General features: G+C 41.9%; 3 protein-coding genes across 5 annotated transcripts; 1 reads left to right on the plus strand and 2 right to left on the minus strand.

Moving 5' to 3' along the window:
* Positions 1–29,555: 29,555 nt before the first annotated feature.
* Positions 29,556–55,808, plus strand: LOC137049726 (stonustoxin subunit alpha-like). 3 transcript variants are annotated; one of them, XR_010899689.1, is made up of 7 exons: positions 29,556–29,637; positions 45,879–45,971; positions 46,680–48,389; positions 49,533–49,606; positions 50,154–53,707; positions 54,976–55,011; positions 55,224–55,313. XR_010899689.1 is itself a non-coding variant. In XM_067428346.1 (5 exons), the coding sequence occupies exons 2-5, from the start codon at positions 45,881–45,883 to the stop codon at positions 55,745–55,747; spliced, it is 2,361 nt and encodes a 786-aa protein (XP_067284447.1). In that variant the 5' UTR covers positions 29,556–29,637; positions 45,879–45,880; the 3' UTR covers positions 55,748–55,808. The 3 variants fall into 3 exon arrangements, 1 of the variants encoding a protein (XP_067284447.1); XR_010899690.1 differs by lacking the exon at positions 49,533–49,606; XM_067428346.1 differs by lacking the exons at positions 49,533–49,606; positions 50,154–53,707 and having other exon boundaries at positions 55,224–55,808.
* On the minus strand, positions 34,666–35,022 carry LOC137049932 (acidic proline-rich protein PRP25). Its single transcript, XM_067428677.1, has one exon. It carries the CDS (start codon positions 35,020–35,022, stop codon positions 34,666–34,668), a length of 357 nt encoding a protein of 118 aa, XP_067284778.1.
* Positions 55,809–70,282: 14,474 nt separating the features above from the next.
* Positions 70,283–71,798, minus strand: LOC137049807 (uncharacterized). The gene is made up of 2 exons (XM_067428499.1): positions 70,528–71,798; positions 70,283–70,423 (listed from the first exon to the last, which is right to left on the minus strand). Exons 1-2 carry the CDS (start codon positions 71,676–71,678, stop codon positions 70,390–70,392), a joined length of 1,185 nt encoding a protein of 394 aa, XP_067284600.1. The 5' UTR covers positions 71,679–71,798; the 3' UTR covers positions 70,283–70,389.
* Positions 71,799–72,089: the final 291 nt, after the last annotated feature.

Consider the following 72,089-nt stretch of genomic DNA (forward strand, 5'->3'; position numbering starts at 1 on the left):
AATCCTGCCTGTTGTTAGTAACCCCAGGACAGGAAGGGGTGGGAGGATTTGAGTCTCCCAATTGTGATTTCCTCCCATTTATATAGTGTGATTTTTCCCATTGATAGAAGTACATTTTTGTCTTTATATTTCTTTATATTTCTTTATAGAATGAGGTAGATGACATTAGTCATACTTTTCTTTTTGGAGATGTGTTTGTCATGTGGTGTTGATATCTTGTCCTGTTGATAAGCTCACTGCTGCACTAACCTTGGAGGAGAGATGTGCCCTAGAGTCTTGTGTGTGTGTTACATGATCTGTGCAGGTCTATGGAATGGATTGGACCACTTTTCTCACACCCTAGACCTCTTGGCGTCTTTCTAGGACTCCCCTGAAGTCAACACTACCCCAATCTTGGGATTGTCTGATGTATACATCCTGATTAACAACAACAACAACATCTCCTATCTATTCTCGTGTGACACATTGTTTAGACTTTATGCCAATCAGTAATATTCCACGTGTTTGTAATGATGTAAATCATGCCCTTGAAATTGGTATAACTGGTGTGGTAATTTTGTTTAGAGTAGAGTCTGGCCTGACACCGCCCTGAGAAACTCTGAAGCTGACTCTACTGATGAAACTGCAAACTATTCTTCAGTAAAATTCTCTCTGATGATTGGACATCCTGACTCCTGGTCTTCATTTCGCATATCTGGTCTATGGGTCAAAACTGTAACCCCTAACAGTACATTTTTTTAAAAAACAAATTAACTCCACAGTGGATTCCAAGTGATCAAAGGCTTAGGACATTCCAGTTCAGTTCATAGCAAAGGTTCCACCAGTAGTGGGCACTCATGCAACGCAAGCAATGACGCACATGAGTGAACGAGACGGACGGAAGTTAGCGAGTGAAGGGCATAATAAAAACTAACTGGAACGCAGCACTGGCCTTTGAATTGCACGAAGGGCGAACTGAGGGACAGGATTGCCAGGTGTGCACAACAAAACCCCTCCAATTGATAATCAAAAGTAGTGGAATCATGGCTAAAATGTGCCAAAACGCAGGTGTCGGGTGGTAGAAATATTGTTAAAGTAAAGACAACATAAACACATGGACTATAGACTACAAACAACCAAAAGCAACAGTTTAAAAGCAGCCTGATTCCAGACTTGGCAACACTGAATCGATCGTCGTTAAATGGCCTATAGCTCACTCTCACCCTGTGGTCTGTGTGGGTCCTAATGCCCCAGTATAGTGATGGTGTTAGTGAGGCCAGCAGGGGGCGCTCACCCTGTGGTCTGTGTGGGTCTTCCAATCATCTTCACCAATGTTCATACGAACATTGACTGTAGGATCATCTGGTTGAAATGAGAAGTAGAGTTGAGTGTCATCAGCATAGCAGTGATAGGAGAAGCCGTGTTTCTGAATGACAGAACCTAATGATGACATGTAGATGGAGACGAGAAGTGGTCCAAGGACTGAGCCCTGTGGAACCCCAGTAGCTAGATGATGTGACTTAGACACTTCACCTCTCCATGACACCCTGTAGGACCTACCAGAGAGGTAAGACCTGAACCACTGGAGAGCAGATCCTGAGATCCCCGTCCTCTTAAGTGTTGACAGGAGGATCTGGTGGTTAACTGTGTCAAAAGCAGCAGACAGATCCAGCAGAATGAGCACTGAGGATTTGGAAGCTGCTTTTGCCAGTCTCAGTGCCTCAGTTACCGAGAGCAAGGCAGTCTCAGTCGAATGGCCGCTTTTGAAGCCGGATTGGTTGTTGTCTAGGAGGTTGTCCCGTTCAAGAAACATAGAGAGTTGATTGAACACAACTCGCTCAAGGGTCTTTGCAATGAAAGGCAGAAGGGATACCAGTCGGTAGTTTTCTAAAAGTGCTGGATTCAGAGAGGGTTTCTTAAGCAGTGGGGTTACCCGAGCCTGCTTAAATGCTGCGGGAAAGGTTCCCATATGAAGAAAAGTGTTGACAATGTGAGTGAGTGCAGGAGTGATTGAAGAAGAAATAGCCTGAAGGAGGTGAGTGGGTATAGGATCAAGTGGACAGGTAGTAGGGTGATTGGAAAGGATGAGTTTAGAAATATCTGCCTCGGAGAGTGGAGAGAAGGATGGAAGCGTGTTCGTGTTAGTTGTTGAGATGTGCGTGTCAGTTTGTGATGAGGAGAACTGTTTGCTAATGAGAAGTGTTTTGTTTGTGAAAAATGATGCAAAGTCATGAGCTGTAAGAGTTGATGAAGGAGGGGGAGGAGGTGGACAAAGGAGAGAGGAAAATGTTTTAAAGAGTTGGCGAGAGTCAGAGCAATTGTTGATTTTGTTGTGGTAGTATGTTGTTTTAGCAGTGGAGACATTTGTAGAGAAAGAAGAGAGAAGAGACTGATAAAAGGCAAGGTCAGTATTGTTTTTAGATTTCTGCCATTTCCTCTCTGCCGCCCTGAGTCCAGAGCGATGTTCACGGAGAACATCAGACAGCCAGGGGGCAGATGGGGTGGGGCAGGCTGGTCTGGATGAAAGGGGGCAAAAACTGTCTAAGGAGGATGTTAGAGTGGAGCAAAGAGTGTCGGTAGCACTGTTAGTGTCCAGTGCTGAGAACTGAGCAGGTGGAGGGAGTGAAGATGAAACCATAGTGTAGTGATAGTATAGTGATGGTGTTAGTGAGGCCAGCAGGGGGCGCTCACCCTGTGGTCTGTGTGGGTCCTAACGCCCCAGTACAGTGATGGTGTTAGTGAGGGCAGCAGGGGGCGCTCACCCTGTGGTCTGTGTGGGTCCTAATGCCCCAGTATAGTGATGGTGTTAGTGAGGCCAGCAGGGGGCGCTCACCCTGTGGTCTGTGTGGGTCCTAATGCCCCAGTATAGTGATGGTGTTAGTGAGGCCAGCAGGGGGCGCTCACCCTGTGGTCTATGTGGGTCCTAATGCCCCAGTATAGTGATGGTGTTAGTGAGGCCAGCAGGGGGCGCTCACCCTGTGGTCTATGTGGGTCCTAATGCCCCAGTATAGTGATGGTGTTAGTGAGGCCAGTCTGGTTGAGGTTGATAACGGTTTACCTGACATCAGAAGTCTCAGCTCATCGGGAAAGGACTCTGCTTGAGCTTGATGGAGGATTACTTTTTGAACGTCTCTTTGGAGGTTAGCACTAGAGGTGTAACTCGTCCCGTGAAGCTCCTGCCCATAGGCGTTCAGGCACTCTGACAGTGTATCGTACTGCTGTGGCTTAAATGGAGGTGAAGTTGTGGTCTTCAAACCAGTGAAGGCTGTCTGTCTCAATTCAATGCTTGTCTCTTCAAGGCAAGGCAAGTTTATTTGTATAGCAAATTTCATCTGAGACAGACACACTGGGTTCCCCCTTGTTTTGTAAACATTTGATAAAGTTACTGTTATCATAGCGGGGACCCAAAACACATCACTGAGAGCTGGAATCAGTTGTTTTTGGTTCACCAACAGTTCACCAACAACAGATGGAGGAGGGTGTGAGCCCTGGCGTTGTGACCGAAGAAATCTAGCAGGAGGGGGAGGGCGAGCTGGGCCCACAGGCTTTGGTGATTGTGGGGCTCCACGATTTTTGGTTGATATTTGGGGGCTCACAGCGATCGAGTGTGATAGTCTGATTCCAGCATGAACCAATCCCTCCATTTTCTCAGAGAAGCTCAGATGCGGGGATGCTGGAGAAAGGAATAACATGTCTGGTGAGAGGGGTTGTTGCTCTGGTGTTATCGGAAGCTGTATGTTGTCCTGGCTTCCCTGTCCATTTTCCAGAAAGTCATCCTTGGGTGCTGAATCTTGGAGCAGTTCTAATCCTTCACAGTCAGTCTGTGGTGAGCTCTGTGGGCAGGGCTCAGCTGGAAGTGTGTCCGTGAGCAATTGTTGTTGTGGCGGCGTGGTCTTATCATTGTCCTTGTGGGATGTGTCAGCCGCATGTCCATTCAGGAGCTGAAATGAAGTCCTGTGGTCGTCCATACTCTGTATCAGGTTGAGTGGGTTAAAACACACAGCTGAAGGATGATGAAGGGGAAAAAAAATATTGTCATTTAACACTCTTGCACCAAGTTTGTTTGGGTGGTGGCCATTTGATGTAAACAGTTGTCTCTGACTCCAGAAGAGATGAAAGTTGTCGATGAAATACCCTCCCTTCATCATGCAGTTTTTTTGCAGCCATGTATTAAGTCCAAGCAACCGTGAGAATCTATTTGTTCCTCTTGCTGGCAGTGGTCCACTGATGAACGGCTGAACTTTCAGTTTGCTAAGTGTTTCAAAACAGTATGTGAATACCCCCACAAGGAAAGATAAGGTGTTAGATTTGTGCTATGGGAACATTAACAATGCTTACTCAGCTCATGTGCAGCCTCCATTAGGCTCTGCAGACCACAATATTGTTTTTCTGGTACCACAATGTAAACAACTGCTGAAGAGGGAAAAGCCAACCATCTACAGCATCACCCAGTGGTCAGAAGATGGAACTGCGCAGTTGCAGTGGTCATTAGCGTGTACAGATTGGAGTATTTTTGATGGTGACTTGGATAAAAAAACGATGATAATAACTGACTATATTAAGTTTTGTATGTCAACCACTATTCCAGTCAAAATTGTAAGAAAATACCCTAATTCCAGACCATGGATGACCCGCCAAATAAAACTTAAACTCAAGAAGAAACAACAAGCATTTAATTGCAAAGACTGGATTTTATTAAAAGACATTAACCGCTCTGTGAAAAATGAGATTAAAAAGGCAAAACTTGCATATAAGGAGAAATTGGAACAGGATTTCAGGATTTCCTTACCAGTTTGCCTACAAGGCCAATAGAGGAACAGAGGATGCTGTCGCATCTCTTCTTCATACTCTTCTCCAACATTTGGACTCCCCTGGCCACTATGCCAGGATTCCTTTTATAGATTTCTGTTCTGCTTTTAACACAATCCAACGTCACACAATGATAACCAAACTGCATCATCTTCATGTGCCACCTCTTTTAATTCACTGGATCTATAGTTTCCTCAGTGACAGACCGCAGGCGGTAAGGGTAGGTAGTACGACATCCGCCACCATTACTGTTAACACAGGAGCCCCTCAAGGTTGTGTACTTAGTCCCTTTCTTTATACATTATACACAAACGATTGCCGGAGCCTTTCCCCCATTATAAAATACTTTAAATATTCGGATGACACAGCCATACTCGCTCTTCTCACGGGCAAGGACTCAGATTCCGCATACCACCAATCTGTTGCCCATTTCAGCCGATGGTGCATGGATAGTCATCTCCTCCTTAATATTACAAAAACCAAGGAGTTGATTATTGACACACGTCGGAATCTCGCCACCTCTCACTGCCCTATCTCCATTAATGGCCAGCCAGTGGAAATTGTCAACAGTTTCAGGTATCTAGGCATTATCATGGACAAGAAATTGAGTTTTGACCAACACGTCACAGACATTCAGAAACGCTGCCAACAAAGACTATATGTCATACGTAAACTAAGATCTCTTTCAGTTAAACCACGTCTTTTGCTTCTCCTTTACGGAAGTATCATTGAACCTATTATTTTGTACTGTGCCACTTGCTATTTCAACATGCTCTCTCTAACTAATAGAAATAAGCTACTTAAAATCACCAACATCTGTTCAAAAATAATAATAACTCCCAATTTGACAGGTCTGATTAACACTGCTATCATTCACAGAGCAAAAATTATTATACGAAATCCTAGTCACCCCCTCAATTCATGTTTCAGCCTTCTTCCCTCAGCCCGGAGACACAGACAGCTACCCCATAAAAAATCACGCCTAGGGAAAAGTTTTGTACTTTTAGCAATAAGAGCACTGAATCTACATAGTGATTAAGTCTCATATCTTATAGGTTTGTTGCTGATGCCTTCTGTGTGTGCTTATATTTATGTGACCAATAATTTGTGTATTATGAGAAATATGTGTATGTTATGTGTGCTGAATGTTGCACCTGGTACAGTCTGTGGAAGCATATTTCCTCTCCTGAGGACAATAAAGTATAAATCTGGAATCTGAATCTGAAAAAGTTAATTGAAATCCCTTTTAATGAGTTCTGACTGCTCTCTCTGAATATCATTCTTCCCCCACATGAATGATTAGTTGATTTGCAGTCTTATGTTTCATCAGAATGTTCTGAATTTCCCTGTTTACATCAGAAATGGTTGCTTGTGGAAGGCAGCATGTGGTTGTCTCTGTTCTGCTAATGTTTCTGACTGTAGAGTCACCCACTATCAGAGTCCTTGGCTCGGCTGTGCTCTGAGCTGAGGGCCGCTGTCTGCTCGACCTTGAGCGCCTGTTAGCATTAGTGTTAGCTGTGGGCTGATGCAAGAGGACGTTCGTGATGAAGCTCTGCTGTGTGATTCGTCCGGTTCGGTAGTTCCGCAAATAACTTTGTTTCAAGAACTGCAATCCGTTGTGAAAGTCTGTGGCAGTTTGTGCAGCAAGTAGATTCTTGAACTAAAAGAGGCATTTTCTTATCCTTTCGATGTTTTCCCTTCCGGAATGTAAGCTGATGGAAGGGAGAGGCGGTCGGATGAAGTTTTCGCTTTTTTGTAGTAATCCAGTCTCCAGAGTTTCAAGTTTTATCATTAAAGTTAAGCTTTGTTGTTTGAGCGCTGTGTTGATTTGCTGAAGTTGAAGTTATGAGATAAAATATAGAAGCGATAGAGTAAAGCGCGGAGCAGTAAGCAAGAGCATCCGAACAGTAGCGAAGCAGGAAGTAAAAGTCTATGCATTTCCCAAAGATCATTTGATTTCAGAAAGACTTTATTCAAATTAACAAAGCCGAGTTTCCCCTGCAGGAGACAACTCCAGTTCTTTGGTTTACCTAGCATATATACCCAGCTGCTTTCCCAAAATGGTAACAACCTTCAGCTAGTTTTCCAGTTGGTTTCCTGGCTCATATGTCACAGCATTCCCAGTTCTTTTTCTGTCCATCATGCATCTTCTACATGTCATTTTCAAGCACGTTGTCAAGGTCCCCACGAACTTAATACAGGGCAAACACAACCTCAGCAAACAGCCAATATCTAATAGTGTCTTATATACAGCTTATTTTACATTAAATTCAATAATACAAATCTTCTACACCATCAGATGTGCAACTGGAGGGGGGAAAACCATGCTGTATATTGTACCTTTACAGGATGAGTTCGATCTTTCTCCTCTACCCTCTGATGCACAGGAATTTTCGCTAATGCCAAAAGCAGAATGCAAGAAATGTTTTAAAATGATGCCACTTCAAATTTTTGCCCTGCATGTGAGGGAATGCGATACTCTGGAATATGAGACACTCTCAGATTCGGAACCAGAGGTAAAATCTGGTTGTTGTTTTTTTTTAAAGGTTTTTAAGGTTACTTGTTTTTTTAGGTTGTTTTTTGTGTATAAGCAGGTAACTAATTCACCTCCAGCCTTCGAGGAAAAGGTAATTTACTTCTGGCATGGGATGACATCCTTCTGACTGCTGTTAGTATTTTACATAATTACTTGCCTTTTAGTCGACAGATGCAAAGTGTTCTGTGTGCATGAAAACGTTTCCTCTGATGGAATTGGAGCTCCAGGCAAGTTTTTGTGGCCACTTGGAAAGGTAATGCGATACACATAGCAGTGTAGAAACTGCAGTCTAATTTGATGGTGCGTGATGTATATTTTGATATTTCTTGTTGGATCAAAATCATGTTTATATGGAAAATTAGACTTTAATGGAAATTAGCTACATATAAATGCACTGAATTAAATATTTTTAAGTCACATAAAGAGTATTATATTTTCAGTTGCTTTTCTTCCTAGTTCTGAGTCCTTTCAAACAAGGAGCCCTGATATAATGAAGCCACAAAATGAAGAGATGTCACGGTACTTTCATTTAAAAAATAACATCAATATTGTTAAGTAATAATTTACTTGTAAAATGTATAACTAATGTACCATGCTGTCTAAACCATTCAGTGCTAAGTATTTAAAAGATTTAACAATTTACAGTGAGAAGGATGGCTAGCTGCTCAAGTTGACAGCTCCAAGGAATTCAGCGTCTGTGTGTCCAGAATGAACCTTGTGGAACGAGGTCTGTTACTTTGGAGGCGACAAAAGATCAGCTCCCCGGTCAACACTTTAAAGATTACTTTCTTAGGAGAGGCAGGAGTTGACACAGGTGCTCTACGAAAAGAAATCCTGACAGGTAGAATTTTTATATATTTTAACTTGGTAACTTATCTTAAACACTACACCAAAAAAATTGATTTCTTGGTAATTTGTTATGGTTAGATATATTTATTTATATATATATATAGAACTGATTGGTGGCATAGAGACCAGACTCTTCGAAGGAGAGGGGGGCAAAATGCCAAAGTATTCATTGAATGATCTTGACTGGCCTGTTTCGGTAAGTGTTTCTCCTCAAAGAAATCGGTCACCCAAAAATGTATGTTGTCATTTATTCCCACTCATGTCAATACCAAACTTAAGTGTGCCTTTTTCTGTGGAAAATCTCTGCTGTTGTTGTTTGTACAAAAATCAATGAGATTTAAACCTTTCTAGATCTAAATTGGAAACATTTGTTTTAGGCTGAACAATCCTTTCAAAAGCAAATGTAATTTAAACATGTACATTTCAAATACACACTATAACTGGTAAATTGTAAAATTTTCACCACTGATTAAAATGGTATCAGAAAACAAATGGTCGTAGTTTCTTTCTATGTATTTTACTTTGCCATGTATTGTTTTTTTAATTTTTTAAAGTGTAACACTTTTAGATTTTCCTCTACTTATAGATTGAGGAGGCCTCAGACTTGTCATCTTACAGGGAACAGATTGTCAACTGTGGCTACACGGGGCCTATAAATGAGGACAACAAGGAGAATATAACAAGGTTTTACTCTGCAATATTTTTTAAATGTATTTATTTTATGCATCTTCCACAGAAAATACAATGGTTAAACATTAACACTGAAATGTTTGTTTTATTTCTTTATATAGCGATTGTAATGCATGCTGCTGCTCGGAGAACACTCATGCTTCAGGCGCTCCGTGAAGGTTTACAGCTTTACGGTTTAATGGACACTATGGAGAAGAACAGGGAAGTGTGCCGCAGCCTCTTTGTTGTGCAAGCTGGCAATGATAAGGTGAAGTGATAGGATTTCAAAAACGTACTAGTTTTTTTTTTTTTTGCATAGCTGTTTTAAAAGATACAGCAGTAATCCTTAAATTCTTATTTTTTGGTATATTGCATGATACTGTTTATATAATGTTTGTCATTTTTTGTGTGTTTCAGGTGGACTCTCATTACATCGTATCCCATCTTGTTCCACAAATGAGTGCGAGTGGCACTCTAAAACACACCAAAGAGGTCCAAATACTGAATCACTTCCAGGATTTTCTGATGGAGCTCGAAGGTAAGTTTGAATTAATTTCAGACGTTAACGCAGATGTTTATTATATTTCTACACTGGTAAAACATTATTAGGCAAAATATGGCTGATAACTGATTGATCAGATCATTACTCCAGTGTCACATGACCCTTTAGAAATTATTCTAATATGCAGATTTGATGCTTAAGAAACATTTCAGATTATTATTGTTGGAAAAATGTAACATTACCATAGCTTAACATTATTGTGTAAGTAGTTATGCTTTTTCAAAATTATTCGAAGAATAGAAAGTTCATTTATTACATAGAAATCTTTTGTAACATTATACATGTTGTTTTACGTCAATTTAATACATCCTTAATGAATACAATTATTGATGTCTTTAAGCTTACCAAAAATGTTTCAATGGTATCAGTTTCCACACAAATGCAGCCAAAACTGATTTCAACATTGATACGTTTGAGCATCATATAAGAATGATTTGTGAAGGATCATGTGACACTGAAGACTGAAGTAATGATGCTAAACATTCCACTTTGATCATAGAATAAATTACAAGTGGTACAATTTACAAATGTTGTGAGGTTATAAATGGTTATTAAAAACATTGTATATTTTACTGCCCTAGATGGAGATGCCCAGGATGAGGCAGCACTCTCTGTCCCACAGGTGATGCAGTGGCTGACTGGTCAAGCGCATAGAGAGAGAGAGGCCTTTAAAATTACGGTTCAGTTTGACCACACTTGTATGCAACGACTGCCAAGCCACACACTTTGCTATCCGATCATCAGTGCATGCACCCAAACCATTACATTTCCCACTGCACATCTGTCGAATTGTAGTGAATTTAAAGAAATAATGAAAACAGCAGTGCAAAATGGAGGTTGCTTTTTTTAGGGTGTAGATTTTGAAATTAACTCAAATGTTCACATAGAATTTCTCAATAGTTTTAATATCATTAAAATTCAAAGAGAATTTTCAACGTGTTGATAACTTTACATGTGCCTGAATGGTTAAATGTTTTACAGCATTGTATAAAATTAATGGCAATTAACTGATTTATTTTTTAATTCAAATTCTGACAGAAATGAAAGCTCTAGCATAAGTTCTGCTGGGAAGACTCAATTACTACGTCACTTAATGCCTTCACTCTTATCCAATGATATTCTCATGCTCACAGTATAAAGGCTCTGTACTTACACATGTTTGAGTTCGCAGATACTGAAGTGACGATTACCCCCATCCTCCCCACCACCACCAGGATGGCCCTGTCCATACCCTGCCGGGGGGTCGGCTGCGCCCCTGCCCTCGTCTTCAGGCAGGAATTGCAGATCCGAGACCCTCGGATTATGCTCTTCGGACGGGGCCTACGCCAAAATGACTCTGTACACTATCAGCTTGCTGAGCTGTTAATAAATGCACTATTGTTAATATATTTTTCCCCGAGTCTTTCTGGTAGAACTGCATGTATACTTGTGAGTGTTTTACTTAATGAACATAACATTTATTTGTCCAAATGTATTTTAGGCCCCATTTATACCGGGCATTGAAATGAGTAACGATTGCAGTAGTGTTGCACGATATACCGGTACTAGAAAAGTATTGCGATACCCTGCTATTACAAACGGTACGATATGGACTTTTATTAGTACCGGTACTTTAAGGAGGACAGCGCTAATATGAGCTGCATTTCTTAATGTGCGTGGATGTGTGACAGCAGGTGTCAGGACGTGTGTGCAGAGCTCTACTTCCACCGGTCGCTAAACATTGGAAGTAGAAGAGTTAAATATTTATGCGCAGCGCATTACAGAGAAAGCAACAGAAATATGCGCGCATGAGAAGAAAAAGCGCAGCGCGGGACGTGCTCGCGCCACCGGACTCTGATCTGAAGATCACTCTGATCGCCATTCAGTTCTTTTGCGGATTATTATTTGGGTTTGAATGGTCAAACATATGTAGAAATGAACGGTCTGGCGAGTATTGAGGTAAACACAGTCGGATATGTCTTTAGTGAGCGTAGCTGAGGTAATTAGATCTGTGCAGGTCTTAAACCAGACCTAATATTCTGTGATTAATGTTAAACAAACAATGAAAAATAGAAAACCACCACATGCTTGGCTAAATAACTAAATATATATTTATTACAATTACGTGTTTAGTTAAATTATAGAGTGAAGACTGAGTAAGCAGTTTTATATTTGATTATTTAATTTCTTTCTTGACTTGCTACTGTTAAATAGACCTAATGAAGCTGTAAAATAAAGCACTGTTTTTGTCATAGTTTGTAATTTGCCTTTTTTGCTTATTTTTAAAAACATAAACAATTAAAAATCGATATTATAATTATAAGATTACATTAAAAAAAAAAATTAAATTACTCGTAACATAACATAAGATTTTGGTCATTCCAACCTGTTGAGAAGTGAAGGGTTAGTGAATGATAACAGGATTGATAAAGATGATCTCTGTGAGGATCTTCACACTGGCCGTTATTATAGCAATAAGAGGAGGGAATGGTCAAAAACCAGGGCAGGAACATGCTGGCCAAGTAAAAAAAATAAAACAATGAATAATAAGTTCTGTTGTCATATTATTTGTTTGTTTTTGTTTTTTTTACCATGGTATCGATTTAGTATCGGTATCGAGGTATTTTAGTCTGGTATCGTATCGAAGCCAAAAGTTTGGTATCGTGACAACACTAGATTGCAGGGGTTCTCAACTCTGGTCCTAGAGATTCACTTTCCTGCAGAGTTTAGCTCTAACCTAAATCAATTACACAAGGTTGTGGCTAAACTCTGCAAGAAAGTAGATCTAGAGAGCCAGAGTTGAGAGCCCTCTTGCTGGAGTCACATGCATTACTTAAATGACATGATTTCCAGGGCTTGAGATTCACTTTCCAGTGGTAGTTATGTGTAGCTGTCAATGGAGGGACAGAAATCTCATATTTCATAAAAAAGATAATTTGTGTTCTGAAGATGGATGAAAATTACGGGTTTGAAACGACATGAGCATTTACATTTTAAGTTGAAATACCTTTTAAGGTTGAGCAAATCAAAACAGAATTAGTATTTTTGGATGTGTGATCTTTCTAACTTTGCATAGATGCTTTAAGCTGGGCATACACTGTGCGATTTCTATGGGATTTCAGCAAGGTTACCTTCTCACACTGTACGAGTAGATCGCATGCGATGTAAAGCCAAAGCTCACGATTGATGTGCTCTCACTGTGCGGTCCGACCGTCGAGCGCGTCTTGACTGCTCACACTGTACGGGTGAAAAATGCGCAATAAAACCCCCGTGGCGACGATAGACCAGGGTGTATTATAGAGAGGTAAATGCATCAGCTATTGATATCAAGAGGATTTCAAATTTATGTGTAAAATTGTTATTAGAGTAGGCCTACTTTTATTATTAAATTGATATTACATTAATTTGCCCCCTCCCCCCAACAATAATGCATAATCGACACACTGCATAATAAAATAATAGATAGATTACTCCTCACAATTTAAAAACTTTTAGCCCGATTAAACAAGGAATTATAGGTCTATAATTATATGATTATAATGTCAGAACACTGCAATAATAATGTCCGTCTCAATGAAAAGGCAGATTTATCTAAAAACTACTTGTTTAACACAAAATGGGCCTACTTCTCTTCTATTTTTTTTCTCTCAATATGGACCAAAATAGAAATATTAAGAAAATAAATAAGAAAGAAAATAAGGCAATAGGATACGTTATCAGTACGTTGAATTACATTTATCTCTCATTGTCTGAGAATATGCGCCGAAAGCTTGTCAGATTTTGCTTTCCCTTTCTGTAGTGAATAATTGACTGGGTTTGAGACTGCGTTTAAACTGCACATCGCGTGATATCCACTGACTCGCGTTCATGAAGAAAAACAACACACTGCAACATGACATTGTGTCAAGATGGAGAAGGTTAAATATTAATTAATATTAAAAAATAAAAATAAAATGTGAAAGTAAAACAAGTAGGCTAAATTAATGATCAAACTAGCTAAATGAATAAGATGCACTGGATATATACAACACAAACTGGAGGCACAACAGTTTACTTAATTTCTGCTATTTGATAGCTGCCTACATAATTAAAGATCTCCCTCTTTTCGTTTTCTTCCTTAATGCTTTAAAACATTAAATGGTTGAACTTCTGCTTTGGCGCAGTGAGGGGAAACAGGTCATCAGTTCGTGGCTTTGCTTCAGCTGTGCGATAACCTCACGAGGGGCGAGCAGAATTACTGACACGCCAGAAGTTCATCCGACCATCCGACCATCCGATCGGGAGAGGTTTGTCGCCCCTCGTTTCCCCCTGTACACTGCACGAACACCTCACGACAAACGACGCACGATAAACCTGAAAATCGGCCCGACCCAAAAAAGAGTCGCACGAGTCAGAATTCGGCTCGAAATCGGACGAAAATCGCACAGTGTATGCCCGGCTTAAGGCATACCTCTATATCTGGCTCATCCACTGGTGTCTGTAACATTCCGATGTACCAAAGCTGTTCTGGTGAAAGATTTCCCTCTGTTCTGATCGGATGGTTGTTCCAGCTCCCCGTGAAGCCCTTCAGGTCCGATTTCAACCGTGGGAGAATTGCATAGTGCACACAAAAGAGGTGCAGCTCATCGGATAGATCAAGTACTCTCTCTTCTTCCATTGTATGAAGGACTTCATAATATTTACAAGAGATGGCTGACCAAACATCACACCACACACGCTCAATTCTAAAAAAGACACATAAGTATTCACAAACCATAGCTTACAAAATAGAAAAGAAAATGCAAATAATTCTCATTTTGCTGCATTACAAAGTTCAGGTTTCGAAGATACATCATGGTGTGACCTAAACTGAATTGAAAGAACACCAATTTAAAAGCTGCACATGCAGCAATGAGAATTCTCTGCATGCGCTTCCATTTATATACAATCAGTTGTGGGAGACTAAAAATGTAAGTCATTATAACAAACGGTGTAGTGACCACCCCTTTAATCAGGGGAGATTTGAAAAATTAAAGTACTATACGATTATCCAGACCACACGATGGCTTACCCGTAACCCCGCCTCTAAACAAACGGGACTAAAAGACACGTGTGGTCCAGATAACCGTATAGGTCCAAATTAATTTGCTCATTGTTGGTGAGTTTCAACTTTAGACTCGAGTGGTTTCTGCTGAGATTAGAGATGTTTGTTTGTGGCATCATGTGTAAGGCAAGGGACTGTGCCCCACAAGAAATAAAGAGCATGTGATGCAACTTTTAATGATTTGGTTTGTACCTTTGATTGTGCACACTCTTTCCAGAAATGAAACTGCCTCGGCCCGTTCCTCGTACTGAAAACATGCAACGAGCGATGTCCACATTTTCAACTCCCTGGTCACCACGTACTCTGGAAACCATTTAGACAACATGCATGCATGTTGTTACTGATTTACAAACTTTTTTACAAGATCCTGTAATTGTATGTTTATTGTCAAGCACACAGATGATTTTAGCCCTGATTATCACTTTGAGTTTTGTGGAGACTGCTGACAAAGCCTGAAATCTAAAGCAAATCAGTGCCCGCCCATGTGAGCGATAATCACTAAGTGCGAATTATTAAAGAGGCGATCTGACAAAAGATTTGAAGGGGTCACTGATTAATAACACTGATAGATCATCATGACTAACATGTCATGTAGTAAAGATAATTTTTACCTCGACGGCCACCCATGTTTGTGGACACCCTCCAAAAAAAAAGAGAAAGCAGTCGATGCTTTGTTGTTTGCAGTAGCATCAAGATACAGGATCTAAAATAAAATAGTAATATTTTATAATAGAACATTTACTTTTGATACCAATTTGTAAAAATCTGGCAACTATTATAGCCTTTTGAGTTTAAAAACAGACCATATAGAAAGTTTGACAGACAGTACCTTCCTTGAGAACCCATCAATCCCACCAAATATCACAATGTTGAATCTAAAGACAAATACAGATACAACTATGCTGTTTATTGTACGCAATTTGTTTTGTGTACATATGGACATCACTATGTGAAGATAGCAATATTTTTGGTATGTGTGTGCATGCAAGTGAAATTTAGAGTGCAAATACTCACGTGATTAGTTTATGGTTGGTATCCACATGAACTAGGGACAATGGAGCAGGAACAGAATAGCTTCTACGAGCTACAAAACCAAGCTGGAACATTCTGGCCAAAATTCCAGCTCCATCCACCCGTTGCATACTGGCCTTCACCCTGTGCCATTGTGTGCGGTGCCCTCTAACCAAAAGTTCCCCTTTCACTAGCCTGTAACCAGCATGGGGCATTCTTATTTTTATTGATCTCACCACACCATCAAGTTCATTATCTGATATGCTGGAATAGCCGTCTCTGACAGAGAGGGACTGCTCCTTCAGTCTTCTGTTCATTGTTCTTCTTGAAACACCACAGAGCTGTGCAAGAGTTTCTAGAGGAAGCGCAGTAGAGAGAAGTTCTCTAAGGTCATCCCTGATTTCCAAACGTGGGCGTCCCACATTTCCCCAGGTGTAAGATACAAATTCTGATGCAGCATTTCCTGAAGTCTCTTCCAAATTCAGAGATACATTATTGATTAACTCCTGTAGTTAATCAATAATATTAATGCATGTCCTGCATTAAAAACAAAGTCAAAAAATGTGCCCGCGATTTATTCTTTTTTATTTTCAAAGATATTTTTTTCAGTTTCAATGTATATTTTCATCAGTTTCTTGAAAATGTACTTTCATTATTATTGGCACAGAAGTAATTCCATACACAGATACATTGAACCAACGGCAATAATATCATTAACTTTATGTTCACTGTTTGTGAGCTTAGGTAACACAATCGATCAGTTTGAGGCAGTAACTTATAAACAAATATCCCAAGACACTTATATTGATTAAAAAAGGTAAACAAAGGTTTATTGAACTATTCTAAACACACAAACTAATCTAACGAAAACACACATTCATACAGTTACTGGGAAAGGGATGTTTGTTAACGGAAAGGAGTGAAGTCCCAAGTGTAGTTCGACATGATTTCTTAGCCACAACCTGAGAATCAATATACTAGCAGTTCAATTTTTACTAGTACAGCCAGAATGAAGAGTCATGTACTTGGTTCCTCTTCGGATGGCGTTGCTCGGCTGGTAGTCAGTTGATGTGTTCAGAGGGTTTTGCAGGGTAAATGCCGGATCCTGGATGGCGTTAGCTGGTTACTACGTGACGGGAGTCTCTGAGGCGTGGCTGCGTGGACTCGGGGAAGTTTTCTTCGAGGTTCAAACAGAGTTTCGAAGCATGGTAAAGAGCTCTGGGTCGCTCTGAGGACACTGCGTGCAGACAGGAAGGTGGAAAAGCCAGCACGATCAAAGCAGAAATCACAGCAAAACCATGGCAGTCAGCATAAGCATGGAGCAAAAGCAAAAAACAAAGACATCTGGTTTGTTCAGTGTTTTAAGCGGGTTTCAAAGTCCATCCTTGAGGGCGTCTCCGGCATATCAGATATAGTTGTATCCCGCCCACTTCTCCTGTTGTAATGTCCGATTAAACACTTTTAAGAAACCAACTTTCCTATTGTGATCACAGTACATTTTACACAAATTTACCTTGGATCAAAATGATGAGAATCATTTAATTATCACATAGACATCAAACAGCTTGCTATTACCACGATGGGAGTATTAGATAGTAAAGATTCATATTTGATACATGTCTAGCATACAGAGAAACTTCACAAATTACATGAAAATACACTTTATAACTGTTAACTGAAGCATGGCGTGAAGCATTGGCACGTCATCCTCAAAAACCCGTCCCCGGCGCAATAACTCCGATCTTTCATGTATTCACACTCTTGTGTAATCGACGCGCCATCCTAAATAAACCCGTCTCTTGCGTGATACCCTGAAATGTTGAATATTCCGATCTAATATGATTTCTGACCTGTAAGGTTGCCAGAATAATAATCATACAATAATCATAATCACAATAATCGGTGTGTTAATAGGCCAGAGGAGAACTGGCACCCCGACTGAGTCTGGTTTCTCTAAGGTTTATTTTTCTCCATCATGCCCTGATGGAGTTTTGGTTCCTTTGGTCGCCTTTGGCTTGGCTTGCTCAGTTGGGGACACTAAAATTATGATCAAAGTTATTCAACTAAATATACAAATAAAATGTAAAAATTATTAATTAGGTCTTATTAAATTCTATAAACTATAATACTGATCTGCCAACATTGTCTCTCTATGATAAATTAAAATAAGCTGATAACATCACTGTTTACTCCAGAACGACTGTACAGCCAAATCTAATTCTGCTGCAGTATTGTCCTGTTTAACACTGAAGCTGCTCTGACACAATCGTGATTGTAAAAGCGCTATTGTTGTGAATTCTCTCCCTTTAAGTTTAAAGTTGGCTATGTGTGTGACGTATTAAGTTATGACTTGTGGAGGTAACGTAGTGCAGCAGTCCAGTACGTACGGTCTTAGCGTATCTGCCTATTCACTTATCTCAGCGCAGCAGTCAGATCGCGTGCTCTCACTCAGCTGCAGCGTTTATGTGCAAGAGAAAGTTTGTGATGAATGTAAGGTTATTTCATGTATTTTGCTAATAACCCAGATGATTACTCTGTATAGCAACAGCACACACTGTAAAAAATATTTTATGGCAAAGTAAATAAAACAGGAAAAATGATGCATATTTTGCTAAGAATAATCTTGTAAAAGTGAAAATTATAGAGTATTAAGTAAAATCTAAACATGGACTCAATTTTTACTTGTAAATATTAGACATCCAACAGACAAGTACATTTCACTTGTGACTTTCTAGCATATTTACACAAATTAATAAAGTTCATGAAGCTATTTAAAAAAAAATCAAGTAAAATTTACGTCGTCTTGAAACAAGGAATCTGCGCATGCGTAGAAAGATCCCCGGCCGGTTGAGGGCTTCAATCTGCACTGCACACAAGTCTCGTCCATGGGCTCGACAGGTAAGCAATAAACAGCATTATATAGTCGCTTTTTAAATTTAGATTTATTCAGTAAATGTAATTCATGCAATGGTTGTGTTGTCGTCACCTTATTCTGTATACTTCAACAGTTTGAGTGTTTTTAATGATGAGCTAACTTCCTAGAACGTTAGCAATATAACGTTAGCTTTTGTTAAGTTGAACAAATTAGTACAATGTGGAGACAACTGAGTAAACCGAGAGAACAAATCCTTAATTCGTGGTCAGGGCATATTTCTCATGTTAGCATTGTTGTGAGGAAATGGCGACGAGAACCTCATATTACATTAATGCAAGAAGTTTTAATGTGTCTTATCTGATTTGGTACGCTAGATAGTTATGATGACGTTTCGTTGAGTTATTTTGATCATTTTTTTTAAACACACGTTTTGCGTTATGTCATTCTGGGCGACAGACTAAACAGCAAACAAATGTAAAACTCACAGATGCTCCCCATGGGCTTGTTTTTATGTAAGAGACATTTATTTTTATTATTTTTCATCATCAAGTTAGTGAAAGTAATGATGTGAATGCAAATATTAATATGTGCTGTTTACTGATTATTGTTTTTTTGTGTCTTTTTTTTCTTAATTTCAGAATATTTAGCATGTGCATCCAGTCCTTTGTGCGTTTGATGTAAACCGGTTGCAACAGAAGACAGAAGAGAGAGATGGTTGCAGTTGATTTGGTGGCTTGGTTAAAGGTATAGTTCACCCAAAAAAGATAATGTGATGTTTATCTGATTACATAGGGCATCAAAGATATAGGTGACTTGGTTTCTTCAGTTGAACACAAAATAATATTTTTAGCTCCAACCGTTGCAGTCTGTCAATCATATAATGTATGTAAATGGAAACAATTTATTGTTTAAAATTTATAACAATTTTATTTATTTTAGAAACTACCTCAACTACACTAATGTGTATTGTCACATCTTGTATAATAAATGACACAATTCAATCTGATGACTCCGACTCCCTAACCAGAGTTCTGTAGCGGTCAATAACATTCACCGGCATTCAGTGGGAATCCCCAACATATGGTCCTTCGAGTCGGATCAATTGACTTCTACAGTGATGTCATCAGAAGAGCGATCAACCTCGTTCCCTCATGCTGAGACTTCAGAGAGACCCTCGCGGCCTTGTCGCACACCCAAGCATCTGGAGGAATATCTTCTTGATTATGGCCATCACCGACCTGCCCTTCCCTCCACACCTACAGCAGAGGTGCCAGCGGAGCAGAGAGGAGCAGCAGCCGCAGTGGGCATAAATAGTCAGTCACGACCAGTCTCCAGACAGGGTGAGCAGCCAGACACAAGTTCTTTGGACATGTTGAACATGAGTTCATTGAGGAAAATCTTGAAATCTATTTCTGAAAAGGAAAGGGATGAAGCTGCCGATATGACTGCGCTTCAAAGTAAGCTTAAACAATATGAAAACCGACAGCGTCGGCGCAAAGAGCTGATGGAACATATCACATCGTTCCTGAGGGAAGAACAAGATGAAGAGGATGATCAATTCGAAAAGCCTCCCACAACACCACAAAGATCTCATTTAGTAACTTCTTCACATCCACCTCCCTCAAGTCCCTCTACCTTGTTGGGATTGCAGTCACCTGAGGTTGAGTTACTTACCCAGAGACATATGAGTCCTACACATATAAATTCAAGTACACCTGCAGCAGAGGCTGATCACTTCAGCCCTGCGGTTGTGCCAATAGAGCCTGTCCCTTCACTCCCTTTGTACTAACCACTTTCATCTGGGACATTACCTGGTGCCGTAGCCCATGCTACAAGAGCAGAGACTGTGCCACTACGGCTTAATAAACAGATTTACCGCTATGAAGATGCTGGAAACATTTTTAAGCCTCAGGTGCAGCTGCAGTTCGTTGCTCCCACGCCAATCTACCAGTATCCCAGTGTGCCTTACCTCTACACAACAGTGACACCTCCTCCATGACAACCTGCCGTCTCTCTGTCTACAAGTTTTTCAATTCCTCACTATACTTCAATGCCTCCAGTAGCATCAGTACCTCACTGCCCATTACATGCTGCTCCCCAGCCAAATATTCCTGATTTTGTGAATGACAACAAGAGGGAATTTGCTAGCCTGAAGTTGGCACTGGACAACCTTCTGGAACCTCATGCAGAGGTAGATGAAAAATACAAGTACCACATCTTGCTGGAACATCTCAAATTGCCTGAGGCACAGATGATTGGACAGTCTTGTCGTCACCATTCATACTCATATTCAGCGGCTATGCAAGCTCTTCAGTTGCAATATGGTCAACCACACCAGCTAGCTCAGAGCGAAATAGCAGCAATCCTCACAGCACCAGAGGTCAAATCAAATGACGCTAGCAGTTTCCAGAGTTTCGCTCTCCGCGTCCATCTACTAGTAAGCATGCTTTTGTCTTTGGAGGGGCCCAGAGGGATGGAGTTGAACTGCTGCTCGCATTTAGATCTCTTGCTCAGTAAGCTGCCTAAATACTTAAGAGATGGCTTCATAGAGTTTCTCCTGTTGCAAGGGAAGCTCAACTCCCCAAATATTAACCCGTACAACCTACAAAACTTTGCTGGATGGCTGCAAGTCAAGGCTCAGCAGCAGAGACTGTCCAGTAGGTTAGGGCAGCGCTACAAAAATGAAAAATCTCAGAGCAGTACAAAGGAGAAGACTGTGGGTAAACCTAGAAGCCAAAGTACAGCCTTGTATCATGGTGCAGCACCTACAGAGTCTAAAGCCTGCCTCAGTCCTAAGGTGTCTCAGAAGAGAACTCCACCCAAAGTCAACTGTCTCTTCTGTAGCAGCAAAGACCACTACATTACTCAATGCAGCAGTATCAATAAACGCTCAGTTGATGAACTTTGCAAGTGGATCTCAGAGGGAAAGCGCTGCTGGAAATGTGCTCGTTCACATGCTCCTGAAGTATGCACCTTAAAGAAACCCTGCAGCGAATGTGGTGGTATCCACCTTCAAGTGCTTCATGGTGTGGCCCGAAGACATGCAACCGACACATCATCAGATACCTCTGAAAGTCATATCTACATCCTACCCTCCATTGCATCAGGCAGAGTCCTCCTGAAAGCGGTACCAGTTCTGCTACACCACAAATCAAAGACGTTGGAGACGTATGCTATATTAGATGACGGAGCACAGCGCACCATGATCCTACCTAGGGGTGTAACGATTTGGTTTAACATTGATTAGATTCGGTTGAAATAAAACAGTCACACTGATTTAAATTTTCGGCTAAAAAGTTACTGAATTGATTTCAAGTGAATGAATCGTTTCAGATCATATCGTTCTAAATGAACCAATATCGTCCTTAAATCGTATTGACAACCTCAAATTGCGATACGAATCTAATCGTTGTTAACCGAATCGTTACACCCCTAATCCTACCCAATGCCATCCAGCAGTGTTAGCTTAAGGCTCTTGCCCTTCGTACAGTCCTGACCTGACACCACGCATCACATTGGCTCTAGGGTCACCTTTGAAATCTCCCCAAGAGGTCACCCAGAGAAATGCTATCAAGTGTTTGGAGCATTCACAGCTTCTGGTCTAGATCTGGTGGAACAGTCATACCCTGTTCAAACTCTTCAGAGACGGTATGCACATCTTAGGGGAATTCCGCTGCAGCCATTTCACAAGGTACGTCCGTTGGTGCTCATAGGTTCAGACCAAGTTCACCTCATTACTGCAAAGAGCCTATTCGCCAAGACAACAAAGGGGCTCCAGTAGCGGTCCGTACAGCTCTCGGGTGGGCTCTCCAAGGGGCAGTGATGTGCACCACAGACCATGCACCATTGCAGCAATGTTTCTTTCTCTCCACTGCTCACCCAGACAATCTTTTGTACAGAAATGTAGAAAGGCTATGGCAACTGGATGTGCTACCCTTTCACAACGAGAAACTGGTTGTCCGATCTAGACAAGACAAAGAGGCTATACATCTGCTCGAGTCCCAGACGCAACAAGTCAGTGTAAAGGGTGTACAGCATTACGCTACCCCTCTTTTGTGGAAACCAGGTGCACTTAAACTCAAAGGCTCCATGCAATCTGTTCTTGCAAATCTGAGGAGTACTGAAAGAAGACTCCAGAAAGATGCTGAAAGGGCCTCAATCTACTCAGAAGAGATTGCCAAATGGATCGAGGCAGGATATTGTAATAAGTTCGTGTATGTGGGGAAGGAAGAGGACACGGGGGTCGGCTGGACAGTTGATGCTTCTTTTATTTCGTATCTCACAACTCAGTTCCACACAGGTGTGTGTGTTCAGTCAAACTCATAAACAATAAGCGTTTCCGGTTCACAGCACTTCCGGCTTCCGGGTCAACTCAGGGTCTCGTGTGTGTGGCATCAACCGTCCGTCTCTCTCTCCCAGGCTTCCGGTTCCACTGGCGTTTTATCCTCTCTCCACGCCCATTACTGGAAAAAGATACAGGTGTTATTAATCTGCGTCCAACCCACTCACTTGGGGTTGGTGATTGCTTCTGGCTGATTGATTGTTCCTGATCGATTGCTCCTGTCTGTCTGCCTGCTGCTGCTGCTGCCACCACAGTGTTTGTAGCTCTGTATAGCTGTGTTTGAATCTCTATTTAATATATATTCTTTGTAATCTACACTGCTAAATATAACTTACTCATCACCATATAGTGTTTAATATAGCCTATCAATTTAAATTTGACATTACTAGCTTTTAATCTAAATCACTACCACACGTTAGCTTTTCGCTAGCCTGGTAGCTTTCCATCCCAGCATCCGGGTCTCCTGTTTTCTGAGTCCTTTAGACAACTGTGGTGAGTTGGATTATTAAAAAGACTCCATCAGACAACTGTGGTAAGTTTTGGATTCATCAACAAATACGGTAAGCCATGTCTTCTTCTCCTGTCATTGTCACTTGCACTGCATGCTACATGTTTAGCATATCTATCTCCGTTGGCGAACAGGGCTTCACATGTGATAAATGTAAGGAATTAATCAGGCTGACGGAGAAGATTTCAGATTTAGAGACACGCATCCAAGCTTTATGTGAGAGTAGTGAGAATGTAACAGCTTTAGATACTGATTTGGATGCGACTAGCTTAGTGAACACTCATTGTTTGGTTCCGGCTGAGCCCGCGCAGCAGGGCTGGGTGACGATGAGAAAGCATAGTCGCGGATCAAAAAACCGCTCTTCCGTTCCGATTAGAACATCAAACAGGTTCTCCCCACTCAGTGATGCACCCACTGAGGATCCTGTTGAAAGTGCCCTAGTTATTGGCGATTCTATTACACGGAATGTGAAAATAGAGACACCAGCCACCATAGTCACATGTTTACCGGGAGCCAGAGCGCCTGACATCAAAGCAAATTTAAAAGTGCTGGCTAAAGCTAATCGTAAATTCTCTAAGATTATTATTCACGTTGGCACTAATGATGTTCGACTTCGCCAGTCGGAGATCACCAAAATTAACATTAAAGAGGTGTGTAAACTCGCAAGTACGATGTCAAAAGCCGTAGTTTTCTCTGGTCCTCTCCCTGCGAAAAGGAGTGATGAAATAGTTAGCAGATTATCATCACTCAATGGCTGGTTGTCTAAGTGGTGTCTGCAAAATAACATAGGGTTCATAGACAATTGGAAAAGTTTTTGGGGCAGACCTGACCTGTTGAAGATAGACAGCATTCATCCCTCCTGGGCTGGTGCTGCTCTTCTCTCTAGTAATTTGGCACATAGTCTTAGAGCTAAACCTTGACTCACTGGGGCCCAGGTCAGAAAGCAGACAAACTGGCTAAACCAACCGTCTGCTAGCTGTCTCACGTCACCAAAGTCAGCTAAATCCCAGCACATAGAGACTCTTTCACCTAGATATTATCATATAGAGACTGTGTCTGTTCCCCGAATTAGTAAATACAAAAAACCATCAAAACCATTCAACAGTAAAAATTTAATTGATGTCCAACAAATAAACAACAGATATAATACGGATGAACAATTGATAAAGCTTGGGTTGCTGAATATTCGATCCCTTTCGCCAAAAACGCTTGTTGTCAATGATATGATTATAGATCATAACTTAGATGTGCTGTGTTTGACAGAAACCTGGCTAAAACCTGATGATTACATTACTTTAAATGAGTGCACCCCCCGAGATTATTGTTACAAACATGAGCCACGTCTGAAAGGTAAAGGGGGAGGTGTTGCTGTAATTTATAATAATATTTTCAGTATTACTCAGAAGTCTAGTTTCAAATATAATTCCTTTGAAGTTTTGGTGCTTTATGTAACGCTGTGTAGTGTAAATGATAAATCCCGTCTGACATTTGTGTTGGCTACTGTATACAGGCCACCAGGGCACAATACAGACTTTATCAAAGAATTTGCTGGTTTTGTATCGGAGTTAGTATTAGCTGTAGATAAAGTACTAATTGTTGGGGATTTTAATATCCACGTAGACAATGAAAAAGACGCATTGGGACTGGCATTAAGAGACATTCTAAACTCTATTGGAGTTAGACAACACGTATCAGGACCCACTCATCGCCTTAATCATACTTTAGATCTAATAATGTCACATGGAATAAATGTTGATACTGTTAAAATTCTGCAGCAGAGCGATGACATCTCAGATCATTACCTAATATCATGTATACTTAATTTACCTAAGGCTGCAAAGCCATCCCCTCGCTTCAAATATGGCAGGACGATAACCGCTGCGACTAAAGATTGCTTTGTACTTAATCTTCCTCATCAGTTCCATCTCCTCAGCATTACAGATAGCCAAGAGGAACTTGATGCTGCAACAGAAACTATTGACTCTTTCTTTACTAGCACTTTAGACATAGTTGCTCCCCGGCGCTTAAAGAAGATTAAAGCAAATAATCCAACGCCGTGGTACAACGAGCACACTCGGGCCCTTAAAACAGCAGCCAGAAAAATGGAGCGCAGCTGGAAGAAAACAAAACTGGAGGTTTTTCGCAATTTGTGGAAAGAGAGCATGATTGCATACAGAAAGGCCATAAAAACTGCTAGATCTGCTTATTTCTCAACTCTTTTAGAAGAAAACAAACACAACCCTAAGTATTTATTCGATACAGTGGCTAAATTATCAAAAAATAAAGCTTCAGCTTCTGATGTTTGTAAACAACACAGCAGTAATGACTTTATGAACTTCTTTACTAGTAAGATTGATAATATTAGGAATAAAATTATAACCATGCAGCCGTCTATTACAGTATCACTTCAGACAGAGCATTGTAGGGTCACTGAGGAAAAATTACACTCATTCACTACTATAGGAGGAGAAGAATTGGCTAAACTTGTAAAATCAACAAAATCAACAACATGTATGCTTGACCCTATACCGACTAGGCTATTAAAAGAGATACTTCCAGAGGTCATAGATCCTCTGCTTAATATCATTAATTCATCTTTGACATTAGGATATGTACCGAAAACTTTTAAGTTGGCTATAATTAAACCACTTATTAAAAAAACGCAACTTGATCCTAAAGAATTAGTCAATTACAGGCCAATCTCGAATCTACCGTTTCTATCAAAAATACTAGAAAAGGCCGTGTCTTCACAATTATGTTCTTTTTTTAGAAAGAAATGGTATATGTGAGGATTTCCAGTCAGGATTTAGACCGTATCATAGCACTGAGACTGCTCTAATTAGAGTTACAAATGATTTACTCTTATCATCTGATCGTGGTTGTATCTCTCTATTAGTGTTACTCGATCTTAGCGCTGCATTTGATACTATCGATCACAATATTCTTCTGAATAGAATCGAAAATTATGTTGGCGTTAGTGGAACTGCTTTGGCATGGTTTAAATCATACTTATCTGACCGTTATCAGTTTGTAGCAGTAAATGAAGAGATGTCACACCGATCACAAGTTCAGTATGGGGTACCGCAAGGCTCAGTGTTAGGACCTTTGCTTTTCACCCTGTATATGCTACCACTGGGAGATATCATTAGGAAACATGGCGTTAGTTTTCATTGTTATGCTGACGATACTCAGCTCTATATTTCCTCACGCCCTGACGAAACCTACCAATTCACAAGATTAACGGAATGCATAGCTGATATAAAAAATTGGATGAATAGTAATTTCCTGCAACTTAATTCAGATAAAACTGAATTTTTAATTATTGGACAGAAAAGTTCCACAAGTAGTAACCGAGAATACTGTCTAACACTTGATGACTGCTCTGTCAAGCCCTCGTCGTCAGTGAGGAACCTGGGTGTGCTCTTTGATACCAATCTTTCATTTGAAAGCCACGTTTCTAGCATCTGTAAAACCGCATTCTATCATCTTAAAAATATATCTAAATTACGGCACATGCTTTCAATGCAAAATGCTGAACAGTTAGTACATGCGTTCATGAGCTCAAGGCTAGATTATTGTAATGCTCTACTGGGTGTTTGCCCTGCTCGCTTAATAAACAAACTCCAGCAGGTCCAAAATGCAGCAGCTAGAGTTCTTACTAGAACCAGGAAGTATGATCATATTAGTCCAGTTCTGTCAACATTGCACTGGCTCCCTATTAAACATCGCATACATTTTAAAATCTTGCTTATTACTTACAAAGCACTAAATAGTTTAGCTCCCCGGTACTTAAGCGAGCTCTTAACGCATTATACTCCATCACGTCTATTGCGGTCTCAAAACTCTGGCCAGTTGATAATACCTAGAATATCTAAATCAACTGCAGGCGGTCGATCCTTTTCCTATTTAGCTCCTAAACTGTGGAATAGTCTTCCTAGCATTGTTCGGGAAGCAGACACACTCTGTCAGTTTAAATCTAGACTAAAAACACATCTCTTTACTATGGCATACACACAGAACATTTTTAACGTTCATTATTCAAATAAATTGACTGATTGTTAGGCTGCATTAACTAGGTCAGCCGGAACCGGGAACACTTCCCATAACACCTGATGTACTCGTTACATCATAAAAAGAGTGGCATCTACGCTAATGTTGTCTCTCTGTTTATCCCGAGGTTTATCCCCGATCTGGGCCCTGTCCGGATCGGATGGTGGACCTGCCTGGACATGACCAGCTCATCCTGGAGTGTCTGCTGAGCCGTGTCAAATGGTGTCTCCTCCGAATTTGCCTCACTGGCACGACATGCTCAAAACCCGTCTCCGGCGCAATAATTCCGATCTTACATGTATTCATACTCTTGTGTAATCGACGCGCCATCCCATCATTTATTTCCAAATAAATCTGTCCCTTCCGTTATACCCTGAAATTTTGAATATTCCGATCTAATATGATTTCTGACCTGTAAGGTTGCCAGAATAATAATCTTACACGGTGTGTTAATAGGCCAGAGGAGAACTGGCACCCCGACTGAGTCTGGTTTCTCCCAAGGTTTATTTTTCTCCATCATGCCCTGATGGAGTTTTGGTTCCTTGCCACTGTCGCCTTTGGCTTGGCTTGCTCAGTTGGGGACACTAAAAATATGATTAAAGTTATTCAACTTATTATACAAATAAAATGTATGAATTAGGTCTTATTTAATTCTATAAACTATAATACTGATCTGCCAACATTGTTGCTATATGATAAATTAAACTAAGCTGATAACATCACTGTTTACTCCAGTACGACTGTACAGCCAAATCTAATTTTGTCGCAATATTATCCTGTTTGACACTGTGAAGCTGCTTTGACACAATCGTGATTGTAAAAGCGCTATATAAATAAAGTTGATTGATTGATTGACTTACCGCTCGTCCCGCGGCTCTCTCCCGCTGCAGACCTCGCTGAACCACGCCCCCCTTGCCACAGATATGTATCCAAAAACCCCTGTATTTATTTGTTTGTTTGTTTTTATTTCAGAAACTACCTCAACTACACTAATGTGTATGGTCACATCTTATATAATAAATGACACAATTCAATCTGATGACTCCGACTCCCTAACCAGAGTTCTGTAGCGGTCAATAACATTCACCGGCATTCAGTGGGGCAATCCCCAACAGCTATATAAATAAAGTTGATTGATTGATTGATTGATTGGAAGTCACTCACAGCTTCTGTGAACATAAAACCCACCTACTTTGATTAGATTCATCCTCTCAAACATCATGGAAAATCATGAGTGGTATTAGTGTTACTGATACAGCTCTGATGAGAAGGTCATTTATCACAGAGATGTGTCACGGCGTGGAGAGAGGGGACAAACGCAGAGGATGTAACAGTTATTAGGGAAAGAACAGAAGCTCGGTCACTCGGGAGAAGCTCAGAGTAGAGCTGTTGCTCCGCCACATTGAAAGGAGCCAGCTGAGGTGGCTCGGGCATCTATTTCGGATGCCTCCTCGATGCCTTCCCACCGGGAGGAGGCCCCGGGAAGACCCAGGACACGCTGGAGGGATTATGTCTCCCGGCTGGCCTGGAAACGTCTCGGAGTTCCCCCCGGAAAACCTAGAGGAAGTGGCTAGGGAGAGGGAAGTCTGGCCATCTCTGCTTAGCTGATAACATCACCGTTGCCCCCACAAACCGGCCCTGATAATCATGATGGATGGATGGATGGATGGATGGATGGATGGATGGATGGATAGATAGATAGATAGATAGATAGATAGATAGATAGATAGATAGATAGATAGATAGATGGATGGATGGATGGATGGATGGATGGATGGATGGATGGATGGATGGATGGTTTTGATCTGAATGCATTGACACAATTATATGAGATCTAAACAGAGCTGGACGATGAAACTGGTTCATCTTTGATCGACCAATCAGAGGAAAGGAGCGTTTCATGTCCATCCATGCTTGGGAATCAAATATTCAAGCTTATTAATAATGTTCTGTAGGAAAAACTCCCAGAACAAAAGAAAAATTAAACCTAATTTATTTACCTATTAATTGACTGTATTTACTTTCTGAACATACAAATAATAATACAGTTTTCATGTATCTGCTTACTTTAATTTCTATTTCAAAAGCAAACTATAAAAACATAAATTGACCCATTTGATACACCTTTAATGCACAAAGCACATTTTTCACAAACTTGTAAAACTCCTACTGAAAAAGTTCAGCCCTGGTTCCTGACAATTAACCTTTCAGAATAGCCAATCAGATCAGAGCAATTACATGTGCGGACATGTCTGACTGGCATTCTTCTCATTCTCATGCTGAAAACGTTTCCTTGTTCTGTTAGAAGTGACTGACATTTCAGAGCTTTAGTTCAACACGACAGTTCAGACGAGGAAAAAGACAGGTCTACAAATATTATCTGAGGTGAGTGTTTCATCTTTCTTTAGTTTTTCATGTGTGTGTCATCAGTCACGTTGTGCTTCTGAGATTTGAATGCTGTGCTGAAGTAATTTTAATGATTTTATTTTTAGCCTTTTTATGGTCAAACAGAAGATCAAGCATGTCTTTGTAAGTGAATTGCAAAAAGGCTCCACATTCTGATATTGTTGTCACGGTGTGAAAGCAGTGCTTTTGAGCTATTTTACCGTGTTTATTAGTGAGTTTATTTCCTAAAACAGTGTTTTCATCATGCGCTCTTATCTCTACGAGGCAGAAACTCACCATAGCTCACAAAAGCTCACAGTTGATCATGTCACAGATGGAATCAGGCAAAAAAAAAAGGAAATAAGGTCTCTCAATCAACATCAAAGTTTGTTTCCTAAAACCATATTTCTTATCACGTGCTCTTATCTCTATAGGGCAGAAACTATCACTCAACAGCGTCATGTGATATCTGAAGTAAACTAACCCTTAAGCATATTCTCTGAGACATATCTGCTTTCTGGAAACCCCTCCAGCTGTAGCCTGTGTGTGTGTGTGTGTGTGTGTGTGTGTGTGTGTGTGTGTGTGTGTGTGTGTGTGTGTGTGTGAGAGAGTGTACTTGTTTATATAATTTATGAGGAAACAAATAGGCCTATGTATAATGACATGCGTTTTTTAAACTGGTATTACAGCATAAACCTGGTTTATGAGGACATTTCCTAAGTCTTTATAATTGAATTGGATTAAAAACATACTACACAATGCTTATTTTAAATTTATTTTTGTATTTTTAACATTTTTAAAATACAGAAAGTTTAGTGTGATTGGTAGGTTTAGGGGAAGTAAATAGGTTTAGGGAAACCAATAAATCATATCCTGTCAGTGTCTTTGTCATGACAGTTTGACATTACCAAGACAACATAACCTGTCATAAACATGACATAGCAGATTATCAAATGTAAGAAACTACTTAGCTTTATAGGGTTAACATTAAACTCATGTGGTTGGTTTTGATGTTGGCTGAGGCCATTATAATGTCATGAATTTTTTTCAGTGGCACAAGTTCAATATGTCATTAAAATGTCATTAAGTGTTAATACTCAAATTATTATTTTATAACAGCATCATTAATATTTTTCAGTTCATAATGTTTTTTAAAAAGATGTTTCCTCCACCAGCTCCAACAGAAGGTCAGATAATAGACCATTTCAAATGTCTTAAAAATATGAATAGGAGTTCGAGAAATAAAGTCAATCATTTGATTTTTAAGACCCGCTCTCTCACAGAACACCACTGACTCTTAAAAACACAAGGCATGAGTTTATACACATGTCTGCTCCCCGGTGTTCTACTTGTTTCCTGCGTCCTGGTGTTTATGTATTTCTAGTTTGATTTTTCCTCTCGAAGGTTTTTGTTTAGTATTTTGTTTGTTTTGTTAATACATTTCTATCTAACTTCCTGCAATTGAGTCCTCGCTCTCAGGTTTCCTTTAGTCCAACGTGATAGAACGAACAAGCCATATGAGGACTCAGTGGAAGAAGAACCCAAATTCAATGGACCCGAGTCTGGTGATCCCCGTTCTGGTGGTCCCAAGTCCGTTGGTCCCAGTTCCAGGTGTCCCGAGTCCGTTGGTCCCAGTTCCGGGTGTCCCGAGTCTGTTGGTCCCAGATCTGGTGGTGAGTCCGTTGGTCCCAGTTCCGGATGTCCCGAGTCCGTTGGTCCCAGTTCCGGGTGTCCCGAGTCCGTTGGTCCCAGTTCTACCAGAAAGACTCAGGAGATAGAATGATGAATGAAGCATACATTTATTGACAGCCCAGCAAGCATAATAAAGTTTTGGCATAGGCCCAGTCCATAGTTTATATTCCGAGGGTAGCGGATCAGCATATTCCTGCCTGAAGATGAAGGCAGGGGCGCAGCCGACCCCCCTTTTGAGGTATGGACGGAACCATCCTGGTGGTGGTGGGGAGGATGGAGGGTATTGTCGCATCGGCATCTGCGAACTCAAACATGTGTAAGTACGACCTTTATACAGAAAATGTGAAGACGTGATTGGCCAGAGATTAGGTTAATAAGTGACGAAGTGATTAAGTCTTCCTGCCAGAACTTAAGCTGAAGCTTCCATTTCTGGTGGTCCAAAGTCTGTTGGTCCCAGTTCTGGTGGTCCTGTGTCCGTTGGTCCCAGTTCTGGTGGTCCAAAGTCTGTTGGTCCCAGTTCTGGTGGTCCCGAGTCCGTTGGTCCCAGTTCCGGGTGTCCCGAGTAAATTGGTCCTAGTTCCGGGTGTCCCGAGTCAATTGGTCCCAGTTCCGGGTGTCCCGAGTCCGTTGGTCACAGTTCTGGTGGTCCAGAGTCTGTTGGTCCCAGTTCAGGTGGTCCCGAGTCCGTTGGTCCCAGTTCTGGTGGTCCAGAGTCCGTTGGTCCCAGTTCTGGTGGTCCCGAGTCCGTTGGTCCCAGTTCTGGTGGTCCCGAGTCCGTTGGTCCCAGTTCTGGTGGTCCCGAGTCCATTGGTTCCAGTTCCGGGTGTCCTGAGTCCATTGGTCCCAGTTCCGGGTGTCCCGAGTCCATTGGTTCCAGTTCCGGGTGTCCCGAGTCCGTTGGTCCCAGTTCCGAGTGTCCCGAGTCTGTGCCTCACTGTTCTGTCCCTCCCAGGGTAATCTGGGATGAGAGATTACGTGTGCTGACATGTCTGATTGACATTCTTCTCATTCTCATGCTGAAAACGTTTCCTTGTTGTGTATAAGTGACAGACAACATAACCTGTCATAAACATGACATAGCAGATTATCAATTTTGAGAAACTACTTAGCTTTATAGGGTTAACATTAAACTGTCATGTGGTTGGTTTTGATGTTGACTGAGGCCATTATAATGTTATGTATTGTTATAAGTGCTACAAGTTTAATTTATCATTAAGTCTTAATACTCTGTCAAATTATTATTTTATAACAGCATCATTAATATTTTTCAGTTCATAATGTTTTTTAAAGTTTAAGTTTCCTCCACCAGCTCCAACAGAAGGTCAGATAATAGACCATTTTAAATGTTTTAAAAATCAAATGATTGATTTTATTTCTTGAACTCCTATTCATATTTTTAAGACCCATTCTCTCACAGAACGCCACTGACTCTTAAAAACACAAGGCATGAATTTATACACTGGTGACCAGCACCAATTAAAGGGGTACTTTAGCGCTGGGAAGATGAGTCTGTGTTTAAACTGGGTCATTAATGTAGTAGAAATGTGAAATTATTTTTGAATTTGGTGCTTTCTAGACTGAGAAAAGACAGAAAATGTATTTTTGCATACATTTTTGTGTGTGTGTGTGTGTGTGTGTGTGTGTGTGTGTGTGTGTGTGTGTGTGTGTGTGTGTGTGTGTGAGAGTGTACTTGTTTATATAATTTATGAGGAAACAAATAGGCCTATGTATAATGACATGCGTTTTTTAAACTGGTATTACAGCATAAACCTGGTTTATGAGGACATTTCCTTAGTCTTTATAATTGAATTGGATTAAAAACATACTAAACAATGCTTATTTTAAATTTATTTTTGTATTTTTAACATTTTTAAAATACAGAAAGTTTAGTGTGATTGGTAGGTTTAGGGGAAGTAAATAGGTTTAGGGAAACCAATAAATCATATCCTGTCAGTGTCTTTGTCATGACAGTTTGACATTACCAAGACAACATAACCTGTCATAAACATGACATAGCAGATTATCAAATGTAAGAAACTACTTAGCTTTATAGGGTTAACATTAAACTCATGTGGTTGGTTTTGATGTTGGCTGAGGCCATTATAATGTCATGAATTTTTTTCAGTGGCACAAGTTCAATATGTCATTAAAATGTCATTAAGTGTTAATACTCAAATTATTATTTTATAACAGCATCATTAATATTTTTCAGTTCATAATGTTTTTTAAAAAGATGTTTCCTCCACCAGCTCCAACAGAAGGTCAGATAATAGACCATTTCAAATGTCTTAAAAATATGAATAGGAGTTCGAGAAATAAAGTCAATCATTTGATTTTTAAGACCCGCTCTCTCACAGAACACCACTGACTCTTAAAAACACAAGGCATGAGTTTATACACATGTCTGCTCCCCGGTGTTCTACTTGTTTCCTGCGTCCTGGTGTTTATGTATTTCTAGTTTGATTTTCCCTCTCGAAGGTTTTTGTTTAGTATTTTGTTTGTTTTGTTAATACATTTCTATCTAACTTCCTGCAATTGAGTCCTCGCTCTCAGGTTTCCTTTAGTCCAACGTGATAGAACGAACAAGCCATATGAGGACTCAGTGGAAGAAGAACCCAAATTCAATGGACCCGAGTCTGGTGATCCCCGTTCTGGTGGTCCCAAGTCCGTTGGCCCCAGTTCCAGGTGTCCCGAGTCCGTTGGTCCCAGTTCCGGGTGTCCCGAGTCTGTTGGTCCCAGATCTGGTGGTGAGTCCGTTGGTCCCAGTTCCGGATGTCCCGAGTCCGTTGGTCCCAGTTCCGGGTGTCCCGAGTCCGTTGGTCCCAGTTCTACCAGAAAGACTCAGGAGATAGAATGATGAATGAAGCATACATTTATTGACAGCCCAGCAAGCATAATAAAGTTTTGGCATAGGCCCAGTCCATAGTTTATATTCCGAGGGTAGCGGATCAGCATATTCCTGCCTGAAGATGAAGGCAGGGGCGCAGCCGACCCCCCTTTTGAGGTATGGACGGAACCATCCTGGTGGTGGTGGGGAGGATGGAGGGTATTGTCGCATCGGCATCTGCGAACTCAAACATGTGTAAGTACGACCTTTATACAGAAAATGTGAAGACGTGATTGGCCAGAGATTAGGTTAGTAAGTGACGAAGTGATTAAGTCTTCCTGCCAGAACTTAAGCTGAAGCTTCCATTTCTGGTGGTCCAAAGTCTGTTGGTCCCAGTTCTGGTGGTCCTGTGTCCGGTGGTCCCAGTTCTGGTGGTCCAAAGTCTGTTGGTCCCAGTTCTGGTGGTCCCGAGTCCGTTGGTCCAGTTCCGGGTGTCCCGAGTCCGTTGGTCACAGTTCTGGTGGTCCAGAGTCTGTTGGTCCCAGTTCAGGTGGTCCCGAGTCCGTTGGTCCCAGTTCTGGTGGTCCCGAGTCCGTTGGTCCCAGTTCTGGTGGTCCAGAGTCCGTTGGTCCCAGTTCTGGTGGTCCCGAGTCCGTTGGTCCCAGTTCTGGTGGTCCCGAGTCCGTTGGTCCCAGTTCTGGTGGTCCTGAGTCCATTGGTTCCAGTTCCGGGTGTCCCGAGTCCATTCGTCCCAGTTCCGGGTGTCCCGAGTCCGTTGGTCTCAGTTCCGGGTGTCCCGAGTCCGTTGGTCCCAGTTCCGGGTGTCCCGAGTCCATTGGTCCCAGTTCCGGGTGTCCCGAGTCCATTGGTTCCAGTTCCGGGTGTCCCGAGTCCGTTGGTCCCAGTTCCGAGTGTCCCGAGTCTGTGCCTCACTGTTCTGTCCCTCCCAGGGTAATCTGGGATGAGAGATTACGTGTGCTGACATGTCTGATTGACATTCTTCTCATTCTCATGCTGAAAACGTTTCCTTGTTGTGTATAAGTGACAGACAACATAACCTGTCATAAACATGACATAGCAGATTATCAATTTTGAGAAACTACTTAGCTTTATAGGGTTAACATTAAACTGTCATGTGGTTGGTTTTGATGTTGACTGAGGCCATTATAATGTTATGTATTGTTATCAGTGCTACAAGTTTAATTTGTCATTAAGTCTTAATACTCTGTCAAATTATTATTTTATAACAGCATCATTAATATTTTTCAGTTCATAATGTTTTTTAAAAAGATGTTTCCTCCACCAGCTCCAACAGAAGGTCAGATAATAGACCATTTTAAATGTTTTAAAAATCAAATGATTGATTTTATTTCTTGAACTACTATTCATATTTTTAAGACCCGTTCTCTCACAGAACGCCACTGACTCTTAAAAAGACAAGGCATGAATTTATACACTGGTGACCAGCACCAATTAAAGGGGTACTTTAGCGCTGGGAAGATGAGTCTGTGTTTAAACTGGGTCATTAATGTAGTAGAAATGTGAAATTATTTTTGAATTTGGTGCTTTCTAGACTGAGAAAAGACAGAAAATGTATTTTTGTCTCATGGGGATGAAAGACTACAATTCCCAGAATGCTTCGCTGCCCTGTGAGGCCATTCCCACAGCCACCGCTACTGGATTACAGTGACTGAATTCAGAAAGAACAATTAAATACTGAACGTGTGTGTTCAATATAACGATTGAGTTGCCGCGTGAGTCTCACAGCAGACTCAGATTAGGTGTCAGATTACATTTAACGTCATAAATGAGCTGATGAGCTCTCGTGATGAGAGATGAGGTAATCGCGACCACATTCGCGGTAATACATTCACAACGCGTTTTCAGTTCATGCCTTTGGAAGCTTAACTTTCATAGAAATTAATTTGAGAAGTTAAAACACTTACATTGCTTAGCATCCGTTTAAATTAATGCCTGTAGCTGAGCTGTGCTGTAAGTGTGATCTCCATTCCCCATGGACGAGTTGAAAACATGCGGAAATGGCTCCCTCTGCTGGCTGTAGTCTTTAGCCTCTGGGCAAACGTTCCTCTCGTGACGCAAATATCGTCAATATCTGGAATTTTTCCAGAAATAAAATGCATAAATCTCTCGTCTCAGGGGGATGTAAGAGGGGGGAGCACGATCATTTGAATATGCTCCAGGGTTTCTACTGATACAAAGCCATATGTTAATCACTGAAGTAACCCTTTAATGCAAAAAGAGGAAAATTGACACGGACTCAGCAGACACTCCAGGATGAGTTGGTCATGTCCAGACACAGGTCCACCATCCGATCCAGACACACACACACACCATCCGATCCGGACACGGCCTGGATCCGGCTGACTGCAGTAAACCTCGGGATAAACAGAGAGACTAACATTAGTGTAGATGCCACTCTTTTTATGATGTAACGAGTACATCAGGTGTTATGGGAAGTGTTCCCGGTTCCGGCTGACCTAGTTAATGCAGCCTAACAATCAGTCAATTGATCTGAATAATGAAAGTTAAAAATGTTCTGTGTGAATGCCATAGTAAAGAGATGCGTTTTTAGTAGGGGTGTAATGATTCTTTTAACAACGATTCGATTCGTATCACGATTTGAGGTTGTTGATACGATTTAAGGACAATATTGGTTCATTTAGAGCGATATGATCTGAAACGATTCAGTGACTTGAAATCGATTCAGTAACTTTTTAGCCAAAAATGTAAATCAGTGTGACTGTTTTATTTCAGTCGAATCGAACCGTTGTTAAAACGAATCGTTACACCCCTAGTTTTTAGTCTAGATTTAAACTGACAGAGTGTGTCTGCTTCCCGAACAATGCTAGGAAGACTGTTCCAGAGTTTAGGAGCTAAATAGGAAAATGATCGACCGCCTGCAGTTGATTTAGATATTCTAGGTATTATCAACTGGCCAGAGTTTAGAGACCGCAATAGACGTGATGGAGTATAATGTATTAAGAGCTCGCTTAAGTACTGGAGCTAAACCATTTAGTGCTTTGAAAGTAATAAGCAAGATTTTAAAATGTATGCGATGTTTAATAGGGAGCCAGTGCAGTGTTGACAGAACTGGACTAATATGATCATAAGTTCCATATTGACAATATGACATGGAGTTAGGGTTATCTCAAATGCCTTGCTTGAGTATGCAGTCAGATAATGCCTCCCAAAGACAACAGACACAGGGATTGATTTTCAAGCTACTATGGCGATCTTAATTTAGTATCAATTCATATGTAGTATATAGATTACTGTACAAAGTAAGGAAAATGTGTTTGTCTTAGCACAATAACTGTCTAATCTCCTTTTTGGTCTTGGGCCTCGGAGAAGTTGCAACTGCCGCAGTCTTATCAATTTGGGGACGTACCTGCCCATGACCCAAGTGGAAGCCCAGATACCTTACTTCTACCCGCCCAATCGCACACTTCTAGGGGTTTGGTGGTCAGCCCCGCCCGCCTCAGCGACCTTAGGACAGCATGCAGATGCTGCATATGACGCTGCCAGTCTGTACTGTAGATGATAATATCATCCAGATAGGCAGCGGCATATGCAGCGTGTGGCCGGAGAATCCTGTCCATCAGTCGCCGGAAGGTCGCGGGGGCCCCGAACAACCCGAACGGAAGCGTGACAAATTGGTGCAATCCGAACTGCGTGGTCTTTTCTTTGGACATTGGAGACAAGGTGATCTGCCAATATCCCTTCGTTAAGTCCAGTGTCGAATAAAAACGAGCGGTCCCTAGCCGATCAAGCAACTCGTCTACCCTTGGCATTGGATACGCATCGAATTTTGACACTGCGTTGACTTTTCGATAGTCCACACAGAATCGAACTGAGCCGTCCGTTTTGGGCACCAAAACTATCGGGCCCGCCCAATCACTGCTGGACTCTTCTATTACCCCCATGTCCAGCATCGCCTCTCATTCATCTTGTACTACCTTTTTCTTATGCTCCGGTAGTTGATAAGGCCGACTGCGAACAACCACGCCCGGCTCCGTCTCAACGTGGTGCTGAATGAGGTCGGTCCGACCCGGTAGGGGCGAAAACATGTCAGCAAACTCTGCCAGTAGATGTTTTACATCAGTGAGCTGCGAGGGTGAGAGGTGATCTCCCCCCGGTGATCTCCCCCTGAGAGGTGATCTCTCTCGCCAGAACGAGAGAATGAGGTCTTTGGACCGCTTCCGGCCCGAGATCCTCCTCCCCGCCAACTACCGTCACTAGGATCACTGACTTAGCCTCTAACCATTTTTTTAAGAGGTTGAGGTGGTATATTAGACGTTCCTATCCGACCGAATCACCTCATAGTTGATCTCTCCGACTCGCCGCGTGACCACAAAGGGTCCTTGCCACTTCGCGAGTAATTTCGAGGTTGGACTTGGGGAGCAATACAAGCACTTTCTCTCCCAGGGCAAATTTTCGCAGCTTCGCACCTCTGTTGTACAGCTGTTTTTGTCTGTCTTGGGCCTGGAGCAAATTCTCCTTTAATAGCCGCCCCAAAGTGTGGAGTTTTGCTCTCAGGTCCATGACATACTGAATTTCGTTCTTACTCGCTGAAGATACGTCCTCCCAAAAGTGCTGGAAAGTGTCCAAAAGTGTCCTTCCCTAAGGACATCCAGCACCCCCCACGGCTGGCGTCCATAGAGCAGCTTGAAGGGGGAAAACCCTGTGGAGGCTTGGGGGACCTCGCGAACAGCGAACAACAGAGGTTCAAGCCATCTATCCCAATTCTTGGCGTATTTGTGAACGAACTTACGAATCATGGATTTTTACGTGCGATTAAAATGTTCCACCAGACCGTACGTTTGTGGGTGATAGACGCTGGTACGGATCATCCTTAATGCCCAATAATTTGTATAGTTTGCGGATCGTCCGTGACATAAACGCCGTGCCTTGATCGGTGAGAATCTCTTTCAGGATTCCCACCCGGGAGATCAATGAAAACCGAGCGCTCGCCACACTTTTTGCTGAAATAGTGCGGAGAGGAGCTGCCTCTGGATATCGCGTTGCGTAGTCCACGAGAACTAACGCAAAGCGATGTCCCTGTGCTGGCCAATGGCCCGATGAGGTCCATACCAATTTGTTCGAAGGGGGCCTGCATCAATGAAAGGGGGCACAATGGTGCTTTTGGGGTGAATGCCCGGCCAGAAAAATCGGGCCATGAGGCGGTTTAATGTGGCCTTTTGTCCTAAATGTCCCGCCATCGGATTAGAATGAGCCATCTGGAAGAGCATTTCCCGGCGGCTTTTCGGTACTAACAATTGCGTTGTTTCTTGCTTTGACTGGGCGTATTGGACCACCCAATACAATAGGTTATTTATAACTGAGAAGTAAGGATAGGAGAGTGGCTGTTCAGGGTGGACGCGGTGGCCGTCGATGGAAAGGAGCTGATCAAACGCGTTTTTAAGCGTCTCGTCCTGGGATTGTTCCAAGGGAAAGTCATTGCGCTCCGAGAAGCTGGGCGGTCCCATTGCGCTCTGTTCCCCCTGAACTGCCCCCGGCGGTCCCGAATCCACCTCGCCCGCCTGAGCGACCCTCCTGTTTCCTTTCTTCCCCCAAGAGCCATCCACACATAAGTGCCCTAATAATTTGTTAAACGCTGGCCAATTCGTCCCCAGAATTATTGGATGCCAGAGGCGCAGGTTAACTGCCACCTCAACACTATGCGTTTGTCCCCTAAATTAATTATCCAGGGGCACCAACGGATAGTTCACCACTTCCCCGTGCACACACCTCACCTTAAAGATGCGGCTGTTACCCAATGCCAGCGGAATCAGACTTTGATGGATGGAGGTTTGGTTACACCCTGAATCCACCAAAGCCTGATATGTACCCCCCTTGATACTCACAGGTATCTGGTACAGGCCAGCTCCATCGGGGGCGGCTTGTGGTGCGTCAGGGACCCAGACCAGCGTCCCCATATCCATCATAGGACACTGATAAATGAAGTGTCCCGGGTCCCCACAGCGCCAACAAGCCGGCCCAGGCCTCCCCGCCGCCCTAGTGGCTGGAAGTGGGTCCTGTAATTGGCGTGGAGAGAGAGACGGGGATAACGACCCCGGAAGAGGGTCAGAGTTTCCTCCCCCTCTCCTGGGCACCGGTCTGGGGGTCGCCGGTGCCTTGGTTGAGCCCCCCGTTCTCCACCTCGGCGCTGGTCGGGGCGGCACCCCGGCTCGGGACCTGGGAGGGGGAATAGGCTTAGAGAGAACAGGGGCGGGGGCAGGAGGAGAGAGAGAGAAGCCGCTGGCAGGGGCTCGCCAACCCCGTGACACGCCACCATCTGGTCCTTCACCAACTGGATGGCCTGGTCCAGCGATGTCGGGCGGTGGCACTGGACCCATTCATTGCAACGAACTGTTCCAGCACCACACGATCGATGACTCCCTCAATGTCACATTCGTCAGCCATCAGCCACTTGCGGCACGAGTCCCGGAGCTGGTGCACGAACACAAAGGGCCGGCCGGACTCTTCAAGTGCCAGCGTCCGGAATCGCTGGCGATGCTGTTCGGGGGTCCGGCTGACCCGCTGTAAGATGGCGCGCTTGAGGTCGTCGTACACCAGGAGGTTCTTGACTGGCAGTTGGTGGGCGGCTACCTGCGTTTCTCCCGATAACAGGGGCAGGAGCCGCATTGGCCAGTCATCCTTGGGCCAATCCAGAGCCTCGGCGGACCTCTCGAAGAGGTCGATGAACGCCTCCAATTGTCCATCGGTCCCATCTTCGAGAGCGAGATGGTGGCGGCCGAGTCGCTGGTGGGTCTGGGACTGGCCCGAACCTCCTGGTCCATCCAGCTCCGGAACAGCTCGTGGTCCTCATGCTGGGCCTGGAGGAGCGCCTCGAATCTCTTTTCCTGCTCCTCCCTGACGGCCCGCAGATCCTGGTGGTTTTCCTGGTGGAGGCCCGCGAGCGATTGTACGATGTCTGCAAGTGGAGTGCGTGACGTAGTCTCCATGGCGGCGTGCACACTTCTTCCTTCCTGGGTTTCGGCACTAGTGTACTAAAGTTCGTTGTGTTAGGAAGGAAGAAGACAGGGGTCGGCTTTGACTGGGACTCGCTTTCTTTATTCAGTCTTTTCAAAACAAAACAAACACACACGTGTGTGCGGTTACTCAGTTTCTCCACGATATGGATCGCTCCTTCTCAATCAGACTCTCTGTGTCAGTCTCTTAATCTCTCTGCTGTGCATGCGAAGGCCCAGTCCAACTCTCTCTCCCCTCTCTCTGCCGTCTGTGGGCTTATGCAGTCTCTCCACGCCAATTACTGCAATCAGACACAGGTGTTATTCATTTGCACTTGACCTACTTACGCCCCGCTCTGCTCCGCCCTCTCTCTCCCTCCGCAAAACTACGCCCCCCCATGCCACAAACACGATTGTATTTTTTCCGCTAAAGAAAATAATCAGTTCCGTCTCTACGGTTAGAATCCTATAGAATCCCGTATCAAAAATACGTATCGCACAGATGAACGCTATAGCCTATCACACCATGATCTGACTGCTCTCAATTCACTACAACATGCATCCATCCAATGTACATCAGGCATTTAGACCAAAACTTGAAAGCATCCAATCCTCATCATCAGTAAAATCATTGTGCATTCCTAGTAAAAATGCCCATAAAAGTTAAAAATCAATGTGCCAGCACAATTATCATTATTGAGAAAATCCCATAAAATATTGAAATATTATTTTTTGTCAATATCGCACACCCCTATGTGGATATTTTAGGCAGCTATGTCTGCCTAAAAATGGGTAAGAAGTGGATGTACTTATTATATAGTATGCATAAAATAGTACTTTACTGTATTTTTAAATTTGTAGTAAAAAGTATTGGAATAGTATTAGAGCTGTTCCAATTCCCAATACTAATATCGGAAATATTACCAATACCACAACAAATTCTGACATCGGTATCGGGGAGTGCTTGAAAAATACTCAATCCGATACCATAATTCATAAACAAGACCTATTATTAATACCGCTAGCTTTGCCTTACCACTGCACGGTTCTTCTTGCCACAAGCAACCACTGTTAGAGCAGCGAAGAAGAAATGAAAAGGCGCAAAAACCTTTTGGCGGTGCAAGTAAGAGAAGAAAGCTTTATAGAGTCAAAATATAATACACTCACTTCATCATGAAATTCTGAAGTGAGTGTGATTATATTTGCCTCTAACATACACACCGAGCAACGCTAGCTGCCGATTTCACAGCATGATTTCTCGGCTGCCTCAAATACTGCCCTAACAAAACACAGATTTGTGCACTTTTTACGGTACCTGATTTTTTTATTTGGCCTTTAGTTTTAATTTAGCTTTATTGTATGGTTTAAAAAGCGTTACCTTGCCAAACCAGTGGTCGAGCTCTTTGATCTGATGGTGTTGTTAAGCGCTCCCTCCAAACGCAAACGGCATCCAATGGCATATAGGAATCAACAGATTGACAGTTCCCTGATCCAATAGTGTGGGGGGACTAGTGGGGACAGCAATGACACCCTTCACACACAAACATCTAGAGCCAGATATGCGCCTAAAACAGCCCTGAGTAGACTGCAAGTATGAGTTTTACAGATCAATAACAATGATAGCATGTTATCTTAGCATTTGCTAAAAACTCACATGACATGCCATACAATATGCTTCATAAAATGCTTAATTTCAGATTTTTTTGTTTGTTTTAATGTTTGATTTTAATGTTTGATCTCCATATTAGTAACAGTCTGAGTAATTCTGAGGCTTGAATTGTAAACTTAAGCATTGGTTTTCTAGATATATGTTACTTATGTGTATATTCAGAAAGACTTGCAAGCAGCAGCCCTTTTATTTGGAGTATGTCAAAATGCCCCACTTGCCAAAATGGCGAGTGACAGGCAAGGGGTTAAAACCTGACATTTCAACGTTTCTTTAGACCAGTGGTTCCCAACCACGTTCCTGGAGGCCCACATTTTGCATGTCACCTTTGTCTGACATGCCCACATCAGGTTTTGGAGTCACTACTAATGAGCTGATGACTTGAATCAGGTGTGTTTGATTGAGGAGACATGCAAAATGTGCACTGTTGGTGGGCCTCTAGGAACGTGGTTGGGAACCACTGCTTTAGACATATGTCTTATATTTGTGTGATAAGTATTCACTAAGTTAAAGTTCATTTTCTGAAGACTATCTGAATAAATGTCATTGAGAAAGAGGCTGCAGATCATGCATCGATTGTCTTCTTTATTTAGAAAGAAGCACAAAATGTTGTTCTTATTGTGAGTATACACAAATAAAAGTAAAAACTTAACAGATTATAATGAGGTATAACACGTGCCCCAATTATAAAAATGACAGGTATTTAAGTCTCTTTGCCACTGATGAGAAAAAATCGAGGCCGTCATGTCGACGCGATCATCAACCTCTAAGGGTTAATCCCTCGCCATGGCAACACCGTTTGCGATATCCAATATCCGTTCACAATTTAGCTTCTTTAATATATTGTCATCATCTGAAAAAAGTTTAGCATCTATTAAACCAGTGGTTCTCAAACCTGTTCTGGGGACCCTCAACCAGTGCACATTTTGCATGTCTCCCTCATCTAACACACCTGATTCAAATCATCAGCTCATTAGTAGAGACTGTGGGACTTGAATTGGATGAGGGAAACATACAAAATGTGCAGTGGTGAGAACCACTGTAGTAAACAAAACCTCTAGAAATAGTAGTTTGACTGTAGCTAATGACTGTACATTGTCAGACTCGAAGAGAACGATATACAGGTCCTTCTCAAAAATTATTCATTCTCCATATTATTTTCATTATTTTCCATAATGTAATGATAAAAATTAGACTTTCATATATTTTAGATTCATTGCACGCCAACTGAAATATATCAGGTCTTTTATTGTTTTAATACTGATGATTTTGGCATACAGCTCATGAAAACCCCAAATTCCTGTCTCAAAAAAATTATCATATTTCATCCGACCAATAAAAGAAAAGTGTTTTTGACCAAAAAAAAGTCACCCTTCAAATAATTATGTTCAGTTCTGCACTCAACACTTGGTGGGGAATCCTTTAGCAGAAATGACTGCTTCAGTGCGGCGTGGCATGGAGGCGATCAGCCTGTGGCACTGCTGAGGTGTTCTGGAGGCCCAGGATGCTTCGATAGCGGCCTTAAGCTCATCCAGAGTGTTGGGTCTTGCGTCTCTCAACTTTCTCTTCACAATATCCCACAGATTCTCTTTAGGGTTCAGGTCAGGCCAATTGAGCACAGTAATACCATGGCCAGTAAACCATTTACCAGTGGTTTTGGCACTGTGAGCAGGTGCCAGGTCATGCTGAAAAACCAAATCTTCATCTCCATAAAGCTTTTCAGCAGATGGAAGCATGAAGTGCTCCAAAATCTCCTGACAGCGAGCTGCATTGACCCTGCCCTTGATAAAATACAGTGGACCAACACCAGCAGCTGACATGGCACCCCAGACCATCACTGACTGTGGGGACTTGACACTGGACTTCAGGCATTTTAGCATTTCCTTCTCCCAGTCTTCCTCCAGACTCTGGCACCTTGATTTCCCAATGACATGCAAAATTTGCTTTCATCCGAGAAAAGTACTTTGGACCACTGAGCACCAGTCCAGTGCTGCTTCTCTGTAGCCCAGAAGTGTCTTGACCTGGGGAATGCGGCACCTGTAGCCCATTTCCTGCTCACGCCTGTGCACGGTGGCTCTGGATGTTTCTACTCCAGACTCACTCCACTGCTTCCGCTGGTCCCCCAAGGTCTGGAATCGGTCCTTCTCCACAATCTTCCTCAGGGTCCGCTCACCTCTTCTCGTTGGGCAGCGTTTTTTGCCACACTTTTTCCTTCCCACAGACTTCCACTGAGGTGCCTTGATACAGCACTCTGGGAACAGCCTATTCGTTCAGAAATGTCTTTCTGTGTCTTCCCCTCTCGCTTGAGGGTGTCAATGATGGCCTTCTGGACAGCAGTCAGGTCCGCAGTCTTACCCATGATTGCGGTTTTGGGTAATGAACCAGGCTGGGAGTTTTTAAAAGCCTCAGGAATCTTTTGCAGGTGTTTAGAGTTAATTAGTTGATTCGGATGATTAGGTTAATAGCTTGTTTAGAGAACCTTTTCATGATATGCTAATTTTTTGAGATAGGAATTTTGGGTTTTCATGAGCTGTATGCCAAAATCATCAGTATTAAAACAATAAAAGACTTGAAATATTTCAGTTGGTGTGCAATGAATCTAAAATATATGAAAGTTTAATTTTTATCATTACAATAATAACTTTATCACAATATGCAAATTTTTTGAGAAGGACCTGTACATGTGATCGGCCTCCTAACCTAAACACGTTTCATCAAAATCAGTCGATGTATGCTTTTCTCGCCATAAATTAATTTCAATACCATGGCCACATTTTTTTAATAGCGAAAATTAGCTCTCAATTTAGCATCCTTCATGTTTTTTTTCAAACAATCCATAATAGCTGACTTCCTGTTGGGCAAAGCTTATGACTTAAGGGAGCGCTGTTGAGTCCCACTGCCAGCTTTGGCACGACCCTGATGGCACCAGATTCCGATGTGAAAAGTGTAATTTTAAAGTTTAAAGTTGAGTTTTTGAGCATGTTAAGGGTCCCAAAAGTGCCCACAGTCCTTATTAAACTTCAAATGTATAAATATCCCCATTGTTCACTGTGATTTCCTGCAGCCATGGCATCAGAGACCATTGAAGTGGCAGCTCTAGGAAGACCTCTGTATCCTGGGATGCTGTATGACTGCCGCAAGGATACCTTCATTCCAGGTGCTGTACTGTACCTACTAATATGCTTTTTATTCCCTTTTACCCAAGTGTTAATAAGCAAAATGGCTTAACGAATTTGTTGATTAATCCAACTCACCAAAGTTGTTTAATGGAATCTATTTTCTAATCCAACTCACCACATTTAATGAACTCAGAAATCAGGAGACAAGATGGCTAGCTAACAGGCTAGTGAAATGCTATTGGGTGATAGTGATTTAGATTAAAAGCTAGCGATGTCAGCTTAATGTGGTTGGCAATATTAGACAATAAATGATGATGAGTACGTTATATTTAGCAGTAATATTGATTGTTTCAAAGCAGCTTCACAGTGTCAAACAGGACAATACTGCAGCAGAATTAGATTTGGCTGTACAGTCGTTCTGGAGTAAACAGTGATGTTATCCGCTTATTTTAATTTATCATAGAGCGACAATGTTGGCAGATCAGTATTATAGTTTATAGAATTAAATAAGACCTAATTAATAAATTTTATTTGTATATTTAGTTGAATAACTTAGATCATAATTTTAGTGTCCCCACCAGAGCAAGTCAAGCCAAATAAGACAGTGGCAAGAAACCAAAACTGATGAGACATAAGATATTAAATTAGTACTCTTAGAGATAGAACATCGGCATGATTACTTCAACAGTACATTGTGCCCTCATACTTGACTGTTTGTCATTTCTTGAAGTAATTTCTCATTTCAGGTGTTACTCTGTGGGATAAGAAGTCACTGAGAGAAGATTTGGACTCCCATCCACAGCTCATGACAGATGTGAAGTTCAGTAGCTCCGACTCTCTCTCTAGTAAGTCCAGTCTCCTGAATGTAAGTGCTTCCCTGAAGGCCAGCTTCTTAGGAGGGCTGGTGGAGGTGGGAGGATCTGCCAAGTTTCTGCGTGACACCAAATCCTCAAACCAACAGTCCAGAGTAACAATGAATTACAGTGAAACCTCCAGATTTGATCAGCTCACTATGACTCAGCTGGGAAAGATCACCTACCCTCAGGTGTTTGATCAGAAAACTGCAACTCATGTGGTCACGGCTGTACTCTACGGAGCTCAGGCCTTCATGGTGTTTGATCGGACAGTTTCAGAAGAGGAAGAAAAGCAGAAGATTGAGGGAGAACTGAAGGTCATGGTCAAGAAGATTCCTCTATTTTCTATTGAGGGAAACGCAGCTATAAATATGGCAGATGGTGATAAGAAGAAGGCTGAGAGCATTGATTGCACATTTCATGGTGACTTCCACCTTGAGCAGAACCCCACCACTTTCATAGAGGCCCTAGACGTGTACAAGAAGCTCCCCAGTCACCTGAAGGAGAATCCACAGAATGCAGTTCCAATCCAAATCTGGCTCTATCCTCTTTCTCTACTGGATTCAAAAGCTGCTCGGTTGGAGAGAGAAATCACCACACGTCTGGTTTCCAAAACTGAAGATATAATAGAAGATCTGGGAGAAGTAGAGAGGACATGTAATGACCTGTCCAGAAAAACACTGGTGAATGTTTTCAGAGACATCAAAGAGAGGCTGCATTCTTTTCAGAGCTCATTTAGTATTTACCAAACGGTGCTCATGAAAGCAGTGGCCAGGGTCTTGCCTGCTATACGAGGAGGAGAGATGAAGGAGAAGTCACTGGAAGATGTCCTGAAGATCCACTACAGCTCCCCTTTTACAGCTGACAGGCTTAACCAGTGGTTAGATGATGCACAGGCTGAACTTAACCTCTTGAGTTCCCACACCAATGAGCTGGAGGGAATAAAAACTCAAGACTTAAACCATCTCAACAGCATCCTCCTTAATCCTAATATTAAGGTTGTGGTGTGCTTGACCTTCACATCTCTGAGGTATGAAGACCCGTATCTTTCAACCCTGATGACGTTTCTGGAATCTGAAGAGTTTAAAGAGCTAGATGTGGTAAAGAAGTCACTGTCTATCATGTTTAAAGCATCAGAAGAGGGGTTCAACGATCCTGAGGTCATCTTAAAGATGCGAGAGAACTTATCTCTTTTCAGAAGTTTTTCAGAGGCTTATAAAGATGAAAAGAGATACCGATTCATCATGTCTGCCATCTCCGATCCATCCAGCCCAGGCTCCTCCATCCGTCTGTATGAAAAAGGGAAGCTGACCGACACACAGTTCCAGCCCGTGTCGAAGCCTCCCCCACCAGAAGTGAAGGATGTCCTGAGAAGCAGTGTGTCCCTGAAACTGCAGAAGTCCCCAACTGGAGAAACTCTGCAGTACAGAGTGGAGTACCAGAAGGTGAAAGAGGAACAGTGGCATGTCATAAACACACCTGATGAAGACTTTACTCTGACTGGATTGGAGTTTGAAAAGCAGTACTTGATCCGCTGCAGGATAGTGGGTAAAGTGGGAGTGAGTGAAGCCAGTGATGCTATCGGCCCCATACCGTCTTCAAGTGAGTGTCATATTCACATTTCTTTCCATTAATTTTTATCTTTTAAAAATATATTTAATTTGCTTAATTTACACCATTAAGTACTTACCCTAATGTCGGTCAACACCCGTAAGACATCTGTTCATCTTTGGAACACAAATAAAGATATTTTTTTTCACAAACAAAAATACCTTAATTTGTGTTCCGAAGATGTTTGGAGGTCTTACGGGTGTTGAACGAAATTAGGGTAAGCAATTAATGACAGAATTTTCACTTTTGGGTGAACTAACCCTTTAAAGATGCAGAGTATATTATGTATTCAATGTCAAATGTAGGCTACAGTACTTAGTCATATGAAATTAACAATATAAAATACTAAGCCTTGAACAAATTAAACGTATGGAAACCATGAAGGACAAAAATAATAAACAGATCATAATTAAAACACACAAACAACAAATAATCAACTTAAAACATAAAACCAGCTAGGCTCACCGTGTAGGAGCCATTTATGGTCTGATGTCTTTTATTATGAAATTGTCACTTCCAGTTTTGTTATGTCTCTTGGTGTGTAGGTGCATGTTACCTGTTAGTTGTATATAACATGGTGCTGGCATGATTTTACATGTTGCTGGCATGATTTACCATGTTGCTCACATGACTTAACATGTTGCTAGCAAGATTTAACATTTTGCTGACATGACTTAACATGATGATAACATGATTAACATGTTGTTAGCATGATTAAAATTTCACTAACATGATTTAACATGTTACTGGCATGATTTAACATTTTGCTAATGTGATTTAACATGTTGCTAACATGATTTAGCATGTTGCTAGTATGCATAACTTAACATTTTGCTAACATGATTTAACATGTTACTGACATGACTTAACATTTTGCTAACATGATTTAACATGTTGCCAGCATGATCTAACATGTTGTTATCATGATTAACATGTTGCTAACATGATTTAACATGTTTTACTTGCATTATTTAACATGTTGCTGGCAATATTTAAAATATTGCAAGCATGATCCATCATGTTGCTGACATGACTTAACATTTTACTAGCATGATTTACCATGTTGCTAACATGACTTAACATGTTGCTATCATGATTAACATGTTGCTAACATGATTTAACTGTTACAAACAGAACAACACGGGAACTGAGTGCTGGTGGAATATGTTTATTGGAGTTTATTGACAGGACCAGAATGAGCGTGGCAGGTGAGAGTTAAGCTTGGAACATACTCTGCAAGAACAAATAAATTTTTTTTTTCGAGGTGGCAAGAACAAAAACAAAGTTTGTTCTTGCCAGTGCATTCAATACTCCACATCAGCGTTTCTCCGCATTGACCACGCCCACTTCAAATGTATGACCAATCACACAATAGTTCTCGGACACTCAAAAGAAAAAAGTTCTGCTTTGGCGATATGTCGAGAACAATGTCTTTGATGTCTTTCCTGTAGCTCAATGAGTAGAGCATGGCGCTAGCAACGCCAAGGTCATGGGTTCGATTCCCAGGGAAAGCAAGAATTGACAAAATGTAAAATGTTTACCTTAAATGCAATGTAAGTCGAAAAGCGTCTGCCAAATGCATAAATATAAATGTAAATGTAAACAAGCTGTGAGAACAAAATTACGTCATTTTGTTCTCGCAGCCCTGGGAGCGAGAACTTTTTTTTCTTTTCTTGCAGAGTATGTTGTAGCCTTAATGCAGGTGATACTGAGAACTAGGAGTACACAGGATGATACAGTCTGTTGTACTTGCAGATAACTGGAGAAGATAGAGGAGACAAGGAACACAGGAGACGCTGGGGACCGGACGAGGAGACAATGGAGCTTGAGAGACCCTATCCTTCCCAGTCAAACAAGTACTCTAGCCTACCACCATGATGCCGGGAGTCTAGGATTTTGTGGACCTCATACGCAGCGCTGTCTTCCAGGATAAGTGTAAGAGGGAAGGCTCCGGGGCTGCGCCAGGCTCTGTGGAGAGATAGACAGGAGGGTGATGAGGTTTAAGCAGTGACACATGGAACGTGGGGTGAATGCGATACTGTGGAGGGAGCTGGAGCTTGTACATGACCGGGTTCACTTGTTGCAGGATGGTGAAGGTGCCAATGAACCTGGGACTCAATTTCCTACACGGCAGAGGGAGTCTGATGTCTCTGGTGGACAGCCAAACCTTCTGCCCAGGCTGGTAGGACGGGGCTTGCAAACAGCAAAGTTTGGCTGTCATCCTGCGTCTGTGGAAGGCCTGTTGGAGCTGGTGGTGTGCTAAGTACCAGACCCTCTCGCGCTCCCGGAACCAGTAATCGACTGCTGGAACATCCAAAGGTTCCCCGGACCAGGGGAACAGGGCAGGCTGGTAGCCGAGTACGCATTGCAAGGGTGTTAGACAGGTGGAAGACAGATGGAGGGAGTTCTAGGCATACTCGGCCCAACCTAAGAACTGGTTCCAGGAGTCCTGGTGGCCATGACAGAAGGTACGGAGGAACTGGCCGATAACCTTGATCTTCCGTTCTGTCTGTCCGTTCGACTGTGGATAGTCCCTGAATGACAGGCTGATGGTCACACCTAGGAGCAAGAAGAAGCTCCTCCATACTCTGGAGATAAACTGGGGACCTCGATTGAAAACTATATCTTCAGGGATGCCATAGTACTGGATTATGTGATTAAACATGAGTTCGGCAGTTTCCATGGCGGTTGGCAAACCTCTCAGTGAAAGAAGTTTGCAGGACTTTGAGAATCTGTCGAACTAGGATACAGGTGCACCCATCTGACTCAGGGAGGTTAGTGATGAAGTCCACCCCTAGATGTGACAATGGGCGGTTGGAAACGGACAGAGGAAGGAGCTTTCCGGAGGGAAGGTGTCGAGGGCTCTTTGACTTGCTGCAGTGCTTACATCCTCTCATGTACCTTCTGACATCGGAAGCCATACTGGGCCACCAGAAGTTTTATTGTAGCAACAAGAGGGTTTCATTGACCCCTGGGTGGCCAGTGTCCAGAGAGGTGTGTGAAGAGTGAATGAGGGGAGTGCGGGTGACATACTGATGGTCAGGAGGGCAGCACGGCGGGGCATTGGTGGAGGCATCGGCAGAGGGCAGTTTCCTCGGACCAAGTAATCGGATTGACAAATAACTTCTCAGGAAGAATGGTTTCACCTTCATATTCTTCTGTCTTCTCCCTGAGATTGTAAATGCGGGAGAGGGCATCCGCCTTCACATTCTTGGGACCTGGAAGATAGGAGATAGTGAAGTTAAAGCAGGTGAAGAAAAGGGCTCATCTTGCCTGGCGGGGATTGAGGTCTCTGCTGCTCAGTCAAAGTCAGTCGCTGAGTTTCTATTTGCATGATTCAATGGTTGGTTCTGGAGGGCTGACGTTCTCTGGGCGATGGAGGGATGAAGGAAGCATCGACTGGCCCTGGTGTTCTTCGAGACACGACTGCATACGAGTGGCGCATCAAAGTGACAGCTGGATGCAGCATTCGAGGCCGATGGTATCTTTGTATGCAGCGAGATGCAGCCGTACGCGGGGATCCAGTCCTTGTCGGTAGGTCGTCAACCGGGAACGCTCGTTCCATCCACTGGCAGCAGCGAGAGTCCTAAACTGAAGGACATACTCATTAACAGATATGGTACCTTGTTTTAGGTGATATAGTTGTTCTCCGATGGCAGAATCCCAGCTGGGTTTACCGAAGACTTCCTTGAAATGAGACACGAAACTGGAAAGAGACTGGATGATTGAATTATTCTGGGACCACAATGATTTATCCCAACAAAGCTCTTGCCAGATAGTTGAGAAATAATGAACGCTACTTTAGCTCGGTCATCAACATACAAGTGCGGTTCCATCTCCAGGACCAGCGAGCATTGGAGAAGGAATCTATTGCAGTCCTCTGGCAGGCGGCGAAAAAGTATTCCAGCCTTTCATTACAAACAGAACGACACAGGAACCAAGTGCTGGTGGAATATGACAGAGTTTATTGACAGCACCAGAATGAGCGCGGCAGGTGAGAGTAATGCAGGTGATACTGGGAACTAGGACAGGATGATACAGTACTTGCAGATAATTGGAGAAGACAGGCGAAGGACAAGGATCACAGGAGATGCTGGAGACAGGACGAGGAGACGATGGAGCTTGAGCGATCAGATGAAGGAGCAAGTAAGTATTCGGGTGAGTCCAAGAGTGTGCAGAATCCATGGCAATCTGCAAACGAGACCGGACAGTGACTGAAGCCTAGTTCAGACTGCACGATTTTCAAACTCGCCGGGTCACTGCTCTATTCACACTGCATGACTATCTGGGGTATCATTCAGTCACTGCTGTGTTCACACTGCACGATGGTTTGACGACAGAGGAGTTCACACTGCATGACTGAACAAGAGGAAGAATCGCCGACAACTTTCTCTCCCGCTCTCCGGTGCGCAAACTACGTTTCCCAAACACACGTGCGATGTGACAAGTAAACAACGCGAGATCACACGTGCGTCAGACCGGAGCTCTCGCGCGTGACTTGGAATTGTTATTAAAAATGATAAACTGCACAAAGTTTGCTTCAAATTGTATGTGTGCTGATTTGTGGAGAAAAAGAAAAAAGATTATGGCAGAAGAAATTGTTGGAGAGACAGAGGGAGCCAGGATTTTGTTCTGCAAAAACAGTTTGAGGTAAATAAATAATTTTGTAATGTGCTGCTGCTGTGGCTGGATGTGCAAATGTTTGGCCTTTGTTTCTGTTTGATAGAATTGTAAATATATCTATTAAAATACTGAAATTATGCTCTATAACTCCTCCCTGAACCTCCTGCTGCCCTGTATCTCACTCTCTCATTGGCTGTCGGTGTAATTTTCAGTCAGAACGCAGTTCACACAGCAGGAGTTTGAATCGCCGACAGGTCCAGATATTTAGCATGCCAAATATCTCACCGGCGTCGGCGATTCTCTCTGATCGCGTCTTTGATTATTCACACTGCGTGATTGTCACTCGCGTGCACGAGCACCGATTTGTCTGTGATCTCGGGCATTTGTCGGCGATTTCACAAAACCTGTCGGCGACTCAAAATCGGGGCAAAAATCGGGCAGTGTGAACTAGGCTTGAGTGTGAGCTTGGGGCTTAAGTGCAGGCTGTGATTGCAGACTGATGACGTGCACGTGTGTGTGATCAGAACTCCGGTGATTGAGTGCGCTGATACTGTGAGGGGGTGGAGCCTGGCGTGCTTGTGACATTACCCCCCCTCCACGGCCCACTCCTGAGGGCCAAAGACTCCGACATCGTGGTGGGCGTCCTCTTCCTTGCGGTGCCGGTTAGGATGGGAGGCATCAAGCAGGTTAGGGTCAAAGATGTTGTCTCTGGGTACCCATGATCATTCCCCAAGACCATACCCTTCCCATTTCTTTAACATGATTTAACATGTTGCTGGCATTATTTAACATGTTGCTGACATGACTTAACATGTCGCTATCATGAATAATATTTTGCTAACATAATTTAACATGTTGTTGACATGACTTAACATGTTGCTATCATGATTAACATTTTGCTAACATGATTTAACATGTTGTTGACATGACTTAACATGTTGCTATCATGATTAACATTTTGCTAACATGATTTAACATGTTGTTGACATGACTTAACATGTTGCTATCATGATTAACATTTTGCTAACATGATTTAACATGTTGCTGGCATGATTTAAGATGTTGCTGGCATGATTTAACATGTTGCTGACATGATTTAGCATGTTGCTAACATGATTTAGCATGTTGCTATCATGATTAACATTTTGCTAACATGATTTAACATGTTGCTATCATGATTATCATTTTGCTAACATGATTTAACATGTTGCTATCATGATTATCATTTTGCTAACATGATTTAACATGTTGCTATCATGATTATCATTTTGCTAACATGATTTAACATGTTGCTGGCATGATTTAACATGTTGCTGTCATGATTTTACATGTTGCTTACATGACTTAACATGTTGCTTGCATGATTAACATGTTGCTGACATGACTTAAAATGATGCTGACACTTAACAAGTTGCTACCATTACGGTACGGATCCACTTTTGTGGCACGACTGAAGCATGGTGTTGCGACACTTCCCCTAATTTGAACGTTGATGGGTGTTCCTCATATTATAATTATTATAATAACTAGTATATTATAATTATATTGCTAGCATATTGTAATGTTACTAGCACGAATTAGCATGTCACGAACATCTTTTAACACATTGCTAGCATTAATTAGCACATTGTTAACATGTTTTAATGTGTTGTAAGCAGATTTCTATCATGTTGTTAACACAAATTAACATGTTTGCTTACATGTTTTATCGTGTTGTTAGCACAAATTAGCATGTTGACAGCATGTGATCAGGTTGGTAGCACAAATTAACATGTTGCTAGCATGTTGTAACATAAATGAACATGATTAATTCTCTTGCATATTGGCTTTACTGAAATTGAACATCTCGCTAGATATCTTCTGTGTTGGAGGATGTTTGCATGTGTTAGCAATGGATGCAGGATCATTTTCTCTTAATATGATAATCACTCTTCATGTCTGTTGATTTCCACAGTCCCTGATCCCGAGACCAGGAGCGACTTCCTCCAATGTAAGTCACTGAGAACACAAGCAGAAAAACTCATGAGTGTGTTCATGTTCTTCCTGGAGAAGAGGAAACATGACAGAAGAGTTTTAGAGTTGATCATGTGAATGATGATTAAACTGAGCTGAGACACTGCTGATATATTGAACATGAAGAGTTCAGATACAGTAAAAGATCAGATTCATAATTCCTGATGCTGATGTGTTTCTCTCCATCAGATTCACTTCAGCTCAATCCAGATCTGAACACAATGAATAAACAGATCCTTCTGTCTGAGAACAACAGAGTGATTGCTCACACTAACACAATTCAGTCGTATGCTGATCATCCAGACAGATTTAATTATTATAATCACGTGTTGTGTAGCGAGAGTGTGAGTGGACGCTCTTACTGGGAGGTTGAGTGCAGTGGAGATTATGTGTGGATACCAGCATCCTATAGGAGCATGTGCAGGAAGGGAAAGGGTTATGAGTGTGCGTTTGGATATAATGATCAGTCCTGGAGTTTGCTCTGCTCTTCCTCCAGTTACATATTCTGGCACAATAACATAGAGACTGTTCTCCCTGTAAAGCCCATCAGTCGTAAAGTAGGTGTGTATGTGGATCCCAGTGCAGGAACTCTGTCCTTCTACAGCGTCTCTCACACAATGAGCCTCATCCACAGAGTCCAGACCACATTCATTCAGCCACTCTATCCTGGGTTTGGAGTTTATTATGGATCATCAGTGAAACTGTGTTGGTGAATCAGGATAGACTAATGAGAGATTCAACCCATAATGCGTTGAGCTCATGATAAATCAGTAACAGTTAATGTCGCCTTTGGCTTGGCTTGTTCAGTTGGGGACACTAAAAATATGATTAAAGTTATTCAACTAATTATACAAGTAAAATGTATGAATTAGGTCTTATTTATTTTCTATAAACTATAATACTGATCTGCCAACATTGTCGCTATATGATAAATTAAAATAAGCTGATAACATCACTGTTTACTCCAGAACGACTGTACAGCCAAATCTAATTTATCCTGTTTGACACTGTGAAGCTGCTCTGACACAATCATGATTGTAAAAGCGCTATATAAATAAAGTTGATTGATTGATTGATTGATTGACAATAGAGTCTCTTCATTATATTAATATGACAGCTGAACTTCTGTCACTGGAATAACGTGTGTGTGTGTGTGTGATAAATCCTCATATAGACAGTCAGATCAGTGTGTGACAGTCTGTGTCTGTGCTTTTTAGTTTCATCAATGGTTTATAATTCATGAGTGTGTGATTGTGATGTGTTAATCATATTGTCCAGGTTTGTTTAGGGGCTCAAGAACATTATTGTGTTTGTGTGTGTTGATGATGATCAGGTTCATTTAGTTTGATCAATGGTTTATAATTCATGAGTGTGTGATTGTGATGTGTTAATCATATTGTCCAGGTTTGTTTAGGGGCTCAAGAACATTATTGTGTTTGTGTGTGTTGATGATGATCAGGTTAATTTAGTATAATTCATGTGTGTGTAATTGTGATGTGTTAAGCATATTGTAATCCAGGTGTGTTTAGGGGTTTAAGAACATTATTGTGTGTGTTGATGATGATGATTAGCTTCATTTAGTTTGGTCAATGGTTTATAATTCATGTGTGTGCGTAATTGTGATGTGTTAAGCAAATTGTAATCCAGGATTTGTTAAGGGGTTCACAAATTGTTGTATTTGTGCCGTTTTATCTATGATTATTTTTCTGCTCTAAACGCGTCTCTGGGCGTCAGAGACTGTAAGTCTTACAAAAAGCTTAAGATAAAAACATAAAATCCTTCTCCTCGACTGTTTGATCAAAGTTACTGGAAACACAAGATATGCAGAAACGGTGTGTGTGTGATGAGCCTTTAATGATTGTGGTGTTCTAGGTCATTAAAGCAACAATTGTTCAACAACTTATATGTAAAGCCTGGTATTTTTGGATGAAGATACAATTAACATAATAATAAACAGACGGGTGACTTTTCCATTTGCTGATATGACATGGTTAGATTCATTTGGAAATATCATATATTGAGTTTCAGCTTACAGATAATCACCATATTTATAATGAACATCATATTTAACAGAAATGTGATATTAAGTCTTAAAGGGTTACTTCAGCGATTAGCATATGGCTTTGTATCAGGAGAAACCCTGGAGTATATTCAAATGATTGTGCTTTCCCCCCTCATATCCCCCTGAGACGAGAGATTTATGCATTTTATTTCTGAAAAATTCCTCCTATGATGCAAATTGACGATATTTGCATCATAGGAGGAATGTTTGGAATAAGGCTAAAGACTACAGCCAGCAGAGGGAGCCATTTCTGCATGTTTTGAACTCGCGCATGGGGGATGGGAGATTACACTCAGCTCACAGGGAGAGGTCAGCAGGCAGCTGCAGGCACTCATTTAAACGTAGCTATGGTGAGCAATGTAAGTGTTTTAACTTCTCAAATTAATTTCTATGAAAGTTAAGCTTGCAAAGGCATGAACTGAAAAGCGCCAGACTGAACTCACGTTGTGAATGTATGCCGCGAGTGTGATCGCGATTACCTCAGCTCTCATCACGAGCTCATTTCTCTCACTCCTGCAGTTAGTGCTCAGTGCTGTGATACTCATGTGGTGACTCACTCATTATATTGAACACACACGTTCAGGTTTTAATTGTAGTGTCTTCTCCAGCTCAGTCACATTAATCCAGTAGCGGTGGCTGTGGGAATGGCCTCACAGGGCAGCGAAGCATTCAGTGAATTGGAGTCTTTCATCCCCATGAGACAAAAATACATTTTCTGTCTTTTCTCAGTCTAGAGGGCACCAAATTCAAAAATAATTTCACATTTCTACTGCATTGATGACCCAGTTTAAATACAGATTCATCTTCCCAGCGCTGAAGTACCCCTTTAATAACACACACCTGTTGGAGATGAGGATGAAGTGTTATGAAGTATGAATTCCTTCAAATCACAGAACTGAAGGTCTTTATTTTAACACTTTGAGCAAATCAACCTGCCAATTTCAGTATAGTGGTTAATAGTCTGAAGTTCATTTTAAACAGTTATTGGAGAAATGGTCAAATGAAGCATTAAAGCTTCATAACCTGTCTCTTACAGAAATGTGCCATGGTAATTTACCCCTAAATACTATAGTAAATTGTTTCTACAATAAAACTTTGGTTATGAACATTAACCACTACCATCTGTCATCAATAAGAAAAGATTCTGAACATTATTATTCTTATGCTATTTGATATGTATAGTTTTACACTATAACACAAACTAAGGCTTTTTGGCAGAAACTAGTTCCCACTGTAATTGCTATTTCCTCGTTTAATAATGCATCAAAAAATAAACAGATAGAAAAGACAGAACAGACAGAACCTCTATGGGAATGAAAGTACACTAAAATCTAAATGTAAAGTTTCACAACATAAAACAATGGGAAAACAGAAGATATATTAACCGCTCAGAGTAGACCACGAACCCTGGTCTCCAGAGACTGGTGTACTAACAAGGACTAAACACCACAGATGTTAATATTAGACTGGCTTACAATATTACACACACACACAGAGGAAAACAGAAGATATAATAACCGCTCTGAGCGGGTCTCGAACCCTGGTCTCCAGAGACTGGAGCGCTAACAAGAACTAAACACCACAGCCATTAATATTATACTGGCTTACAATATTACACACACACAGAGGAAAACAGAAGATATAATAACCGCTCTGAGCGGGTCTCGAACCCTGGTCTCCAGAGACTGGAGCGCTAACAAGAACTAAACACCACAGCCGTTAATATTAGACTGGCTTACAATATTACACACACACAGAGGAAAACAGAAGATATAATAACCGCTCTGAGCGGGTCTCGAACCCTGGTCTCCAGAGACTGGAGCGCTAACAAGAACTAAACACCACAGCCGTTAATATTAGACTGGCTTACAATATTACACACACACAGAGGAAAACAGAAGATATAATAACCGCTCTGAGCTGGCCTCGAACCCTGGTCTCCAGAGACTGGAGCGCTAACAAGAACTAAACACCACAGCCGTTAATATTAGACAGGCTTACAATATTACACACACACACAGAGGAAAACAGAAGATATAATAACCGCTCTGAGCGGGTCTCGAACCCTGGTCTCCAGAGACTGGAGCGCTAACAAGAACTAAACACCACAGCCGTTAATATTAGACTGGCTTACAATATTACACACACACAGAGGAAAACAGAAGATATAATAACCGCTCTGAGCGGGTCTCGAACCCGGGTCTCCAGAGACTGGAGCACTAACAAGAACTAAACACCACAGCCGTTAATATTAGACTGGCTTACAATATTACACACACAGAGGAAAACAGAAGATATAATAACCGCTCTGAGCGGGTCTCGAACCCGGGTCTCCAGAGACTGGAGCGCTAACAAGAACTAAACACCACAGTCGTTAATATTATACTGGCTTACAATATTACACACACACACAGAGGAAAACAGAAGATATAATAACCGCTCTGAGCGGGCCTCGAACCCTGGTCTCCAGAGACTGGAGCGCTAACAAGAACTAAACACCACAGCCGTTAATATTAGACTGGCTTACAATATTACACACACAGAGGAAAACAGAAGATATAATAACCGCTCTGAGCGGGTCTCGAACCCTGGTCTCCAGAGACTGGAGCGCTAACAAGAACTAAACACCACAGCCGTTAATATTAGACTGGCTTACAATATTACACACACACAGAGGAAAACAGAAGATATAATAACCGCTCTGAGCGGGTCTCGAACCCGGGTCTCCAGAGACTGGAGCACTAACAAGAACTAAACACCACAGCCGTTAATATTAGACTGGCTTACAATATTACACACACAGAGGAAAACAGAAGATATAATAACCGCTCTGAGCGGGTCTCGAACCCGGGTCTCCAGAGACTGGAGCGCTAACAAGAACTAAACACCACAGCCGTTAATATTATACTGGCTTACAATATTACACACACACACAGAGGAAAACAGAAGATATAATAACCGCTCTGAGCGGGCCTCGAACCCTGGTCTCCAGAGACTGGAGCGCTAACAAGAACTAAACACCACAGCCGTTAATATTAGACTGGCTTACAATATTACACACACAGAGGAAAACAGAAGATATAATAACCGCTCTGAGCGGGTCTCGAACCCTGGTCTCCAGAGACTGGAGCGCTAACAAGAACTAAACACCACAGCCGTTAATATTAGACTGGCTTACAATATTACACACACACAGAGGAAAACAGAAGATATAATAACCGCTCTGAGCGGGTCTCGAACCCTGGTCTCCAGAGACTGGAGCGCTAACAAGAACTAAACACCACAGCCGTTAATATTAGACTGGCTTACAATATTACACACACACAGAGGAAAACAGAAGATATAATAACCGCTCTGAGCGGGTCTCGAACCCGGGTCTCCAGAGACTGGAGCACTAACAAGAACTAAACACCACAGCCGTTAATATTAGACTGGCTTACAATATTACACACACAGAGGAAAACAGAAGATATAATAACCGCTCTGAGCGGGTCTCGAACCCGGGTCTCCAGAGACTGGAGCGCTAACAAGAACTAAACACCACAGCCGTTAATATTATACTGGCTTACAATATTACACACACACACAGAGGAAAACAGAAGATATAATAACCGCTCTGAGCGGGCCTCGAACCCTGGTCTCCAGAGACTGGAGCGCTAACAAGAACTAAACACCACAGCCGTTAATATTAGACTGGCTTACAATATTACACACACAGAGGAAAACAGAAGATATAATAACCGCTCTGAGCGGGTCTCGAACCCTGGTCTCCAGAGACTGGAGCGCTAACAAGAACTAAACACCACAGCCGTTAATATTAGACTGGCTTACAATATTACACACACACAGAGGAAAACAGAAGATATAATAACCGCTCTGAGCGGGTCTCGAACCCTGGTCTCCAGAGACTGGAGCGCTAACAAGAACTAAACACCACAGCCGTTAATATTAGACTGGCTTACAATATTATACATACATACAGAGGAAAACGTCTCGGTTACGTATGTAAGCCTCATTCCCTGAAGGAAAGAACGGAGACGTACATTGTACCGACGAATTGGGATCACTTCTAGGAGCCCTTATCAGCTTCGAAATATAGAAAACGGGCCAATGAACACCTGCTGCATGGGTATAAAGCGGAAGCGATCGCAACGCACTGTTGTTTTTCACAGAGGAGCCGAACCCGTGGCTCGAACTGCAGTGATGGTGCAGCAACTGTGGCAACAGGACGTGTGGCGACAGGACGTGTGGCGACAGGACGTATGTCTCCGTTCCCTCCTTCATGGAACGAGGGTTACATACGTAATCGAGACGTTCCCTTTCAGTCAGTCACTACAACGTACATTGTATCGACGAATTGGGATCCCTATGGAAAACGCCACAGTTACTACCACTTCCAGCGCCCTGCGGGAGTCCCTCAGACCCCGTCTGAACGGGTGGGGAAATTCCTGCAGGGAGAGTCACACTGTCATCCCACAAGACCCAATCAGTGGACTATTGGATAATGCTGGGAAAGCGTGCCCCTGGAGGCCGCTGCGGAAGCTACACTCCCCCAAAAGGGGATAACATGGAAATTACACGTATGGGCTGGCCGTGTAGAAGGGAGTGGCGCAACAAGCCGAGACTAGAACGGGCACTCCGGTGCTACCGACTATGAGAAGTGAGTACACGGGAAGATACCGGTTCTACACGTAGGCTATAAAATCTAGTGAACGTGTTGGGTGTCGCCCAGCCCGCAGCTCTACAAATATCTGTCAGCGAGGCGCCACGAGCCAGCACCCAGGAAGAGGCTACACCCCTGGTGGAGTGGGCTCTAATCCCGAGCGGGCAGGGCACGTCTTGGGATTCATACGCCAAGACGATGGCATCCACTATCCAGTGGGCCATCCTCTGCTTGGGGACAGCCTTTCCCTTCTGCTGTCCTCTGTAACAGACGAAGAGCTGCTCTGAGGTCCCAAAGCTTTGCATTCTGTCCACATAAGTCCGAAGAGCTCGGACAGGACAGAGAAAAGCCAGGGCTGGGTCTGCCTCCTCCGAAGGCAGCGCTTGCAGGCTCACCACTGGTCCCGAAAGGGAGTGGTAGGAACCTTGGGCGCTTATCCGAGGCATGATAGGCACGATTCGTCAACCGAAAATGTCTGCCGGTCCCCTACCCTCTTGATACCCCTTTTCGCTTTAAATCGAGTGACACCTGCACGCTCTGCTGGCGTACTATCGTTCTGCTATACTAGAGAGGAGCTGCTTTCCTTGAGGCCTGCCAGGGCGGCGCTATCCGCAGACATACCTGAAGATGTCAGGAGGAAGCGTGTTCATCCGACGAGACCCCGAAAAAGAGGAAAGAGAGGAGGAACCCGTCTCCGAAACCGGGGCGACAAACCACCGCTGCCGTCCATGATTTTGAGCAATGTGCGGTCTTTAAGGAACAAAGTAGAGGAGCTACGTATAAACTCAAGGATGTGCCATGAGTATCGGGACTCGTGTTTGATGGTCTTTACAGAGACTTGGCTTCATGGTCCCTAGCTCAATGGTTGAACTTGAAGGGTTTTCCTTTGTTCGAGCAGACAGGGATGAAAACTCGGGAAAGACGAGAGGCGGTGGCGTTTGTGCCTACATAAAAGACAGATGGTGCAGCCAATATACGGTGAGAGAAACAATGTGCAGTTCTGATGTGGAATTATTGTGCTTATCACTGAGGCCTTTTTATCTTCCGTGAGAATTTGGAAACATTGTTATCTGCGCAGTGTATGTTCCACCGAGTGGGAACGCCGTTAAGGCGGCCAGCTGCATATCTGTCTGTGTTAATAAGCAATTAAAGCGTACTCCAGGAGCGCCGATTTTTATTCTTGGAGATTTTAATCAATGCAGACTGGAACTTTCACTTCCAGGCTATGAACAGTATATAAAGTGTATTACTCGAGGTAACAAAACTTTAGACAAATGCTACGGGAATGTGAAGGACTCATATGTTGCAAAAGCTAAACCCCCCTTATCGAACTGTGATCATAACACGATTCACTTGATGCCAACTTATAAGACCGTTTTAAAAAGGATTAAACCTCAGACAAGGACAGTTTTTGTTTGGTCTGATGACAGCATTGAAACTTTAAAAGGCTGTTTTGCTTCGACGGACTGGGAACTCTTTCATGAAATGGACATTGAGGTTGCCACAGAAACCATGACAGATTATATTAATTTTTTTGTAGACTCAGTTGTAGAAAAGAAGAATGTAACTGTATTTCCTAATAACAAAAGTTACATAACAAAAGAAGTTAAAACGTGCTTAAACAGGAAGAAATGGGCTTTTATTAACCAAGACAAAATTGAATTAAAATTAGTCCAAAAGGAATTAAATTTGTTATTGAAAGGGGCAAGGAAAAAGTATAGAGATACTATAGAACACAATTTTAATTCAGGGGACTCTGGAAAACTGTGGGATGCTATGAAGGTTGTAACCACTATGGCACACCCTAGGAAAAAGCTTATTCCTAAAAAAAGAAAGAAAATGTATTTAAAATAAAATAGCCATAATTATTAGATATCAGCCACGTCTGAAAGGTAAAGGGGGAGGTGTTGCTGTAATTTATAATAATATTTTCAGTATTACTCAGAAGTCTAGTTTCAAATATAATTCCTTTGAAGTTTTGGTGCTTTATGTAACGTTGTGTAGTGTAAATGATAAATCCCGTCTGACATTTGTGTTGGCTACTGTATACAGGCCACCAGGGCACAATACAGACTTTATCAGAGAATTTGCTGGTTTTGTATCGGAGTTAGTATTAGCTGTAGATAAAGTACTAATTGTTGGGGATTTTAATATCCACGTAGACAATGAAAAAGACGCATTGGGATTGGCATTTAGAGACATTCTAAACTCTATTGGAGTTAGACAACACGTATCGGGACCCACTCATCGCCTTAATCATACTTTAGATCTAATAATGTCACATGGAATAAATGTTGATACTGTTAAAATTCTGCAGCAGAGCGATGACATCTCAGATCATTACCTAATATCATGTATACTTAATTTAGCTAAGGCTGCAAAGCCATCCCCTCGCTTCAAATATGGCAGGACGATAACCGCTGCGACTAAAGATTGCTTTGTCCATAATCTTCCTCATCAGTTCCATCTCCTCAGCATTACAGATAGCCAAGAGGAACTTGATGCTGTAACAGAAACTATTGACTCTCTCTTTACTAGCACTTTAGACATAGTTGCTCCCCGGCGCTTAAAGAAGATTAAAGCAAATAATCCAACGCCGTGGTACAACGAGCACACTCGGGCCCTTAAAACAGCAGCCAGAAAAATGGAGCGCAGCTGGAAGAAAACAAAACTGGAGGTTTTTCGCAATTTGTGGAAAGAGAGCATGATTGCATATAGAAAGGCCATAAAAACTGCTAGATCTGCTTATTTCTCAACTCTTTTAGAAGAAAACAAACACAACCCTAAGTATTTATTCGATACAGTGGCTAAATTATCAAAAAATAGCTTCAGCTTCTGACGTTTGTAAACAACACAGCAGTAATGACTTTATGAACTTTGCGTTTCTTTCTTGAATGTTAGACCTACCTGAAAAAATAAAGCAGTCTATTTCATTTATATATTTTATTCTATTTTATTTATTTGTGCTATATTTTGTAATATGTTTATTTGTTCTTATTTAATCACTGTTTAGTCGTCTTTTTAAATTCAATTTACCATTCGAAATCAAGCTTCCTTGTGCTGTGTGTAAGCTATTGCAACACAATTACTCCGTTGTAAAAAATACATTGAGTTAGCAAATATTTGTGAGAGAATTTTAATAGTAATTGATCAATGTTTATATAGGAGAAAAAGCTTAAAAGCTTTATCATATGAAGTGATCTCTTCAGAAGAACTTTTTGATTGCCTAGTCTTTCAAAAGACAGACAAAAAAAATATATATATAAAAAATATCTAATTGACAGTATATGCAGCGTTTTTCCCCCGTGGTATTGAAAATAGCATTGAATATCGATGTGACATGTTTTGACTCCACACCTCAAAGAATCGGAATTCGAGAATCGTCCTAGTCATGTGCAAGTATAAGTCCGCAGGGGGGAGTGTGGCAGGTGTGCATTAAGCCATAACACTTGCCATGACCATTTTTGGGCTTATTTTAGGCTTTTAGTCTGGGCTAATTTTTGGGCTTTTAGTCTGCATGAGATATCACAGTGGTAGGTCGCGTATCATTTATTTCTTTCCTAACTTTAATTTAATTTGTATCTTTCTCAGCATTGTGCATTGCTGTTGCGCGCTGTTCTAATTGCTGCACGAGTCCTCATATATGTTTCTGTCACAGATCAATAAACAAGGACTTGTTGGAACACATCAAAGAGTTTGATAGTGTATTACATCTGTGACTATCCTCGGATGTGTTGTTGTTGTTGTTGTTGTTGTTTTTTTTCTCTCTCCCCGTTGTTTTCCGCTGTCTCGTGGGAGAGAGCTAGAGACTGATCCGTGTAATTTTAGTCCTGAGCAGTGTTGTAAAACTGTGCACAGTTGTGAAATTGTGTTGGTGAATTACTGTTGAGTGAGCCATTGGTGTTGTTCTTTCTTTTAAGTTACTCCCTGTCCTTGTTATCACTTGTTTTTGGTTACTTTAGTGGCGTGTGTGCCACGGTTATATTAGTTGTTTGTCATTTATCAACCGTAGGGGCTAGGTGCCTTTTATTTTTAAAATACCCTTTTCTCCTGTTTATGTTTAGTTAGGGAGATAGCAAAGACATCGTGTGACCTATTTTTCTTTTGACAGGGAATTTAGTTTCTCCTGGTATAATTTAGTTGACTTTTTGTTTGTTATTTTGGCCTGGCCTAGCCCCGAAGTTATTCCTGAGTTTTGATTTACTTTTCCTTGTTGACTTGTGGCAACACTCATCCTTTTGTCCTTTTAAATGTCCTCTGTTTTGGTTCTGTTTTTCATTTTCACCCCTAGACTGGGGGTCGTAACAAGTGATTTCAGCAAACCATAACCCAATGCAGATAACACATCATTACATAGGCACAAACAAACAGTAATTCCTCATGCTTTTAATCATTTTACATGGGTTAGTGAATGATTTGAAGCATGAGTAATTACTCTACTGCCAGAGTAATGAAGATTACAAGTATCTTTATCTCCAAGCTGCATATGAAATTACTCTTCCTCCTTAAAATATTGCATATGTCATTCCAATCAATAAACAAAATATCCTGTCATTAATAATGTACTGTACCACAAACATGTGTCTTGACCTCTGATAAGGCTGAACCATGTTCTTTTCCATTTAGTTCACAGGAATGTTTTTTAAGTTTTTTTCCAAGTATGTGACCTGGAGGGACCCTTTGAGATACAGTATGTCTTCTACCAAGAGTTGTGGACATGATGGGCAGCAAAAGAAAAACAAAGCACTGATTTCTAGAAAACAATCTGAAATGTTACAAGCGTAGGCCTTGCCAGGCTGTCAATTTATGAATAAAATGTGGGCTTTTGAAATCAGTTTGCACAGATCAGAGCAGACATAAAGGCAATATGTTTAAAAACTGCAATGATGTGTGTCTGTTGGAAAGAAGTAAAGGTATAGTACCTGTAATAGCAATGTGTAGCCGCTAGAGGCCTGTATATCTCTGAATAAACATGAGCCGGGCTCTTGGCTGCAGTCGTTCTCTTCTTCAGATGGGGCTTGGTCATCATTCATGGAGCTATAGATGGAGACTCTCGCCTGATAATAACGCTCTCGAACTGTAATACAAAAATAAAATAATAATATGTAATAATAATAATATGTTTATTTTTTATAGCATCTTTCAGGAACCCACGGTCGCTTTACAATGTAGTACAAGAGTGTAATCAATTATATTCAAAAGACAGTCAGCCTTTTCATTATAACGAATACACAAACAGGTGTACAACAAACAACTCCAGATAGACAACAACAACAAAGAATTAATACAATCAAAAAGAACAATTAACAGCAACTAGTCATGTAGCATAACATGAACAGGTGTAAGATCACTTTAAAGGCAGAAGCGGTACGAGAAAGATAATTATTTACTGCCCAGAGAAAACAGGTGAGTTTTAAGTTGGGATTTAAACATCTGTAGAGTCGGTGCGTTATGGATAAGCTAGGGCAGCTTATTCCATAATTTAGGGCCAATAACACTAAAAGCACTTCCTCCCATAGTAGAGCATTTAAACTTGGGGACAACAAGCAGATTTTCATTGCTGGATCTGAGGGTCCGGGCAGGAACATATTGGTGAACTAACTAACTCAGCAAGATGTTGTGGTGCAGTGTGATATCTTTTGGTAACTCCTAGTAAGCTGTTTAGGCTTAAGACTTAGGAAAATAAAGATATGATAAAGACACGACACACCACAAGTTGTTCACTGTGTAACTGTTTTCTAATTCTCTCATTTTTAATTTCACAACCAGGATACAAGTGTACAGGGCTCCACCTAGTGGTAACTACCAGCATACATCACATCTCCCTTTTTTTCTTCTTTTGAACACCATTTACCCCAACAGTAACCTTGCAACCAAATCTAATTGCAAATTAGAAAGTCAGTATTTTAACTTAAATCTAATACACAAGAACAAATTTACAGTTGAACAGAACTCCGTCTCTACTTTACTTTAGTTAACAACTAGTCTATTTTAGCAAGCATACCGCTTTGGAGGTCTAACCACTCTGCCAGAACGTGTCACTTTCACAGTTTCTTCCGTAACACCTTCAGGCCTTGAAGACGTATTTTCAGGCGTTGGTAGAGGTCGCCTGTTTTGTAACCTCCACATCAGGAATACAGTCAGTTATAACTGGATTGAATGAGTCCTGAATGTGTGAATTCTGGAAACTCGACTCTTTAGTCTTGAGCAGGTGTTTTTGATTTCTTCTGTAGATTTCTCCACCCTGTGTTTGAACAAGGTATCACCTCGGCTTGTCAAGACTTTTTACCACTACCGCTGGCTGCCAACGATTCTCAGCTCTCAGTCTCACTCTCAGAGTAGGTAGGTTTCTTGCCCCACGATCAAAGTAGAACTTTTGCTTCAACTGCCTGTCCTTTAGGCTTTGCTGAACATCCTTGTGCAGTTGCGGCTGTAGCAGCTTAATTGCTATTGGCAATCTCGTTTTCAATCTACGTCCCATAAGAAGCTGTGCAGGAGACAACTTCACTCCTCCTAGCGGTGTATTCCTGTATTTAAAGAAGAGCAATGTAAGGATCCCCTTTACTATTCTTTGCATCTTCTTGAGTAGGTTTTTGATGGTTTGTACAGCTCTTTCACTTTGACCATTGGACTGAGAATATCTTGGACTTGAAGTTGAGTGTTTGAACTCCCAGTCATCTTTGAAGTTTCTGAATTGAGCAATCACAAACTGCGGTCCATTATCTGAAACAACTTCATCTGGAATCCCATGTCTTGCAAATATTGATTTCAGTGCAGTTATTACATGCTGGCTTGTTGTCTGTGTCATCTTTGCAATTTCTGGAAATTTTAAGAAGTAGTCCACACACAACAGGTAATCTGCTTCGTTGAAGTGAAAGAGGTCAACTCCTACCTTTGCCCATGCTCTGTCCGGTAAGTCATGACTGACAAGAGGTTCCTTGGTATTGTTCCTCTTGAAAGTATTGCACACCGCACACTTTGACACCACCTCTTCAACTTGTTTTCCGATGCCGAGTCAAAACAATACATCTCTTGCTCTCTCTTTGCACTTAACAACTCCCAAATGAGCTTCATTAATCCTTTGCAGCATTTCTGCTTGTAGACTTTGTGGAACTACAAGTCTTGTGTTTTTGAACAGTAGTCCTTCTGAGAGGGTCAGTTCTTCTCTGAATGTCCAGTACTTTCTTATTTCAGATGGCACGTATCTGATTTGTTTAGGCCATCCTGTCTTGACTGCTGCCATCACCATCTGCAGTTCTCTGTCTGCTTCTGTAGCTTTCTTGACAGCTTCAAGTTTCTCTTCTGAAATCGGTAGACACTCTGATAACTGATGTACTTCCAAGTCACTGTCCAGTAGTTGTTCTGTTTTTTCCTCCAGGTAGGCTCTGCTAAGCGTATCTGCTATTTTCAACTCCTTTCCTGGTTTGTAGGTTACATGCAAATCATATGGTTGAATTTCCAACAACATCCTCTGTAGTCGTGTTGGTGCTTTTTCTAGAGGCTTTTTGAACACTGTCTCTAGTGGCTTGTGATCTGACTGCACTCTTACTGGTTTGCCGTATAGGTACTGGCTGAATTTTTCACAACCATACACGATAGCTAAAAGCTCTTTTTCAATCTGAGCATACCTTTTCTGGCAGTCAGTAAGGGATCTTGAACCATATGCTACAGGATGTCCATCCTGCAAGATGACAGCACCTAAACCCTCTGAGCTTGCATCAACAGAAAGAGTCACGTCCTTGTTGACATCAAAGAATCTGAGAACTGGTGCATTGCTCATTTGTGACTTCAGCAACTTAAAACTCTTTTGCTGTAAAGTTTCCCAGTGCCACGCCACACTACTTTCCAGGAGTTTCCTTAGCGGTGCACTAATCTCAGACAGGTTTGGGACGAACTTCGCAAGATATTGAACCATGCCAAGAAATCTCATCAACGTGGCTTTGTCTTGTGGCTTTGGCATCTTCACTATTGCTTTGATTTTGTCCTGGTCTGGCTTCAAACCTTCTCCACTCAGTACATGTCCTATGTACTTTATTTCTGCCATTCTGATCTTGCATTTTTCATGATTTAATTTCAGGTTTATGGTCCTGATTCTCTCTAGAAGCTGCCTGAGCCTTACGTCATGCTGTTCTACATTTTCTCCCCACACAAGTATGTCATCCATGATATTAACGACTCCATCCAGATCCTCTAGCCTTTGAGCTATGCACTTCTGGAAGACTTCTGGGGCTGACGATACACCAAAAGGTAGCCTCTTGAAACAGTATCTGCCAAAAGGTGTATTGAATGTACAAAGCTTGGAACTTTCTTCATCCAATTGAATTTGCCAAAATCCATGGTTAGCATCTAATATCGAAAAACTTTTGCATTTGGCATTTCACTCACACCACTTCTTCAACTGTCTTGAGTGAAAAGTGTTCTGTTTATATGGCTTTGTTCAAATCTTTGGGGTCAATGCAGATTCAAAGTTTGTTCGGCTTCACAACAGTCACCATACTATTGACCCTGTTGGTTCTGTCTGTTTCTCAATCACTCCAAGACTTTCCATCCTCTTTAGCTCACTTTTTATTTTGTCTTTTAGTGCTATTGGCACTTTTCTGGGTGGATGTATCACCGGAGACACTTTTGGATCAATCTTGATGTGATGCAATCCAGGTATGCACCCTAAACCATTGAACACATCGTCAAATTCCTTCATTATGTCGGTGTTTTCTTCACAGTCAACTTTATAGATTCTTTTTACCAGACCTAACTCAGTGCATGCTGACCTTTCCAGGATCGCAGATGAGTCTTTCTCTATAATCTGGAATTCAATCTCAGCTTCTTTCTCTTTGAATTGGCACAAGAGCTTTACCTTGCCCTTTGGCTCCATCTTGTGGCCAGAGTACAACACCAACACAGAGTTTGACTTGCACATTGTCACAGATTTTCCTGCTACTGCTTGGAAGTCTTTATATGAAATCACGTTGCACTCGGCTCCAGTATCCAGTTTAAAAGAAAGTGCTCTTTTGTTTACTCTTGGTGTTTCTGTCCACTTTTCTTTTTCCAAAACTGTGGCATCAGTTTCTTTGTTAACCTGTGTCTCGGCTTTCTTTCTAGTCTGTTTCTCTTTAAGGGCACCTACAAACAGCTCTGTGTGATCCTCTTGTTCAATTTCATGAACTTTTCTCTTGGTGAACCTTTTGTCTTTTTGTTTTTGTGTTTTGCACATCTTTCCGAAGTGATTTTTTCTGTGACACACTTCACATGTTTGTCCATATGCAGGACACTTCCTTGGTTCATGCGTATACCCACATCTGGTACATTCCTCTTCTTTCTTTGACCATGTTTTTAGAGCAGAACTATACTCAGGTGACTTCTTAGTTAGCTTGAACTTGCTAATTTTGTTCACCGTCACTTCGGTTTCCTTGTGGAGTGCTTTAATTTGGCTTTTTGTGACTTCACTTGCTCTGCAGATATCCACAGCTTTGTTCAGATCAAGATCCGGTTCTCTCAAGAGTCGTGCTCTGATTTGATCGTTATTAACGCCACACACTATGCGGTCTCGGATCAGTGATTCAGTTAACTGTGCAAAGTCACAATCTTTAGCTTTGTTTTTTAACTCAGTCACGTACGCATCAATCAGTTCAGTTGGTCCCTGAGCTCGAGTGAAAAACATGTGTCTTAGATAAGTTAAGTTTTTCCGTGGTTCACAGTAACGCTTGAATTTTCCTTTCAGTTCTTCAAAATCCATGGTATTAAATCCCTTTATTGCTTCATCCCCGGCAATGTGAAGAAAAGTAGCACATTTTATCTTGCCTGATTTCGCGGATGTTCCACTTGCAACAAGATACAGCTCAAACTTCTGTATCCAGGTTCGCCAGTTCTCTCCAGTATTTCCTTTGAAACTGAGTTCGTTTGGAGGTTTTAGCTGATCCATTGTGAACTTCTGACACCATGTGATATCTTTTGGTAACTCCTAGTAAGCTGTTTAGGCTTAACACTTAGGAAAATAAAGATATGATAAAGACACGACACACCACGAGTTGTTCACTGTGTAACTGTTTTCTTATTCTCTCATTTTTAATGTCACAACCAGGATACAAGTGTACAGGGCTCCACCTAGTGGTAACTACCGGCATACATCACATGCAGAGCCATGACTGGCTTTGTAGACTAAAGCCAACAGTTTAAACTGGATGATGGGAGTGATGTGGACAGTTTTTTTTATTAAATGTTAGGGTTCAGGCAGATGTGTAGCCTTAGTTCGGTAAGCCGCTGTATAGGGCATTACAGTAGTCTAATCTCGAGGTTATGAAAGCGTTTATGAAGCGAGGTTATGAAAACAGTT

This window comes from Pseudorasbora parva, chromosome 20, assembly GCF_024679245.1.
Source record: "Pseudorasbora parva isolate DD20220531a chromosome 20, ASM2467924v1, whole genome shotgun sequence".
NCBI lineage: Eukaryota > Metazoa > Chordata > Actinopteri > Cypriniformes > Gobionidae > Pseudorasbora > Pseudorasbora parva.

Coding starts and splice junctions, on each gene's coding strand:
- LOC137049726 (XM_067428346.1), top strand. CDS start 45,881: ATGGCATCAGAGACCATTGAAGTGGCAGCTCTAGGAAGACCTCTGTAT. Junction 48,390..54,975: donor CGGCCCCATACCGTCTTCAA/GTGAGTGTCATA, acceptor TGATTTCCACAG/TCCCTGATCCCGAGACCAGG. Junction 55,012..55,223: donor CAGGAGCGACTTCCTCCAAT/GTAAGTCACTGA, acceptor TCTCTCCATCAG/ATTCACTTCAGCTCAATCCA.
- LOC137049932 (XM_067428677.1), bottom strand. CDS start 35,022: ATGGACTCGGGACACCCGGAACTGGGACCAATGGACTCGGGACACCCG.
- LOC137049807 (XM_067428499.1), bottom strand. CDS start 71,678: ATGGATCAGCTAAAACCTCCAAACGAACTCAGTTTCAAAGGAAATACT. Junction 70,424..70,527: donor TCATCTGCGATCCTGGAAAG/GTCAGCATGCAC, acceptor TCAATGGTTTAG/GGTGCATACCTGGATTGCAT.